Source organism: Dipodomys merriami, unplaced genomic scaffold, assembly GCF_024711535.1.
Source record: "Dipodomys merriami isolate MVZ:Mamm:240054 unplaced genomic scaffold, mDipMer1.0.p SCAF_53, whole genome shotgun sequence".
In the NCBI taxonomy this organism is placed as follows: Eukaryota; Metazoa; Chordata; class Mammalia; order Rodentia; family Heteromyidae; genus Dipodomys; species Dipodomys merriami.
Genome location: NW_027206102.1, coordinates 4,033,769 through 4,105,857, shown reverse-complemented (window position 1 = coordinate 4,105,857; position 72,089 = coordinate 4,033,769).

Below are 72,089 nucleotides of genomic sequence, written 5' to 3'. Positions count from 1 at the left end.
TAACCCTAAACCTCACCCTAACCCTATCCCTAACCCTAACCCTCACCCTACCCCTAACCCTAACCCTCACCCTAACACTCACCCTAACACTCACGATAACCCTAAACCTCACTCTCACCCTAAACCTCACCCTAATGCTAATCCTAACCCTAACCCTCACCCTAACCCTCATCCTAACCGTCATCCTAATCTTAACCCTAACCCTTACCCTAAAACTAACCCTCACCCTCTCCCTCCCCCTCAGCCTAAACGTAACCCTAACCCTAATCCTAACCCTCACACTCAGCCTAAACCTCGACCTAACCCTTACGCTCACCCTAATCCTCACCCTCACCCTCAGCGTAACACTAACCCTAATCCTAACCCTAACCCTCAACCTCACCCTCACACTGAACCTAAACCTAAACATAATCCTCACCCTCGCTCTCACCCTAAACCTCACCTTAAACCTTACCCTCAACCTATCACTAACCCTAAACCTAACTCTCACACTAAAACTTACCATCACCCTAACACTAAAACTACCGCTCAACCTACCCCTCACCCTAAACCTAACTCTAACCCTAAACCTCACCCTCATCCTAGGCTTCACCCTAATACTAATCCTAACACTCACCCTCACACTAACCTTAACCCTAACCTTAACCCTAACCCTAGCCTTCCCTCTAACCCTCAACCTAACCTAACCCTAACCCTCACACTAACACTAACCATAACCTTAACCCTTACCCTCACCCTAACCCTTAACATCACCATAACGTTAACCCTAACCCTCACCCCTCACCCTGAGCCTAACCTTCACCCTCACACTAAACCTCACCCTAACCCAAAACCTCACCCTAACGCTCACCCTCACACTCAGCATAACCCTAACCCTAAACCTCAAACTCACCCTCACGCTAAACCTAACCCTTACCCTAAGCCTCAACCTCACCTTCAAGCTCACACACACCCTCAAGCTAACCCTCACCCTAACCCTATCCCTAACCCTAACCCTCACCCTAACCCTAACCCTAACACTCACACTCACCCTAACCCTAACCCTAACCTAACCCTCACCCTAAAACTCACCTCAACACTCATGACAACCTTAACACTCACTATCACCCTAAACCTCACCCTAAAGCTTATCCTCACCCTAACCCTAACCATAACCCTCAACCTAACCCTCATCCTAACTTAACCCTAACCCTCACCCTAACCCTAACCCTAACCCTAAACCTAACCCTCACCCTCACCCTCACCCTCAGCCTAACATTAACCCTCACCATAATTCTAACCCTCACACTCACCCCTCACCCTCAGCCTAACCCTCACCCTCACACTAAACTTCACACTAACCCTTAACCTCACACTAGCCCTCCCCCGCCCCATCAGCTTAACCATAACCCTAATACTAACCCTAATCCTCAAACTCAACCTCACCCTAAACCTAACCCTAACCCAAAGCCTCACCCTCATTCTCACCCTAACCCTCACCTTAATCCTTACCCTCAACCTAACCCAAACACTAACCCTAAGACTCACACTAAATCTTACCCTTACCCTAACCCTACACCACACCCTACCCCTCACGCTAACCCTAACCCTAACCCTAACCCTCACACTAGCCCTCACCCTAACCCTAATCCTAACACTCACCCTCACACTAACCTTAAACCTAACCCTAATCCTAAACCTAACACTAAACCTAACCTTCCCCCAAACCCTCAACCTAACCCTAACCCTAACGCTCACGCTAACACTAACCCTAAACTTAAACCTCACCCTTACTCTAACCCTCACCCTAAATTTTCACCTCACCCTAACGTTAACCCTAACCCTAACTCTAACCTCAACCCAAACCTCACCCTAACCGTCAAACTGACCCTCACCTTAACCGTAACCTTAACCCTAACCCTCACCGTAAACGCTAACTCAAACCCTCACCCTAACCCTACCTGTAACCCTAACTCTAAACCTCACCAAAACCCTAACCCTAACCTCACCCTCAGCCTCACTCTCACCGTAAAGGTAACCCTAACACTAGCCCTAACAATAACCCTAAACCTAACCCTAATCCTAACCCTCACCGTCACCCTCACCATAACCATAACCGTAAACCTAACCCTCACTGTAACCCTAACCCTAATCCTCACCCTTACCCTAACCCTAAACCTAAACCTCACCCTAACCCTAACCCTAACCCTAAACCTCACCCTAACCCTAACCCTAACACTAAACTCAACCTCAACCTCACCATAACTGTAACTCTAACCCTAATTCTAAAATTAACCCTAACCCTAACCCTAACCCTAAACCTAACCATAACACTCACCCTCACCGTAACCCTAACCCTAACCATACACCACACCCTCACTGTAACCCTAACCATAAACCTGACCCTCAGTCTCACCCTAACCACAAAGGTAAACATAACCCTAACCCTAACCCTAAATATAACCCTAAACCTAACCTTAATCCTAATCGTCACACTCACCCTAACCTCAACCCTAACGCTAACCCTCACCTTCATTGTAACCCTCAACCTAAACCTAAACCTCACCCTAAACCTAACCTTCACCCTCACCCTCAACCTCAGCCTAACACTAAGACCTACCCTAACCCTAACCCTCAAACTCAACCTCAACCTACCCCTAAACCTATCCCTAACCCTAAACCTAACCATCGCCCTAACCCTAAACCTAACACTAACCTTAACACTAACCCTAACCCTCACCCTCACCCTCACCCTAGCCTTCAACCTAACCCTAATCCTAACCCTAAACCTCACCCTAACTCTAAACCTAACACTCACCCTAAATCTAACCCTCACCCTCACCCTCACCCTACGCCTAACCCTAAGCCTAACCCTCACCCTAACCCTAACCCTCACACTCACCCTCATCCTCACCCTAAACCTCAGCCTAACCCTAACCCTAACACTAACCTTAACCCTCACCATAACCCTCACACTAAGACTAAGGCTAACCCTAACCCTCACTATCACACCAACCCTCACCCTATCTCTTACCCTCACCCTAACTCTAACCCTAACCCTAATATTAAACCTAACCCTCACCCTAACCCTAAACATACCCCTCACCATAACCCTCACCCTAACCCTTAGTCTCACCCTAACCCTCACCGTAAAACTTAGCCTTGCCCTTACCCTCACCCTAACCCTAAATCTATCACTAACCCTCACCCTAACCCTCACCCTAACCCTCATGCTAACCCTCAACCTAACCATCACCCTAACCCTAACTCTAGCCCTCATCCTAACCCTCATCCTAACCCTAAACCTAACCCTTAACCTAAACCTAACCCTAAACCTCACCCGCACCCTAACCCTCACATTAACCCTAACCCTCACCCTAAATATCACCCTAACCCCAACCCTCACACTTACCTTAAGCCTAACCCTCACCCTAAACCTAGCCCTCACCCTCACCCTCAGCCTCAGCATAGCACTAAACCAAACCCTAATCCTAACATTTACCCTCACCTCACACTCATCCAAACCCTAATCCTAACCCTCACCCTAACCGTAAACCTCACCCACACCCTCAGGGTAAAAGTATCCCTAACCCTAATCCTAACCCTCTCCTTAACCTAACCATAACCCTCACCCTAATCCTAATGCTAACCCTCACCCTCACACTCACCCTAACCCTCACCCTCACCCTAACCCTAAACCTAACCATAAACCTCACCCTCAACCTCACCCTCACCCTCAGCCTAACCCTCACCCTTACACAAACCCTCATCCTAACCCTTACCCTCACCCTGACCCTTTCCCTCAACCTAAGCATAACCCTAACCCTAACCCTCAACCTCACCATCATCCTAAACCTAACCCTAATTCTAAGCCTCCCCCTCCGGCTCACACTCACCCTTACCCTAATCCTAACCCTCATCCTAACCCTATTCTTAACCCTAACCCTCACCCTAACCTTAACTCTAACCCTAACTCTCACACTCACCATAACCCTAATCCTAACCCTCACCCTAACACTCACCCTAACACTCATGATAACCCTAAACTTCACTCTCACCCTAAACCACACACTAAAGCTTATCCTCACCCTAACCCTCACCCTAACGCTCATCCTAACCTTGACCCAAACCCTCACCGTAACCCTAACCCTAACCCTAAACCTCACCCTCAACCTCATTCTCATCCTCAGCCTAACCCTAACCCTAACCTAATCCTAACCCTCACACTCACCACTGAACCTCAGCCTAAACCTCACCCTAACACTTACACTCTCCCTATCCCTCACCCTAACCCTCAGCATAACCCTAACCCTAATCCTAACCCTAACCCTCAACCTCACCCTCACTCTTAACCTAACCCTAACCCTAAGCCTCAACCTCACACTCACCCTAATCCTCACCCTAACCCTTACCCTCAACCTAACCCTAAGCCTAACCCTAACCCTCACACTAAAACTTACCCTCACACTAACCCTAACCCTACCCCTCACCCTACCTCTCACACAAACCCTAACTCTAACCTTCACACTCACCCTAGCCCTCACCCTAATCCTAATCCTAACACTTACTCTCACACGAACGTTAATCCTAACCCTAACCCTAACCCTCACCCTAGCCTTCCCTCTAACCCTGAACCTAACCTAACCCTAACCTTCACCGTCACACTAAACCTCACCCTAACCCTAACCCTCACCCTAACCCTCACCCTCACACTCAGCATAACCCTCATCCTAACCCTCAAGCTCACCCTCAACCTGAACCTAAAGCTAAACCTAAGCCTCACCCTCACCCTCACCCTTACCCTAACCCTAACCCTCACCCTAACCCTATACCTAACCCTAACCCTCACCCTAAACCTAACCCTAACACTCACACTCACCCTAAACCTAATCATAACCCTAACACTCACCCTAACACTCATGATAACCTTAACCTTCACTCTCACCCTAATCCTCACCCTGATGCTTATCCTCACCCTAATCCTCACCCAAAATCTCAACTTAAGGCTCATCCTAACCTTAACACTAACCTGCACCCTAACCCTAACCCTAAAACTAAACCTCCCCCTCCAGCTCCCGCTCCCCCTCACCCTCAGCCTAACATTAACCCTCACACCAATTCTAACCATCACACTCACGCCTCACCCTCAGCCAAACCCTCACCCTCACACTAACCCTCACCCTAACCCTTATCCTCACCATAACACTCCCCCTCTCCCTGAGCTTAACCCTAACCCTAATTCTAACCCTAAACATCAACCTCACCCTCACCCTAAACCTAACTCTAACCCTAAGCTTCACCCTCACTCTCACCCTAAACCTCACCTTAAACCTTACCCTCAACCTAACCCTAACCCTAACCATAAACCTCACACTAAAACTTACCCTCACACTAACCCTAACCCTATCCCTCACCCTACCCCTCACCCTAACCCTAATCCTAACACTCGCCCTCACATTAACCTTAAACCTAACCCTCACCCTAACCCTAAACCTAACCTTAACCTTCCCCCAAACCCTCAACCTAACCCTAACCCAAACACTCACACTAACACTAACACTAAATTTAACCCTCAACCTTACTCTAACCCTCACCCTTTTAACTTCACCCTAACGTTAACCCTAACCCTAACCCTCAACCTCACCCTAAACCTCACCCTAACCCTAACCCTAAGCATAACTCTAACCCCATCCTAAACCTCACCCTAACCCTAACCCTAACCCTCACACGCACCCTCACCGAAACAGTACCTCTAATCCTAACACTAAAAATAACCCTAATCCTAACCCTAAAACTAACCCTAACCCTCACCCTCACCATAACCGTAACCCTAACCCAAACCCTCACCCTAACACTACCCACAACCCTAACCCTAAACCTCACCCAAACCCTAACCTCACCCTCTGCCTCACCCTCACCGTAAAGGTAACCCTAACACTAACCCTAACAATAACCCTAAAACTAACCCTAATCCTAACCCTCACCCTCACCCTCACCATAACCCTAACCCTAACCCTAACCCTCAATGTAACCCTAACCATAAACCTCACCCTAACCCTAACCCTAAACCTAAACCTCACCCCTACCCTAACCTTAACCCTAAAACTCACCCTAACCCTAACCCTAACCGAAACACTCACCCTCAACCTCACCACCTCACCATAACCGTAACTGTAACTCTAACTCAAACATTAAAAATAACCCTAACCCTAACCCTAAACCTAACCCTAACCCTCACCCTCACCGTAACACTAATCCTAACCATAACCCTCACCCTCACTGTAACCCTAACACTAAACCTAACCCTCTGTCTCACCCTCAACGTAAAGTTAACCCTAACCCTAACAGTAACAATAACCCTTAACCTATCCCTAATCCTAACCCTCACACTCACCCTAACCATAACCCTAAACCTAACCCTCACCCTCACTGTAACATTAACCCTAAACATCACCTTCACCCTAACCCTAACCCTCCCCCTCACCCTCAACCTCAGCCTAACACTAAGCCTAACCCTAAACCTAAACCTAAACCTAACCCACAAACTCATCCTCTCCGTAACCCTAACCCTAACCCTAAACCTAACCCTCACTCTAAACCGAACCCTCACCCTAACTCTAACCCTAACCCTAACCCTAAACCTCTCCCTAACCCTTAGCCTAAAAATTACCTTCACCCTCACCCTCACCTTAACCCTAACCCTAACCCTAACAATAAGCCTAACCCTAACCCTAACCCTCTCCCTCCCCATAACCTTAACCCTAACCCAAAACCTCACACTAATCCTAAACCTTACTGTAACCATAAACCTCACCCTAAACCTAACACTAAACCTCACCCTCACCCTAGCCTTCATCCTATCCCTAATCCTAAACCCAATCCTAACCGTAACCCTCAACTTAACCTTAAACTTAACACTCACCCTAAATTTAAACCTCACCCTCACCCTCACCGAACACCTAACCATAAGCCTAACCCTAACCCTAACCCTAACACTTACCCTCATCTTCACCCTCACCCACAGCCTAACCCTAACCCGAACCCTAACCTTAAGCCTCACCATAACCCTCACACTAAGACTAAGGCTAAGCCTAACCTTCACTATCTCCCCAACCCTCACCCTAACTTTTACCCTCACCCTAACTTTAACCTTAACCCTCACACAAAATCTAACCCTCACACTTACCCTAACCCTACACCTTACCTAACCCTACCCCTCACCCTAACCCTCACCATAACACTTAGCCTCACCCTAACACTTAGCCTCACCCTAACCCTCACATTAAGCCTAACCCTCACCCTAACCCTAACCCTAGCACTCATCCTAACACTCTTCCTAAACCTAAACCTAACCCTCATCTTAACCTGAACCCTAAACCTAACCCTCACCCTAAATATCACCCTAACCCTAACCCTCACCCTAAACTTAAGCCTAACCCTCACCCAAACGGTAGACTTCACCCTCACCCTCACCCTTAGCTTAACACTAAACCTAACTCTAATCTATACTGTCACCCTCACCCACACCCTCACCCTAACCCTAACCCTAATCCTCACCGTAACCCTAACCCTCATCCTCACCATCAGCCTAACAGTATCCCTACGCCTAATCCTAACTCTCACATTAAACCTCACCCTAACACTAACCCTAACACTCACGCTAACCCTAATACTAACCCTCACCCTCACCCTAACCCTCACCCTCACCCTAACCCTCACCCTCACCCTAAACATCACCCTAACCCTAAACCTCACCCTAACCTTAAGCCTAACCCACACCCTAACCTTAGCCCTCACCCTCACCCTCAGCTTACCACTAAACCTAACCATAATCCTAACTGTAACATTCACCCTCACATTAAACCTAACCCTAAAACTCACCCTAACCATAACCTTCAAATTCTCCCTCAGCCTAAGAGTATACCTAACCCTAAACCTAACCCTCACACTCAGCCTCACCCTACCCTAACCCTAAGCTTCACCCTAACCCTAATGCTAACCATCACCCTCACCCTCAACCTCACCTTCACACTCACCCTAAAACTCAGCCTAATACTAACCCTCAACCTCACCCTCACCCTCAATCTAACCTAACCCAAGGCCACACCCTCACCCTCACACTCACCCTAACCATAACCCTCACCCTAACCCTATTCCTAAACCTAACCCTCACCCTAACCCTAACCCTAACACTCACACTCACAAAAACCCTAAAACCCTAACCCTCACCCTAAAACTCATGATAATTCTAACCCTCACTCTCACCCTAAACCTCAACCTAATACTTATCCTCACCCTAACCCTCACCCTAAACCTAACCTTAACCCTAACTCTAACTCTAAACTTCACCCTCACCCTCACCCTCAGCTTAAACCTAACCCTAACGCAAATCCTAACCCTGACCCTCACCCCTTACCCTAACCTTCAGCATGACCCTATCCGTAACTCTAATCCTAAACCTCACCTTCACAATAACCCTCAACCTAACCCTTACCCTCACCCTAACCCTCACCCTCACCCTCAGCATAATCCTAACCCTAATCCTAACCCTAACCCTGAACCTAACCCTAACCCTAACCAACACCCTAACACTAAACCTAACCTTAACCCTCACCCTCAACCTAAACTTCACCCTGACTCTTATCTCACCCTAACGTTAACCCTAACCCTAAACCACAACATCACCCTAAACCTCAGCCTAACCCTAACCCTCACCCTAACTCTTACCTCACTCTAAACCTCACCCTAACCCTAACCCTAACCCTCACCCTCACCCTCACTGTAACCTTAAGTCTAACCCTAACCCTAACAATATCCCTAACCCTAACCCTAACACTAATGCTAACCCTAACCATCACCCTCACCATAACCCTAACCCTAACCCAAACTCTCACCCTAACCCTACCCCTAACCCTAACCCTAAACCTCACCCAAACCCTAAGCCTAACCTCACCTTCAGCCTCACCCTCACCGTAAAGGTAACCCTAACCCTAATCGTAAAAATAACCCTAAAGCTATCCCTAATCCTAACCCTGAAGCTCACCCTCAACATAAACCTAAACCTAACCCTAACCTTAACCCTAATCCTCAATGTAACCCTAACCCTAAACCTCAGCCTAACCCTAAACCTAACCCTAAACCTCATCCTAACCCTAACCCTAACCTAAACCTCACCCTTATCGTAATCCTTACCCTCACCCTCAACCACAACATAACCGTAACTCTAACCCTAACCCTAAACCTAAACCTCACCTGAATCCTCACCCTCAACCTAACCCTAACCCAAAACATAACCCTCAACCTAACCCTCACCCTAACCCTAAACCTAACCCTACCCCTCACAGTAACCCTATCCCTAACGCTACCCCTCACCCTAACCCTCACCCTAACCCTTAGCCTCACCCTAACCCTCACCCTAAGCCTTAGCCTTGCTCCAACCTTCACCCTAACCCTAACACTATCATTAGCCCTCACCCTAAATCTCACCCTAACCCTCACCCTAACCATCACCCTAACCCTAAACATAACCCTAACCCTCACATTAAGCCTAACCCTCACCCTAACCCTAAGCCTAGCCCTCATAACAGTCTTCCTAAACCTAAACCTAACCCTCATCCTAACCCGAACGCTAACCCTCACCTGCACCCTATCCCACACCCTAACCCTAACCCTCACCCTAAATATCACCCTAACCCTAACCCTCACCCTAACCTTAAGCCTAACCCTCACCCTAACCCTAGCCCTCACCCTCACCCTCACCCTCAGCTTAACACTAAACCTAACCCTAATCTAAACTGTAACCCTCACCCTCACCCTCACCCTAACCCTAACCCTCATCCTCACCCTCAGCCTAAGAGTATCCCTACCCCTAATCCTAACCCTCACACTAAACCTCACCCTAACCCTAACCCTAACACTCACGCTAACCCTAATACTAACCCTCACCCTCACCCTAACCCTCACCCTCACCCTAAACATCACCCTAAACCTAAACGTCACACTAAACTTAGACCTCACCCTCACCCTCACCCTCAGCTTAGCACTAAACCTAACCCTAATACTAACCCTAACCCTCACCCTCACAGTAAACCTAACCCTCACCCTAACCCTCACCCTAACCATAACCTTCACCTTCTCCCTCAGCCTAACAATATTCCTAACCCTAATCCTAACCCTCACACTCACCGTCACCCTAACCTTACCCTAACCTTCACCCTATCCCTATTGCTAACCCTCACCCTCACCCTCACCCTCACCCTAAACCTAAACCTCAACTTAACCCTCATTCTAACCCTCAGCCTAACCCTATCCCTAAACCTAACCCTCACCCTCACCTTTACCCTCACCCTAACCCTCAGCCAAACCCTATCCCTAATCCTAACCCTCACCCTCACCCTAACCCTAACACTCACACTCACAATAACCTTAAAACCCTAACCCTCACCCTAAAACTCACCCTAACACTCATGATAACCCTAACCCTCACTCTCACCCTGAACTTCAACCTAATGCTTATCCTCAACCTAACCCTCACCTTAAACCTAACCCTAACCCTCATCCTATCCCTCATCCTAATTTTAAACCTAACCATCACCCTAAGCCTAATTCTAACTCTAAACCTCGCCCTCACCATCACCCTCAGCTTAACCCTAACCCTAACAGAAATCCTAACACTCACCCTCACCCCTCACCCTCAGCCTAAACCTCACCCTCACACTAACCCTTAACCTAACCCTTACCCTCACCCTAACCCTCACCCTCACCCTCAGTATAACCCTAACCCTAATCTTAAACCTAACCCACATTCTCAACCTCACACTAAACCTAACCCTAACCCTAAGCCTCACCATCACTCTCACCCTAACCCTCACCCTAACCCTTACCCTTAACCTAACCCTAACTCTAACCCTCACACTAAAACTTACCCTCACCCTAACCCTAACCCTACCCCTCACCCTAACCCTAACCATGAACCTAAACCTCACCCTTACCCTAGCCCTCACCCTAACACTAATCCTAAAACTCACCCTCACACTAATCTTATCCCTAACCCTAACCCTCATCCTAATTTTAATCCTAACCCTCAACCTAACCCTAACTCTAATTCTAAACCTGACCCTGACCCTCACCCTCACCATCAGCTTAACCCTAACCCTAACCCTAATCCTAACCCTCACCCTCAGCCTAACCCTCACCCTCACACGAACCCTCACCCTAAACCTTACCCTCAACCTAACCCTCACACTCACCCTCAGCATAAACCTAACCCTAATCCTAACCCTAACCCTCAACCTAGACCTAACCCTAACCCTCACCCTAACACTAACCCTAACCTTAACCCTCACCCTCAACCTAACCCTCACCCTAACTCTTAACATCACTCTAATGTTAACCTAACCCTACCCCTCAACCTCACCCTAAACTTCACCCTAACCCTAACCCTCACCCTAACTCTTACCTCACTCTAAACCTCACTCTAACCCTAACCCTCACCCTCACCCTCACCGTAATCGTAAGTCTAACCCTAACCTTAACAATAGCCCTAAACCTAACACTAACACTAACCCTAACCCTAACCGTCACCCTCACAGTAACATTAACCTTAACCCAAACCCTCCACCTAACCCTTCACCTAACCCTAATCCTAAAGCTCACCCAAACCCTAAGCCTAACCTCACCTTCAGCCTCACCCTCACCGTAAAGGTAAACCTAAACCTAACCCTAACAATAACCCTAAAGCTAACCCTAATCCTAACCCTCATGCTTAACCTCAACATAACCCTAACCCTAACCCTAACCCTCACTGTAATCCTAACCCTAAACCTCACTCTCACCCTAACCCTAACCCTAAACCTCACCCTAACCCTAACCCTAAACTTCACCCTCAACCTCACCGTAACCGTAACTCTAACCCTCGCCCTAACCCTAAATCTCACCTTTACCCTCACCCTCACCCTAACCGTAACCCAAACCCTAACCCTCATCCTAACCCTCAACCTAACCCTAAACTAACCCTAACCCTCACAGTAATGCTAACCCTCACCCTAACCCTACCCTAAGCCTCATCTTAAACCTCACCATAATCCTAACCATATCCCTAACCCTAAACCTTTCCCTAACCCTAACACTAACCCTCACACTCATCTTCACCCTCACTGTAACCGTAACCCTAAACCTATCACTCAAAATAGCCATAACCCTTAACCTAATCCTAACCCTCACCCTCACCCTCATCCTAACTCTAACCCTAACCCTCACCATAACCGTAAACCTTACCCTAACCCTAACCCTCACCCTAACCCTAACCCTATACTTAACCCTAAACCTCACCATAACCCTAATGCTACCACTAACCCTCAACCTCACCCTAGCCCTCACCCTAATGCTAATCCTAACCCTAACCCTCATCCTAAACCTAAACCTCACCCTAACGCTAACCCTCACCTTCAACCTCAGCCTAATCCTAAGCCTAACCATAACCCTAACCCTAACCCTCACACTCACACTCACCCTAACCCTAATCCTAACCCTAACCCTAACCCTCACCCTGACCGTAACCCTAACCCTAACCCAAACCCTCACCTTAACACTAACCCTAAACCTAAACCTAAACCTCACCCAAACCCTAAACCTAACCTCACCCTCAGCCTCACTCTCACCGTAAAGGTAACCCTAACCCTAACCCTAAAAATAACGCTAAACCTAAACCTAATCCTAACCCTCACTCTCACCCTCACCCTAACTCTCACCCTCACCATAACCCTTACCCAAACCCTAACGCGAACCCTCACTCTAAACCTAACCCTTAACCTCAACATCAGCCTCACCCTCACCATAAAGGTAAGCCTAACCCTAAAAATAAAAATGACCCTAAACCTAACCCTAAACCTAACCCTCACCCTCACCCTAGCCCTCACCCTAACAATAATTCTAAAACTCACCCTCACACTAATCTTAAGCCTAACCCTAACCCTCATCCTAATTTTAACCCTAACCCTCACACTAACCCTAACTCTAATTCTAAACCTGACCCTCACCCTCAGCCTAACCCTCACCCTCACACTATCCCTCACCCTAACCCTTACCCTCACCCTAACACTCATCCTCACCCTCAGCATAAACCTAACCCTAATCCTAACCCTAAATCTCAACCTAACCCTTACCCTAACCCTCACCCTAACACTAACCCTAACCTTAACCCTCACCCTCATGCTAACCCTCACCCTAACTCTTAACCTCACCCTAACCCTAACCCTCACCCTAACTCTTACCTCACTCTAAACCTCACTCTAAACCTAAACCTAACCCTCACCCTCAACGTAACCGTAAGTCTAACCGTAAGCTTAACAATAAACCTAACCCTAACCCTAACACTAACACTAACCCAAACTGTCACCTTCACAGTAACATTAACCCTAACGCAAACCCTCAACCTAACCCTACCCCTAAAGCTCACCCAAACCCTAAGCCTAACCTCACCTTCAGCCTCACCCTCACCCTAACAATAACCCTAAAGCTAACCCTAATCCTAACCCTCATGCTCACCCTCAACATAACCCTAACCCTCACTGTAACCCTAACCGTAAACCTCACACTAACCCTAACCCTAACCCTAAACTTCACCCTAACTCTAACCCTAAACCTCATCCTCAACCTCACCGTAACCGTAACTCTAACTCTCACCCTAACCCTAAACCTCACCTTAACCCTCACCCTAACCCTAACCGTACCCAAACCCTAACCCTCACCCTCACCCTAACCCTAACTCTCAACGTCACTGTAACCCTAAACCTAAACCTCACCCTCATCCTAACCATAACCCTCACCCTCAGCCTCAACTTCAGCCTAATACTAAGCCTAACCCTAACCCTCAAACTCACACTCAACCAAGCCTAAACCTAAACCTAACCGCTAAACCTAAACCTAATCCTAACCCTCACTCTCATCCTCACCCTAACTCTCACCCTCACCATAACCCTAACCCAAACCCTAACGCGAACCCTCACTCTAAACCTAACCCTTAACCTTACCATCAGCCTCACCCTCACCATAAAGGTAAGCCTAACCCTAACAATAAAAATGACCCTAAACCTAACTCTAAACCTAACCCTAATCTTCACCCTAACCATAACCCTAACACTAACCCTAACCCCAACCCTCATCCTAACCCTCACCCTAACCCTATATCTAACCCTAAACCTCACCCTCACTCTAACCCTAACCCTAAACATCTCGCTAAACTTAGCCTAACAATCACCCTCACACTCACCCTCACCGTAACCCTAACTCTAACCCTAACAATAACCCTAACCCTAACCTTAACCCTAAACCAAACCCTCTTCCTTACCGTAACCCTAACCCTAACCCTAACCCAAACCCTCACCCTAACCCTAACCTTAACCTTAACCCTAACCCTCACCCTCACCCTAGCCCTCACCCTAACCCTAATCCTAACCCTAACCTTCATCCTAACCCTCACCCTAACACTAACCTCCATCCTAACTCTCAACCTAACCCTAACCCTAACCCTAAACCTAACCTTAAACCTCAACCTCAAACTAACCCTAATGCAAACCCTAACCCTCAACCTAACCGTCACCCTAAACCTAACCCTCACTCTCAACCTCACTCAAACCCTCAACCTTACCCTACACACACGCTCATCCTTACCCTCACCCTCAGCCTAACCCTAACCATAATTTAACCCTAACCCTCATGCTCACCCTCATACTAAACCTGCCCTTAACCCTTATCTTCTCCCCAACGCTAACATCCACCCTAAACCTAACTCTCACCCTCAACCTAACCCTAAGCTTATCCCTAAACCTCACACTAAACCTAACCCTAACCCTCATCCTCACCTAGCCCTCACCCTATCTCTGAAACCAACCTTAACCCTCATCCTAAACCTCACCATAACCCTAACCCTAACCCTCAACCTAACCTTAACTCTAACGCTAACCATCACCCACACACTAACCCTAACCCTAAGTCTAACCCTAAACCTCAACCTAACCCTCATCCTCACCTCACACTCACCGTAACCCTAACCCTAAACCTCAACCTCCCCCTCCCCCTAACCCTAACCCAAACCCTTAACCGAACCCGAACCCACACCCTCATCCTCACCATCGCCCTCAGTCTAAACCTAACCCTAATTTAACCCTAACCCTCAACCTCAACCTAACCCTGCCTCTAACCCTTATTCTCACACCATCCCTATCCTCCACCCTAAACCTAACCCTCATCCTAACCCTTACCCTAACCCTCACCCTGCCCCTCACCCAAACCTAACCCTAATCCTCACTATAACCCTCACCCTAACTCTAACCCTAACTCTAAAACCCACCCTCACCCTAAACCTCACCCAAACCCTTACTCTCTCCCTAACCCTCACGCTAAACCTAACCCTAACCCTAACGCTCACCCTAACCCTCACACTCACAATAACCCTCACCCTAAGCCTAACCCTCAAACTCACCCTAACCCTCACCCTCACCCTCAGCCTAACCCTAAAACTAATCCTACCCCTCACCCGCACCCTCACCTAAGCTCACGCTAACCATAACTCTAACCCTAACCCTCACCCTCACCCACACCCTCACCCTAAACCTAAACTTAACCCTAACCCTGACCCTCATCATCACACTATCCATAACCCTTAAACTAAACCTAACCCTCAACCTAACCCTAACCCTAAAACTAACACTCACCCTCAACCTAAACCAAACCCTAATCCCAACCCTAACCCTCAACCAATCCATCACCCTAACCCTCACGATAATCCTAAGCCTCACTCTCACCCTAAACCTCATCCTCACCCTTACCCTCACCCTCACCCTAACCCTAAACCTCACCAGACCCAAACCCTAACCCTCAACCTAACCCTGACCCTAACACTCACGGTAACCCAAAACCTCACACTCACCCTACCCCTCACCCTAAACCGTACGTTAAACCTAACCCTAACCCTAACCCTCACACTCACCCTCACCCGAAACCTAACCCTAACCATCACCCTATCCTTCACACTAAACCTAAGGCTAACCCTAACCCTCACTCTTACCCTAATCCTCACCCTAACCCTTACCCTCACCCTAACCCTAACCCTAACCCTCACTCTAAACCTAACGCACACCCTAAACTTAACCCTATCCCTCAAACTGCCCCTCACTCCAACCTAACCCTAACCCTCACTATAACACTCACCCTAACTCTAACCCTAACTCTAAAACCCACCCTCACCCTAAACCTCACCCAAAACTTTACTCTCCCCCTAACCCTCACGCTAAACCTAACCATAACCCTAACCCTCACCCTAACCCTCACACTCACAACAATCCTCACCCTAAGCCTAACCCTCAAAATCACACTAACCCTCACCCTCACCCTCAGCCTAACCCTAAAACTAATCCTACCCCTCACCCGCACCCTCACCTAAGCTCACCCTAAACATAACCCTAACCCTAACCCTCACCCTCACCCTAACCCTCATCCTAACCCTAACCCTAAACCTCACTCTCTGGCTAAACCTAACCCTAACCCTAATCCTAAACCTAACCCTCACCCTCACCCTCAACATAAACCTAAACCTAACCCTAACCCTCACCCTAAACCAAAGCCTAAAACCAAACCTAACCCTCAACCAATCCATCACCCGAACCCTCACAATAACCCTAAGCCTCACTCTCACCCTAACCCTCACCCTAACCCTTACCCTCACCCTCACCCTAACCCTAAACCTATCCAGACCAAAACCCTAACTCTCACCGTCACCCTAAACCAAACCCTAACACTCACCCTCAAAATAACCTTCACCCTAAACCTCACCCTCACCCAAACACTAACCCTCAGGCTCACCCTGACCCATACCCTCACCCTAACCCTCACCCTCAACCTCACCCTCAGCCTAACCCTAAACCTAACCCTAATCATAACCCTAAACCTCACCCTCACCCTCACCCTCAACCTAACCTGAAACATAACCCTAATCCTAACCCTCACCCTCACCCTAAACCTAACTCTAACCCTAAACCTAACCCTCAATCTAACCCTCACCTTAACCCTAATGCTAAGACTAAACCTCACCCTAACTCTAACCCTAACACTTAACCTCAACCTAACCCTAACCCTCTCCCTCACCCTGAATCTCACCCTAACCCCAATCCACAACATAATCCTTACCCTCCCGCTAACCCTCACCCTAACCCTAACCCTAACACTCACCCTAACCCTCACCCTAACACTCACAATAACCCCAACCCTCATTCTTACACTACCCTTCACCCTAAACCTTACCCTCACCCTAACCCTAACCCTAACCCTAATCCTCACACTAACCCTAACCCTCAACCTAACCCTAAAACTAACCCTCAACCTCATCCTAAACCTAAACCTAACCCTAACCCTCACCATAACCCTCACATTAAGACTAAGGCTAACCCTAAACTTCACTATCACCCTAAACCTCACCCTAAATATTACCCTCACCCTAAAACTAACCCTAACCCTAACCCTCACACTAAATCTAAACCTCACCCTAACCCTAACCCTACCGCTCACCCTAACCATTAGCCTTACCCTAACCCTCACCCTAAGCCTTAGCCTTGCCCTAACTCTCACCCTAACCCTAACCCTATCACTAACCCTCACCCTAACCCTCACGGTAACCCTCACCCTAACCATCACCCTAACCCTTAACTTAACCCTAACCCTCACACTAAGCCTAACCCTCACCCTAACCCTAACTCTAGCCCTCATCCTAAACCTCATCCTAACCCTAACCCTAACCCTTACCCTTACCCTAACCCTAATGCTAACCCTCACAATCACCCTCATCCTAACCCTCAGCCTAACCCTAACAGTAACACTAATCCTAACCCTCACCCTCACCCTTCACCCTTAGATTAACCCTCACCCTCAACCTAACCATAACCATAACCCTCACCCTAACACTCACGATAACCCAAACACTCACTCTCACCCTAACACTTACCCTAACACTTACCCTGACCAGAAGCTTAACCCTAAACCTAACCCTAACCCTCACACTAACCCTAATCCTCACCATAACACTCACCCTCACCCTAACACTCACCCTCATCCTAAACCTAACCCTAACCCAAACCCGCACACTTACACTCAAACTCACCCTAAAGATATCCCTAAACCTCACTCTCACACTAAACCTCACCCTTAGACTTAACCTCACCCCAACCCTCACCCTACCGCTAAACCTCAAACTAAACCTAACCCTCATGCTAACCCTAACCGTACCCCTCACCCTAACCCTAACCCTAAACCTAACCCTAAACTTCAACCTAACACTAAACCTAAAATTCACCCTAAATCTAACCCTCACCCTCACCCTCACTCTCAGCCTAAATATAAGCCTAATAGTAACCCTAACCATAACCCTCACACTCACCCTCACCCTAACCCTAATCCTAACCCTGACCCTCTTCCTAACCCTCACCCTAACCCTAATACAAAACCTAACCCCAACCCCAACCCTAACCCTAACCCTTACTCTCACCCTCACCCTCCGCCTAACCCTAAGCCTAAGCCTAAACCTAACCCTAACCCTCACACACCCTCATTCTCAACCTCACCTCAGCCTAAACCTAAACCTAATCCTACTGCTAACCCTCAACCTCACCCTCAACCTAAACCTATGCCTAACCCTAACACTCAACATAAACCTAAACTCCACCCTAACCCTAACCCTAACACTAACCCTAACCATCACCCTAACCCTACCGCTGCCCCTCACCCTAACCCTCATCCTAAAGCTAACCCTAACCCTAACCTTAACCCTAACCCTAACACTAAACCTCATCCTAACCCTAACCCTAAACCTCACCCTCACTCTCACCCACATTGTAAAGGTAAACTTAAACCTAATCCTAACCCTAACAATAAACCTAAACCTAGCCCTATCCTATCCCTCTACCTAACCGTAACCCTAAAGAGAACAAAAACCCTCACCCTAACCCTAACTCGAAATCTCACCCTAACCCTAACCCTAACCCTCACCCTCAACCTCGCCGTCACCTAAAACTAATTCTAACCCTAACCCTCACTCTGACCCTAACACTAAACCTAATCCTAACTCTCACCATAACCCTAATCCTAACCCTAACCCTCACCCTAACACTCACTGTAAACCCAACCCTAATCCTCACCTTCACCCTAGCCCTCACCCTAACCCTAATCATAACCCTAACCCTCACCCTCACCCTCAACTTAACCCTACCCCCAACCCTAGCCCTCACCCTAAACCTCACACTAACCCTAAACCTCACCCAAAACCTCAACCTTAACGTAACCCTAACCCAAACCCTAACCCTCAACCTAACCCTCACCCTAACCCTAACCCTAACACTAACACTAACACTCACACTAAACCTAAACCTTAACCTAGCCCTAACCCTACCCCTCACACTAAGCCTCATCCTAACCCTAACCATAACCATAACCCTAATGCTGAACCTCACCCTAACCCTAAACCTAACAATCACCCTCACCCTCACCTTAAAACTTAGCCTTACCCTAACCCTCACCCTAAGCTTTAGCCTTGCCCTAACCCTCACCCTAACCCTAACCCTATCACTAACCCTCACCCTATCACTCACGGTAACCCTCACCTTATCCATCACCCTAAACCTTAACCTAACCCTAACCCTCACACTAAGCCTAACCCTCACCCTAACCTTAGCCCCCATCCTAAACCTCATCCTAACCCTAAACCTAACCCTCATCCTAACACTCACCCTAAACCTCACCCGCACCCTAACCCTCACCCTAACCCTAAACCTCACCCTAAACATCACCCTAACCCTAACCCTCACACTAACCTTAAGCCTAGCCCTCCATCTCACCCTTACCCTCAGCCTAACCCTAACCATAATTTAACCGTAACCCTCACCCTCACCCTCAACCTAACCCTGTGCCTAACCCTTACCCTCACCCCAACTCTAACCTGCACCCTAAACTTCATGCTCACCCTAAGCCTAACCCTAAATCTCACCCTAACCCTAACCCTAACCCTCACCATCACCTTACCTTCGCCCTAACCCTAACCCTAATCCTCACCCTAAACCTGACCCTCAGATTAACACTAAGACTAACCCTAACCCTCACCCTAACCCTCAAACTCACCCTCACCCTAACCCTAATCTTAACCCTAAGCCTAAACTTAACCCTAAACCTCATCATAAACCTCAAAATAACCCTAATCCTAACACTAACCCTAAACCTATCCCTCACCTTAACCTTAACTCTAACCCTAACCTTCACCCTCACCCTTACCCTATCCCAAAACCTAAACCTCACCCAAACCCTAACCCTAACACTAACCCTTACCCTTACCTCACACTCACCGAAACCCTAACCCTATACCCTAAATTTCACCCTCAACCTCACCCTAATTCTAACTCAAACCCTCAACCGAAACCTCACGCTCACCCTCATCCTCACCATCACCCTCAACCAAAACCTACCCCTAAACCTTAATCTTCCCCCAACCCTAACCTCCACCCTAAACCTAACCCTCACCCTAACCCTAAACCTAACGCTAAACCTAACCCTCACAATAACCCTAACCCTCACCCTAAACCTAACCCTAACCCTCAAACTACCTCTCATACTAACCCTAAACCTAACACTAAACTTAACCCTAACCCTAACCCTAAACCATACCCAAAATATAACCCTAATCCTAACCCTCACCCTCACCTTAACACTAACATTAACCGTAACCCTAAACCTAAGCTTAACCCTAACCCTAATACTAACCCTCACCCTAACCATAACCATAACCTTAACCCTCCCCTGAACCCTAACCCTAACCCTCACCCTCACCCTAACCCTAAACCTAAACCTAACCCTAAGCCTCACACTAATCCTCACCCTAACCCTAACCCTAAACTTCACCCTAATCCTCACCCTATCCCTAACCCTAACCCTAACACTCACCCTAATATTAACCATAAACCTAACCCTCACCCTCAGCCTAAACATCACCATAACCCTAACCTTCACCCTAAGCCTAACCCTAACACTCACCCTAAACCTCACCCTCACCCTCACCCTCACCCTAAGCCTAACCATAACCCTAAGCCTAATCCTTAACCTAACCCTCTCCATCACCTTCACCCTAAACCTATCCCTACCACTAAAACTAACCCTCCCCCTGCCCCTCACCCTAACACGAACCCTAAACCTAATCCTAAACCTCACCTTAAACCTACCCCTCAACCACAACCTAATTCTAACCCTCACCCTAACCCTAACAATCACAATAACCCTAAACCTAACTCTAAACATAAACCTACCCCTCAACCTAACAATCATCCTAAGCCTAACCCTAAACCTAATCCTCACCCTAACCCTAACCCTAACCCTCACCCTCACCATAACCATCCCCGTCACCCTAACACTAACCCTAAGCCTAACCCTCAACCACACCTTAACCCTCAACCTCACGCGAACCCTCACCCTCACCCTAAAACTCACCCTCAACCTAAACATCAGCCGAACCCTAACCCTCAACTTAACCCTAACCCTAACCCTCACCCTAAACCTAATCCTCACCCTGACCCTCAACCTCACCCTAATCCTCACATTAACCCTCATCTATACCTAACCGAAACCCTCACCCTCAACCTCACAATAACCCGCACCCTTACCCTAGCCCTCATCCTAACCCTAACCCTTACACTCACCCTCACACTCACACTCATCCTAATCCTAAGCCTAACTCTAATCCTAACCCTCACCCTCACCCTCACCCTCAGCCCAACCCTTCACCCTCACCCTAACCATCTCCCTAAACCTTACCCTCACCCTAAACCTAAACCTCACCCTCACCCTCACCCTAAACCTAATCCTAACCCTAACCCTCACCCTCACCCTCACCCTAACCGTAACCCTCACCCTCAGCCTAAACCAAACCCTAAACCAAACCCTAAACCTGACACTAAACCTCACCCTAACTCTAATGCTAAGCTTAACCCTCAACCTAACACTAACCCTAACCCACACCCCCAAACTAAACCGAACCCTAACCCTAACCCTAACCCTCATCATAACCCTCACAATAAGACTAAGGCTAACCCTAACCCTCACTATCAACCTCACCTTGACCCTAACCCGAACCCTCACCCTCAACCTAACCCTCACCTCACCCAAAACATCAGCCTAAAACTAACCCTCACCCTAGCCCTAACCCTAACCCTCACCCAAACCTTAACTCTCACCCTAACCCTCACCCTCACCCTAACCTCACCCTAACCCTAAGCCTAACCCTAGAACTTACCATAACCCTAACCCTTACCCTAACACTCACGGTAAACCTAACCCTCAATCTCACCCTAACCCTCACCCTAAACTTTACTCTCAGCCTAACGCTCACAATAAACCAAAATCTCAACCTAACCTTAACGCTAACCATGACCCTAACCCTACCCCTAAACCTCACCCTAACCCTAACCCTCACCCACACCCTAGCCCTCAAACCAACGCTAATCCAAACCCTAACCCTCATCCTTACCCTCACCTTCACCCTAAATCACACACTCACCCTCACCCTAACACTAACCCTAACCCACACCCTAACCCTAAACCTCACCCTAACCCTAACCCTAACCCTCACCCTAAACCATCACCTTCCCCCTTACCCTAATTGTAACCCTAATCCTCACCCTAACCGTAAGCCTAAGACTAATGCTAACTCTAACCCTCACCCTCACTGTCACCCTAACCCTAAACTTATCCCTAAACCTCACCCTATCCCTATCCTTCACCCTAAACCTAACCCAAACCCTCATCCTCATCCTAACCCTAACACTAACCCTGAACCTAAACCTAACACTCACCCTAAACCTCACCCTAATGATTACCCTCAACGTAACCCTAACCCTAACCCTAACCCTAATCCTCACACTAATCCTCATCCAAACCCTAACCCTAAACTTCACCCTAATCCTCACCCTATCCCTAACCCTAACCCTAACACTCACCCTAATACTAACCATAAACCTAACCCTCACCCTCAGCATAAACATCACCGTCAGCCTAACACTCACCCTCACCCGAAACACCACCCTCACCCTAACAATAACCCTAACCCACACTCTAACCCTAAACCTCACCCTAACCCTAACCTTATCCCTAACTTTAAAACCTCACCTTCCCCCTTACCCTAATTGTAACCCTAAACCTCACCCTAACCCTAAGCCTAAGACTAATGCTAACTCTAACCCTCAACCTCACTGTCACCCTAACCCTAAACTTATCCCTGAACCTCACCCTATCCCTATCCTTCACCCTAAACCTAACCCAAACCCTCATCCTCACCCTAACCCTAACACTAACCCTGATACTAAACCTAACACTCACCCTAAAACTCACCCTAAAAATTACCCTCAACCTAACCCTAACCCTAACCTTAATCCTCACACTAATCCACACCCAAACCCTAACCCTATACTTCACCCTAATCCTCACACTATCCCTAACCCTAAGCCTAACACTCACCCTAATACTAACCATAAACCTAACTCTCACCCTCAGCCTAAACATCACCGTCAGCCTAACACTCACCCTCATCCTAAACATCACCCGAACCCTAAACTTCACCCTAACCCTAACCCTAACACTCACCCTAAACCTCACCCTCACCCTCACCCTCACCCTAAGCCTAACCATAACCCTACCCCTAATCCTTAACCTAACCCTCTCCATCACCTTCTCCCTAAACCTATCCCTACCCCTACCCCTAAACCTCACCCTCACCCTCACCTTAACACGAACCCTAAATCTAACCCTAAACCTCACCTTAAACCTAACCCTCAAACACAACATAATCCTAACCCTCACCCTAACCCTAACAATCACAATTACCCTAACCCTCACTCTAACCATAAACCCACCCCTCAACCTAACACTCATCCTAACCCTAACCCTAAACGTAATCCTCAACCTCTACCTAAACCTAACCCTCACCCACACTTTAACCCTCAACCTCACGGGAACACTCACCATCACCCTAACAATCACCCTCAACCTAAACATCACCTGAACCCTAACCCTCACCTTAACCCTAACCCTAACCCTCACCCTAAACCTAACCCTCACCCTGACCCTCATCCTAACCCTAATCCTCACATTAACCCTCACCCCTACCTAACCAAAACCCTCACACTCACACTAACCCTAACCCTCACCCTCAACCTAGCTCTCACCCTAACCCTAACCCTAACCCTCACCCTCACCCTCATCCTAACCCTAAGCCTAACTCTAATCCTAACACTCACCCTCACCCTCACCCTCAGCCTAACCCTCTCCCTCACCCTAACTCTCTCCCTAAACCTTACCCTCACCCTAACCCTAACCCTAAACCTCACCCTAAACCTAAACCTAACCCTAAACCTAACCCTCACCTTCCCCCTCACCCTAAACCTAACCCTAACCCTAACCCTCACCCTCACCCTCACCCTAACCATAACCCTCACCCTCACAAAACCAAACCCTCACCCCAACCCTAACCCTCACCCTAACCATCACCCTAAACCGCACGATAACCCTAACCTTCACTCTCACCCTCACCCTCACCCTAAACGTAACCCTCACCCTCACCTTAAACCAAACCCTAACCCCAATCCTAACCCTCACCCTAACCCTCACCCTAACCCTAATGCTAAGCTTAACACTCAACCTAACGCTAACCAAAACCCACACCCTCATCCTAAAACGAACCCTAACCCTAACCCTAACCCCAACCATAACCCTCACAATAAGACTAAGGCTAACCCTAACCCTCACTGTCACCCTCACCCTAACCCGAACCCGAACCCTCACCCTCACCCTAACCTCACCCTAGCCCTAAACCTAACCCTAGCCCTTACTCTAACCCTAACCCTCACCCTAACACTCACGCTAACCCTAAACCTCAATCTCAGCCTAACCCTCACCCTAACACTTACCCTCACCCTAACCCTTACCCCCAGCCTAACGCTCACGCTAAACCTAAATCTCACCCTAACCTTAACGCTAACCATGACCCTAATCCTACCCCGAAACCTCACCCTAACCAAAACACTCACGCGCACCCTAGCCCTCAAAACAACCGTAAACCTCATCCTTACCCTCACCCTCACCCTAAATCACACACTCACCCTCACCATAACACTATCCCTAACCCACACCCTAAACCTAAACCTCACCATAACCCTAATCCTAACCCTCACCCTAAACCCTCACCTTCCACCTAACCCTAATTCTAACCCTAAACCTCACCCTAACCCTAAGTCTAAGATTAATGCTAACTATAACACTCACCCTCACAGTCACACTAACCCTAAAACTATCCCTAAACCTCACCCTATCCCTAAACTTCACCCTAACCCTAACCCAAACCCTCATCCTCACCCTAATCATAACACTAATCCTGACCCTAACCCTAACCCTCAACCTAACCTCACCCTAACCTAACCCTAACCCTAGCCCTTACCCTAACCCTAAACCACACATTCAACCTCACACACACTCTAACCCTAATCTTAAACCTAGCCCTCACCCTAACCCTAACCCTAACTCTCACCCTCACCCTCATCCTAAACCTAAGCCTAACCCTAATCCTAACCCTCACCCTCACCCTCACCCTCAGCCTAACCCTCACCCTCACCCTAACCCTCTCCGTAAACCTTACCCTCACCCTAACATTAACCCTAATCCTCACCCTCAACCTAAACCTAACCCTAACTCTAACCCTAAACCTAAACCTCACCCTCACCCTCAACCTAAACCTAACGCTAACCATAACCCTAACCCTTACCCTCAGCCTAACCATAACCCTCACCCTCACCCTAAACTAAACCCTAAACCCAACCCTAACCCTCACCCTAACCATCACCCTAAACCTCATGAAAAACGCAACCCTCACTCTCACCCTAACCCTCACCCTAACCCTTACCCTCACCCTAACCCTAACCCTTAACCTCACCTAGACCCAAACCTTAATGCTCAATATCACCCTAAACCTAACCCTAATGCTCACCATAAACCTTACCATCACCCAAACCCTAACCCTCAGTCTCACCCTCACCCATACCCTCACCCTAATCCTCACCCACAGCCTAAACTTCACCCTAAGCCTAACCCTCCCCCTTATCCTAACCCTCACCCTCACCCTCAGCCTAACCCTAAACTTTACCCTATTCCTAACCCTAACCCTCAACCTCACCCACATCCTCAACCTAAATGTAAACCTATCCCTAATCCTAACCCTCAACCTCACCCTCACCCTAAACCTAACTCTAACCCTAACCCTAACCCTCACCCTAAACCTCACCCTAACCCTAATGCTAAGCTTAACCCTCAACCTAACACTAACCCTAACCCACACCCTCATCCTAAAACGAACCCTAACCCTAACCCTAACCCTAACCCTCACAATTAAACTAAGGCTAACCCTAACCCTCACTATCACCCTCACCCTCACCCTAACCCGAACCCTCACCCTCACCCTAACCCTCACTCTCACCCAAAACATCACCCTAAAACTAACCCTCACCCAAACCTTAACTCTCACCCAAACCCTCACCCTCACCCTAACCTCACCCTAACCCTAAACCTAACCCTAGCCCTTACCCTAACCCTAAACCTCACCCTAACACTCACGCTAAACCTAACCCCCACTCTCACCCTAACCGTCAACCTAACACTTACCCTCACCCTAAACCTTACCCTCAGCCTAACGCTCACACTAAACCTGAATCTCACCCTAACCTTAATGCTAAACATGACCCTAAACCTACCACCAAACCTAACCCTAACCCTAACCCTCACCCACACAATAGCCTTCAAACCAACCCTAATCCCAATCCTAACCCTCATCCTTACCCTCACCCTCACCCTAAATCACACACTCACCCTCACCCTAACACTAACCTTAACCCACAACCTAACCCTAAACCTCACCCTAATCCTAACCCTGACCCTCACCCTAAACCCTCACCTTCCCCCTAAACCTAATTCAAACCCTAAAACTCACCCTAACCCTAAGCCTTAGACTAATGCTAAATCTAACCCTCACCATCACCGTCACCCTAATCCTAAACCTATCCCTAAACCTCACCCTATCCCTAACCTTCACCCTAACCCTAACCCAAACCTCATCCTCACACTAACAATAACACTAACCTGACCCTAACCCTAATCCTCAACCTAACGTCACCCCAAACCTTCCCCTAATCCTAGCCCTTACCCTAACCCTAACCCTCATATTCACACTCACACTCACCCTAACCCTCATTCAAACACAAGCCCTCACCCTAACCCTAACCCTAAACCTCACCCTCACACACACACTCAAACTCAGCCTAACCCAAACCCTAACCCTAATCCTAAACCTAACCCTCACCCTCACCCACACACTCACCCTAACCCTCACACTCACCCTAGCCCTCACACTAACCCTAACCCTAAGCCAAACCCTAAACCTCAACATCACCCTCACCCTCACCCTCATCCTCAGGCTAACGCTAACCTAAACCTAATCCTAACCCTAACACTCACGCTAAACCTAACCCTCACTCTCACCCTAACCCTCACCCTAACCCTTACCCTCAAACTAACCCTTACCCTCAGCCTAATGCTCACACTAAACTTAAACATCATCCTAACCCTAACGCTAACCATGACCCTAACCCTTAACCTAACCCTAAACCTCACCCTAACCCTAACCCTTACCCTCACCCTAGCCCTCAAACCAACCCTAATCCTAACACTAACCCTCATCCTTACCCTCACCCTCACCCTAAATCACACTCTAACCCTCGCCCTAACACTAACCCTAACCCACACCCTAACCCTAACTCTCACCCTAACACTAACCCTAACCCTCACCCTAACACTAACCCTAACCCTCACTCTCACCCTCACTTTCCCCCTAACCCTAATTCTAACCCTAACCCTCACCCTAAACCTAAGCCTAAGCCTAATGCTAACACTAACCCTCACCCACACCGTCACCCTAACCCTAAACTTATCCCTAAACCTCACCCTATCCCTTACCTTCACCCTAACCCTAACCCAAACCCTCATCCTCACCCTAACCCTAACACTAACCCTGATCCTAACTCTAACCATCACCCTAAACCTCACCCTAATGATTACCCTCAACCTAACCCTAAAACTAACCCTAACACTCACCCTAATACTAACCATAAAACTAACCCTCAACCTCAACCTAAATATCATGTTCAGCCTAACACTCACCCTCACCCTAAACATCACCCTAACCCTAACGTTCACCCTAACCCTAACCCTAACACTCACCCTAAACCTCACCCTCACCCTCACCTTCACACTAAGCCTAACCCTAACACTACCCCTAATCCTTAACCTAACTTTCTCCATCACCTTCACCCTAAACCTATCCCTACACCTGACACTAAACCTCACCCTCACCCTCACCCTAACACAAACCCTAAACCTAATCCTAAACCTCACCTGAAACCTAAACCTCAACCACAACCTAATACTAACCCTCACCCTAACCCTAACAATCACAATAACCCTAACCCTCACTCTAATCATAAACCTACCCCTCAACCTAACACTCATCCTAAGCCTAAACCTAAACCTAATCCTCACCCTAACCCTAACCCTCACCCTCACCATAACCATCACCATCACATTAACACTCACACTAAGCCTAACCCTCACCCACACCTTAAGCCTCAACCTCACGCGAACCCTCACCCTCACCCTAACTCTCACCCTCAACCTAAACATCACCCGAACCCTAACCCTCACCTTAACCCTAACCCTAACCCTCACCCTAAGCCTAACCCTCAACCTGACCCTCAACCTCACCCTAATCCTCACATTAACCCTCACCCCTACCTAACCGAAACCCTCACCCTCAGCCTCACCCTAACCCTCACCCTCACCCTCACCCTAGCCCTCACCCTAACGCTAAACCTAACCCTCACCCTCACACTCACACTCATCCTAACCCTAAGCCTAACTCTAATCCTAACCCTCACCCTCACCCTCACCTTCAAGCTAACCCTTAACCTCACCCTAACCCTTTCCCTAAACCTTAAACTCAACCTAACCCTCACCTCACCCTCACCCTAAACCTAACCCTAACCCTAACCCTCACCCTCACCCTCACCCTAACCGTAACCCTCACCTTCACCCTAAACCAAAACCTAACCCCAACCCTAACCCTCACCCTAACCATCACCCTAAACCTCACGATAACCCTAACCCTCACTCTCACCCTAACTCTCACCCTAACCCTTACCCTCACCCTAACCCTAACCCTAAACCTTACCCAGACCCAAACTTTAACGCTCAACGTCACCCTAAACCTAACCCTAATGCTCACCCTAAACCTCACCATCACCCAAACCCTAACCCTCAGTCTCACTCTCACGCATACCCACACCCTAACCCTCACCCTCAGCCTAAACATCACCCTAAGCCTAAACCTCCCCCTTATCCTAACCCTCACCCTCACCCTCACCCTCACACTCACCCTTAGCCTAACCCTAATCCTAACTCTAACCCCCAACCTCACTTACACCCTCAACCTAACTGTAAACATATCCCTAATCCTAACCCTCAACCTCACCCTCACCCTAAAACTAACTCTAACGCTAACCCTAACCCTCACCCTAAACCTCACCCTAACCCTAATGCTAAGCTTAACCCTCAAACTAACACTAAACCTAACCCACACCCTTATCCTAAACTGAATCCTAACCTTAAACCTAACCCTCACCATAACCCTCACAATAAGACTAAGGCTGACCCTAACCCTCACTATCACCCTCACCCTCACCCTATCCCGAACCCTCACCCTCACCCTAACCCGAAACCTCACCCAAAACATCACCCTAAAACTAACCCTCATCCTAACCCTAACCCTAACCCTCACCCAAACCTTAACTCTCACCCTAACCCTCACCCTCACCCTAACCTCACCCTAACCCTAAACCTAAACCTAGCCCTTACCCTAACCCTAACCCTCACCCTATCACTCACGCTAACCCTAACCCTCACTCTCACCCTAACCCTCACCCTAACACTTACCCTCAACCTAACCCTTACCCTCAGCCTAACGCTCACACGAAACCTAAATCTCAGCTTAACCTTAACCCTAACCATGACCCTAACCCTACGCCTAAACCTCACCCTAAACCTAAACCTCACCGGCACCCTAGCCCTCAAACCAACCCTAATCCCAAGCGTAACCCTCATTCTTACCCTCACCCTCACCCTAAAACATACACCCACCCTCACCCTAACATTAACCCTTACACACACCCTAACCCTAAACCTCACCCTAACCCTGACCCTAAACCCTCACCTTCCCCCTAACCCTAATTCTAACCCTAAACCTCACCCTAACCCTAAGCCTAAGACTAATGCTAACTCTAACCCCCACCCTCACCATCATCCTAACCCTAAACCTATCCCTAACCTCACCCTATCCCTTAACTTCACCCTAACCCTAAACCAAAACCTCATCCTCACCCTAACCCTAACACTAACCCTGACCCTATCCCTAACCCTAAACCTAACCTCACCCTAAACCTAACCCTAACCCTAGCCCTTACCCTAACCCTAACCCTCACATTCACCCTCACACTCACCCTAACTCTAATCCTAACCCTAGCCCTCACCCTAAACCTAAACTTCACCCTCACCCAAACACTCAAACTAAGCCTAACCCAAACCCTAACTCTAATCCTAACCCTAACCCTCACCCTCACCCTCACACTCACCCTAACCCTCACCCTCACCCTAGCCCACACACTAACCCTAACCCTAAGCCAAACCCTAAACCTCAACATCACCCTCACCCTCAAACTCATCCTCAGGCTAACCCTATCCCTAACCCTAATCCTAAACCTAACCCTCACCCTAACACTCACGCTAACCCTAACCTTCACTCTCACACTAACCCTCACCCTAACACTGACCATCACACTAACCCTTACCCTCAGCCTAACGCTCACACTAAACTTAACCCTCACCCTAACCCTAACACTAACCATGACCCTAACCCTAAACCTCAGCCTTACCCTAACCCTTACCCTAACCCTAGCCCTCAAACCAACCCTAATCCTAACCCTAACCCTCATTCTTACCCTCACCCTCACCCTAAATCACACTCTAACCCTCGCCCTAACACTAACCCTAACCCACACCATAAACCACACCCTCACCCTCACTTTCCCCCTAACCATAATTCTAAGCCTAACCCTCACCCTCACCCTAAGCCTAAGCCTAATGTTAACTCTAACCCTCACCCTCACCGTCACCCTAACCCTAAACTTATCCCTTAACCTCACCCTATCCCTAACCTTCACCCTAACCCTAACCCAAACCCTCATCCTCACCCTAACCCTAACACTAACCCTGATCCTAACCCTAACCCTCACCCTAAACCTCACCCTAATGATTACCCTCAACCTAACCCTAACCCTAACCATAACCCTAATCCTCACACTAATCCCCACCATAACCCTAACCCTAAACTTCACCCTAATCCTCACCCTATCCCTAACCCTAACCCTAACACTCACCCTAATACTAACCATAAACCTAACCCTCACCCGCAGCCTAAACATCACCGTCTGCCTAACACTCACCCTCACCCTAAACATCACCCTAACCCTAACCTTCACCCTAACCCTAACCCTAACACTCACCCTAAACCTCACCCTCACCCTCACCCTAACACGAACCCTAAATCTAACCCTAAACCTCACCTTAAACCTAACCCTCAACCACAACCTAATCCAAACCCTCACCCTAACCCTAACAATCACAATAACCCTAACCCTCACTCTAACCATAAACCTACCCCTCAACCTAACACTCATCCTAACCCTAACCCTAACCCTCACCCTCACAATAACCATCACCATCACCCTAACACTCAAACAAAGCCTAAACCTCACCCACACCTTAACACTCAACCTCACGGGAGCCCTCACCCTCACCCTAACAATCACCCTCAACCTGAACATCACTCGAACCCTAACCCTCACCTTAACCCTAACCCTAACCCTCACCCTAAACCTAACCCTCACCCTGACCCTCACCCTCACCCTAATCCTCACATTAAAACTCATCCCTACCTAACCGAAACCCTCACCCTCACCCTAACCCTCACCCTAACCCTAACCCTAACCCTCACCCTTACCCTCACACTCATCCTAACCCTAAGCCTAACTCTAATCCTAACCCTCATCCTCACCCTCACCCTCAGCCTAACCCTCACCCTCACCCTAACCCTCTCCCTAAACCTTATCCTCACCCTAACCCTAACCCTAAACCTCACCCTCAACCTAAACCTAACCGTAACCCTAACACTAAACCTAACCCTCACCCTCACCCTCACCCTAAACCTAACCCTAACCCTAACCCTCACCCTCACCCTCACTCTAACCGTAACCCTCACCCTCACCCTAAACCAAACCCTAACCCCAACCCTAACCCTGACGCTAACCATCACCCTAAACCTCACGATAACCCTAACCCTCACTCTCACCCTAACCCTCACCTTAACGCTTACCCTCACCCTAACCCTAACCCTAAACCTCACCCAGACCAAAACCTTAACACTCATTGTCACATTAAACCTAACCCTAATGCTCACCCTAAACCTTACCATCACCCAAACCCTAACCGTCATTCTCACCCTCACCCATACCCTCACCCTAACCCTCTCCCTCAGCCTAAACATCACCTTAAACCTAACCCTCCCCCTTATTCTAAACCTCACCCTCACCCTCACCCTCAGCCTAACCCTAAACCTAACCCTAATCCTAACCCTAACGCTCAACCTCACCCACACCTTCAACCTAACTGTAAACATATCCCTAATCCTCACCCTGAAGCTCACGCTCACCCTAACCCTCACCCTAACCCTCACCCTAACCCTCACCCTAACCCTCACCCTAACTCTAATGCTTAGCTTAACCCTCAATGTAACACTAACCCTAACACACACCCTCATCTTAAACCGAAAGCTAACCCTAACCCTAACACTTACCATAACCCTCACAATAAGACTAAGGCTAACCCTAACCCTCACTATCACCCTCACACTCACTCTAACCCGAACCCTCACCCTCACCCTAACCCTCACCCAAAACATCACCCTAAAACTAACACTCACCCTAACCCTAACCCTAACCCTCACCCAAATCTTAACTCTCACCCTAACCTTCACCCTCACCCTAACCTCACGCTAACCCTAAACCTCACCCTATCCCTTACCCTAACTCTAACCCTCACCCTAACACTCACACTAACCCTAACCCTCACTCTCACCCTAACCCTCACCCTAACACTTACCCTCACCCTAACCCTTACTCTCAGCCTAACGCTCACACTAAACCTAAATCTCACACTAACCTTAACGCTAACCATGACCCTAACCCTACCCCTAACCCTCACCCGCACCCTAGCCCTCAAACCAACCCTAATCCTAACCGTAACCCTCATCCTTACCCTCACCCTCACCCTAAATCACACACTCACCCTCACCCTAACCCTAACCCTAACCCACAACTTAACCATAAACCTCACCCTAACCCTAATCCTAACCCTCACCCTAAACCCTCACATTCCCCCTAACCATAATTCTAACCCTAAACCTCAACCTAACCCAAAGCCTAAGACTAATGCTAAATCTAACCTTCACCCTCACCTTAATCCTAACACTAAACCTATCCCTAAACCTCACCCTATCCCTTACCTTCACCCTAACCCTAACCCAAACCCTCATGCTCACCCTAACCCTAACATTAACCCTGACCCTAACCTTAAACCTCAACCTATCCTCACCCTAAACCAAACCCTAACCCTAGCCCTTCCCCTAACCATAACCCTCACATTCACCCTCACACTCACCCTAACCCTCATCCTAACTCTAGCCCTCACCCTAAACCTAACCCTAACCCTAAAACTCACCCTCACCCACACTCTCAAACTCAACCTAACACAAACCCTAACCCTAACCCTCACCCTCACCCTCACTCTCACCCTAACCCTCACCCTCACCCTAGCCCTCACACTAACCCTAACCCTAAGCCAAACCCTAAACCTCAATATCACCCTCACCCTCACCCTCAACCTCAGGCTAACCCTAACCCTAACTCTAATCCTAACCCTAACCCTCACCCTAACACTCACACTAACCCTAACCCTCACTCTCACCCTAACCCTCACCCTAACACTTACCCTCATCCTAACCCTTACCCTCAGCCTAACGCTCACACTAACCTTAATCCTCACTCTAACCCTGACGCTAACCATGACCCTAACCCCAACCCTAACCCTAAACCTCACCCTAACCCTAACCCTTACCCTCACCCTAGCCCTCAAACCAAACTTAATCCTAACCCTAACCCTCATCCTTACACTCACCCTCACCTTAACTCACACTCTAACCCTCACCCTAACAATAACCCTAACCCACACCCTAACCCTTACCCTCAACCTAACCCTAACCCTCACACTCACCCTCAATTTCCCACTAAACCTAATTCTAACCCTAACCCTCACCCTAAACATAAGCCTAAGACTAATGCTAACTCTAAACCTCACCTTACCGTCACCCTAACCCTAAACTTATCCCTTAACCTCACCCTATCCCTAACTTTCACCCTAACCCTAACCCAAACATTCATCCTCACCCTAACACTAACACTAACCCAGATCCTAACCCTAACCCTCACCCTAAACCTCACCCTAATGATTACCCTCAACCTAACCCTAACTCTAACCCTAAAACTAATCCTCACACTAATCCTCACCCTAACCCTAAACTTCACCCTAATCCTCACACTAACCCTAACCCTAACCCTAACACTCACCCTAATACTAACCATAAACCTAACCCTCACCCTCAGCCTAAACATCACCGTCAGCGTAACACTCACCCTCACCCTAAACATCACCCTAACCCTAACCTTCACCCTAACCGTAACCCTAACACTCACCCTAAACCTCACCCTCACCCTCACCCTCACCCTAAGCCTAATCATAACCCTACCCCTAATCCTTAACCTAACCCTCTCCATCACCTTCACCCTAAACCTATTCCTACCCCTAACACTAACCCTCACCCTCACCCTCACACTAATACGAACCCTAAACCTAGCCCTAAACCTCACCTTAAACCTAATCCTCAACCACAACCTTATCCTAACCCTCACCCTAACCCTAACAATCACAATAACCCTAACCCTCACTCTAACCATAAACCTACCCCTCAACCTAACACTCATTCTAAGCCTAACCCTAAACCTAATCCTCACCCTAACCCTAACCCTAACCCTCACCATCACCATAACCATCACCATCACCATCACCCTAACACTCACCCTAAGCCTAACCCTCACCCACACCTTAACCCTCAACCTCACGCGAACCCTCACCCTCACGCTAACACTCACCCTCAACCTAAACATCACCCGAACCCTAACCCTCACCTTAACCCTAACCCTAACCCTCACCCTAAACCTAACCCTCACCCTGACCCTCACCCTCACCCTAATCCTCACATTAAGCCTCACCCCTACCTAACCGAAACCCTCACCCTCAGCCTCACCCTAACCCTCACACTCACCTCACCCTAGCCCTCACCCTAACGCTAACCCTAACCCTCACCCTCACCCTCACACTCATCCTAACCCTAAGCCTAACTCTAATCCTAACCCTCACCCTCACCCTCATCCTCAGCCTAACCCTCAACCTCACCCTAACCCTCTCGCTAAACCTTACCCTCACCCTAACCCTAAACCTAAACCTCACCCTCAACCTAAACCTAACCTTAACCTTAACATTAAACCTAACCCTCACCCGCACCCTCACCCCAAACCTAACCCTAACCCTAACCCTCACCCTCACCCTCACAGTAACCCTCACCCTCACCCTAAACCAAACCCTAACCCCAACCTTAACCATCACCCTAACCATCACCCTAAACCTCACGATAACCCTAACCCTCACTCTCAACCTAACCCTCACCCTAACCTTTACCCTCACCCTAACCCTAACCCTAAACTTCACCCAGACCCAGACCCTAACCCTAACACTCACCCTAAACCTCACCCTAACCCTAATACTAAGCTTAACCCTCAACCTAACACTAACCCTAACCCACAACCTCATCCTAAATCGAACCATAACCATAACCCTAACCCTCACCATAACCCTCACAATAAGACTAAAGCTAACCGTAACCCTCACTATCACCCTAACCCTCACCCGAACTCTTACCCTCACCCTAACCCTAACCCTATCCCTAACCCTCACACTAAACCTAAACTTCACCCTAACCCTAACTCTAACCCTCACCCTAACTCTTATCCTTACCCTAACCCTCACCCTAAGCCTTAGCCTTGCCCTAACCCTCACCGTAACACTAACCGTATCACTAACCCTCAACCTAACCCTCACCGTAACAATCACCCTAACCCTAATCCTAACTCTCACACTAAGCTTAACCCTCAACCTAACACTAAACCTAATTCTCACACTCACACTAACTGTTAACCTCACCAGCACCCTAACACTCACCCTCACGCTAAATATCACCCTAACCCTAACCCTCACACTAAACTTAAGCCTACCCCTCAACCTAACCCTTGTGCTCACCCAAACCATGACCCTCAGCTTAACACTAAACCTAACCCTAATCCTAACGGTAATTCTGGCCCTCACCCTCACCCTCACCCTAACCCTAACCCTCACCCTAACCCTAACCCTCACCGTCACCCTCAGCCAAACAGTATCCCTAAACCTAATCCTAACCCTCCCACTCACCCTCACCGTAACCCTAAACATAACCCTCACCCTAACCCTAATGCTAACCCTCACCCTCACTGTCACCCTCACCCCTCACCCTCAGCCTAACCCTCACCCTCAACCTAACCGTCAACCTAACCCTCACGCTAATTCTCACCCTAACACTCATGATAACCCTAACACTCACTCTCACCCTAACACTCACCCTAACCCTTATCCTCAGGCTAACCCTAACCCTAAACCTAACCCTAACGTTCACACTAACCCTAACCCTCACCCTAACCCTAACCCTCACCCTAACAATCACCCTCATCCTAAACCTAAACCTAACCCTAACCCGTACCCTTACCCTCACACTCGCCCTAAGGCTAAACCTAAACCTCACTCTCACCCTAAACCTCATCTAAAGCCTTAACCTCACCCCAACCCTCACCCTAACCCTAACCCTCCAACTAAACCAAACCCTTACCCTAACCCTAACCCTAAACCTAACCCTAACTCTAACTCTAACCCTCATACTCACCCTCATCTTCACCCTCACCCTCAGCCTAACCCTAACCCTAATCCTAACGCTAACCCTCACTCTCACACAAAACCAAACCCTATGCCTAACCCTAACCCTCACCCTAACCCTAACCTGCACCCTGACGCTAACCCTCATACTAAACCTAACCCTAACACTAACCATAACCCTCAGACTAACCGTAACCTTCACCCTAACCCTACCCCTACCTCTCGCCCTATCCCTCATACTAACCCTGACCCTAACATTTATCCTAACCCTAACCATAACCTCACACTAACCCTAACCCTAAACCTTACCCTCACTCTCAACCTAATGGTAACCATAACCTTAAACCTAACCCTAACCCTAACAATAACCCTAAAGCTAACCCTAATGCTAACCCTCACCCTCACCCTAACCCTAACCCTCACACTAACCCTAACCCTCAATCTAACTGTAACCCTAAACCTAACACTAACCCTCACCCTCAACCTAATTGGAAATCTCAACCTAACCCTAAGCCTAAGCCTAACCCTCTACCTAGCCCTCACCTAACACTAATCCTAACCCTAAACCTCACTCTAACCCTAACCCTAACCCTAACCCTATCTCTCACCATAACCGTAATCCTAACCCTAACCCTCACCCTACCCCTAACCCTAATCCTCAAGTTCACCCTAGCCCTCACCCTAACCATAATCATAACTCTAACCCTAATACTAAACCTAACCCTCACCCTAAACTTAACCCTAACCCTCACGCTAACCCTGATCCTAACCCTAACTTTAAACCTAACCATGAACCTCACCCTAACACTAAACCGAACCCTCACCCTCACCCTAACCCTTTGCCTTACCCTAACCCTCACTCTAAGCCTTAGCTTTGTTCTAATCCTCACGCTAATAATAACCCTATCACTAACCCTCACCCTAACCCTTACCCTAACCATCACCCTAACCCTAAACCTAACCCTAATCCTCACACTAAGGCTACCCCTTATCCTAACCCTAACCCTAGCTCTCATGCTAACCATCATCTTATCCCTAAAACTAACCATCCCCGTAACACTAACCCTAAACCTCACCGCACACTAACCCTCTCCCTAACCATCACCCTCACCATAAACATCACCCTAACCCTAACCTCACCATAACGTTAAGCCTAACCCTCACCCTAACCCTACACACTCACCCTCACCCTCACCCTCCAGTTAAAACTAAACCTAAACCTAATCCTAACCGTAAATCTAGCCCTCACCCGAACCCTAAACCAAACCCTAACCCTCGCCCTAAACCTAACCCTCACACTCACCCTCAGCCTAACCCTAACCCTAACCCTAACCCTCACCCTAACCCTCACCGTCACAATAACCCTCACCCTAAACCTAACCCTCAACCTCACCCTAACGCTCAGCCTCACCGTCAGCCTAACCCTGAAACTAATCCTACCAATCACATGCAACCTCACCCTAACCCCACCCTAGCCCTTATCCTAAACCTAACCCTCACCCTCATCCTAAACCTAACACTCACCCTATAGCTAACCCTCACTCACACCCTAAACCTCAGTCTCACCTGAACCCGAACCCTCACCCTAACCCTCACCCTAACCCTAACTCTCAACCTCACCCTCACCCTCACCCAAAATCTAAACCTCAGTCTCAACTGAACCCTCACCCTCATCCTAACCCTCACCCTAAACATCACCTAAACCTAACCCTCACCGTCACCATAACACTAGCCCTAAACCTCACCCTAATCCTAACCCTCACCCTCAAACTCACCCTCAGCCTAAGCCTAACCCTAACTCTAATCCTACCCCTAAACCTCACCCTCACCCTCAACCTAACCTTAACCCTAACCCTCACCGTCACCCTCACCCTAACCCTAACACTCACCCTAACCCTAACCCTCATTCTCACCCTAACCCTCACCCTAAGACTTACCCTCACCCTAAACCTTAACCTCAGCCTAACTCTCACACTAATCCTAAACCTAATGCTAACCATGACCCTAATCCTAACCCTAAACCTCACCATAACGATAACCATAACCCGAACCCTAAACCTAATGCTAGCCCTTACCCTAACCCTAACCCTCACACTCACACTCACACTCGCCATAAACCCTCACCCTAACACTCACGATAACCCTAACACTCACCCTAACCCTTACCCTCACCCTAACCCTAAACCTAAACGTTACCCTAACCCTCACACTAAACATAACCCTCAACTGAACGCTAAACCTCACCATAACATTCACCCTAATCCTAAACCTAACTCTAAAACTAAGCCGCACCCTTACCTTCACACTCACCCTAAAGCTAACCCTAACCCTCACTCTCACCCTAAACCTCACCCTAAGCCTTAAACTCACACAACCCTCAACCTAACCCTAAACCTCAAACTAAACCTAACGCTCACACTAACCCTAACTCCACCCCTCACCCTAACACTAGCCCTAAACCTCAGCCTAACCTTAAACCTAACCCTCATCCTCACCCTAGAGCTCACACTAACCCTAAACCTAAGCCTCAGCCTCACCCTCACCCTAAACCCGACCCCACCCTTACCTTAACCTAAAGCTCACCCTAAACTAACCCTAACCCTCACACTAACCCTAACCCTCACCATAACCCTAACCCTACCCCTCAGCCTAACCCTCATCCTAATCCTAAACCTAACCCAAACTCTCACCCTAACCCTAACACTAACACTCACCCTAAACCTAAGCCTAACCCTAACCTTAACCCTAACCCTCACCCTCACCTTCAACGTAACCCTTTCCCTAAACCTAATCCTAACCCTAACCCTCACCCTCACCCTGTCTCTAAATTTAACCTTAACCCTAACTCTCACCCTCACTGTAACCCTAACCCTAAACCTATCCTTAAACCTCACCTTAGCCCTAATCCTCACCCTAACCCTAAGCAAAACACTCACCCTCACCATAACCCTAACCCTAACCATACCCTAACCCGCAACCTAAACCCAACCCTAATCCTAACCCTAACCCTCACCCTAATCCTAAACCTAACACTCACACTAAATCTAACCCTCACCCTTAGCCTAACATTAAACCTAACCAAAACCCTGAACCTAACCCTCACACTCACCCTTACTCTAAACATAAGCCTAATCCTAACACAACCCTAACCCTCACACTCACCCTCAGCCTCAACCTAACCCTATGCCTTACCCTAACCCTCACCCTCACCCTAACCCTAACCCTAACCTTAAACCTCACCCTAACCCTAACCCTAAGCCTCACCCTCACCTCACCCTCACCGTAATGCTAACCCTAACATTAACCCTAAACGTCACCATCACCCTCACCCTAAACCGAACCCGAACCCTCATCCTCACCACCACCTTCAACCTAAACCTAACCCTAATTTAACCGTAAACCTTACCCTCAACCTAACCCTGACCCTAACCCTTACTCTCACTCCAACCCTAAACCTAACCCTCATCCTCAACCTAACCCTAATCCTCACCCTAACCCTCACACTCAGCATAACCCTAAACCTAACCCTAACCCTAGCCCTCATCCTAACCCTCATCCTATCCCTAAACCTAACCCTCAACCTAACCCTAACACTAAACCTCACCCGCAACCTAACCCTCACCTTAACCCTCACCCTCACCCTAAACATCGCCCTCAACTTCACACTCAAACTAATCTTTAGCCTAACGCTCACCCACACCCTAGCCCTCACCCTCACCCTAACCCTAACCCTAAACCTAACCCCAACCCTAACCCTCACCATCAACCTCAGCCTAACAGTATCCCTAACCCTAATCCTAAACCTCACACTCACTCTCACCAAAACCCTAAACTTAACACTCACCCTAACACTAATGCTAACCATCACTCTCATACTCACCCTCAGCCTAACCCTAACAGTAACCCTAATCCTAACCCTCATCCTCACCCCTCACTCTCAGCCTAACCCTCACCCTCACCCCTCACACTCAGCCTAACCCTCACCCTCAACCTAACCCTAACCCTAACCCTCACCCTAACACTCACAATAACTCTAGCACTCACTTTCATCCTAACACTCACCCTAAACCTTTGCCTAACCCTAACCCTAAACCTAAACCTAACCCTAACCCTCACATTAACCCTAAAACTAGCCCTAAACCTAACCCTAACACTCACTCTCACCCTAACACTCACCCTCATCCTAAACCTCACCCTACCCTTTACCCTAACCTTCACCCTCACCTATACCTCACCCTAACCCTAACCCTAAGCATAACAATAAACCTAAACCTTACCATAATGCTAACCCGCTTCCTCACCCTATCCCTAACCCTAACCCTCACCCTAACACTAAGCCTTACCCTCACCCTCAGCCTAAACCTAACCCTAATTTAACTGTAACCCTCACGCTCACCCTCAATCTAACCCTGCCCCTAAACCTTAACCTCACCCCAACCCTAACCTCCACACTAACCCTAATACTCACCCTAAGCCTAACCCTAACCTTCACCCTAACCCTAACCCTCATACTCACCCCCACCTAAACCCTAATCTTAACCCTAACCCTAACCCTAACCCTAACCCTAACCCTCATCATAGCCCTCACCCTAACCCTAACCCTATCACTAACCCTAACCCTATCCCTCTCCCTGAACTTAACTCTAACCCAAACCCTCACCCTAACCTCTCATTCACGGTAACTCTAAACTTAATCCTAAACCTCACCCTCAACCTAGCCCAAACCCAAACAGTAATGCTAACCCTCACGCTCATCCTCACAATCACACTCAACCTAACCCTGCCCATAACCCTTTCTCTTACCCCAACCCTAACCTCCACCCTAAACTTAACCCTCATCCTAACCCTAAACCTAACGCTAACCCTAACCCTCACCCTAAACCTAACCCTATCCCTCACCCTACCTCTCATACTAACCCTAAACCTAACCCTAATCTTAACCATAACACTAACTCTAAACCTCACCCCAAACCTAACCCTAACCCTCACACTCAACCTCACCCTCACCCTCACCCTCGCCTTATCCGTAACCCTAACACTAACCCTAACACTATCCCTAAACCTAAACCTAATCCTAAACCTCACCCTCAACCTCACCTTAACAATAACAATAACCGTAACCCTAACCATAACCTTAACCCTCACCTGAAACCTAAACCTAACCCTCACACTCACCCTAACCCTAAACCTAACCCTAACCCTAACCCTCACCCTACAACTCACGGTAACCCTAACCCTCACACTCACCCTAACGTTCACCCTAAACCTTAACTTAATCCTAACCCTAACCTTAAGCCTAAGCCTAACCAGCACATTAACCCTCACCCTAACCCTAACCATCACCGTAACTCTCACCCTAACTCTAACACTAACACTAACCCTAACCCTAACCCTCACCCTAACACTATCTCTAACCTTAAACCTCACCCTCACCCTAACCCTAACCCTAACCCTAAACCTCTCCCTATGCCTTAGCCTAACAATCACCCTCACCCTCACCCTCACCGTAACCAAAACCATAACCCTAACAATAACCCTAACCGTAACCCTAACCCTAACCCTCTCCCTCATCATAACCCTATCCCTAACCCAAACCCTCAACCTCAACATAACACTCACCCTATCCCTAAACCTCACACTCACCCTAAATCTAACCCTCACACTCACCCTCACCCTCCACCTAACCCTAAACCTAATCCTAATGCTAACCATCACCCTCACAACTCAATCTAACCCTATGCCTAACCTTAACCCTCACCCTAACACTAATACTAACGTAAATCTAAACCTACCCTTAACCCTCACACTAACTGTAAACCTCACGCTAACTCTACCCCTACCCCTCACCCTATCCCTTTTCCTAATCCTAACCCTAACCCTAACCTTAACAATAACCCTAACCCTAAAACTCACCCTAACCCTAACCCTAAACCTCACCCTCACTCTCACCATCATCATAGCAGTAACCGTAACCATAACTCTAACCCTAAAAATTACCCTATACCTAACCCTAATCCTAAACCTCACACTCACCCTAAACCTAACCCAAACCCTCACCCTAACCCTAACCCTCATCCTAACCGTAACCCGAAACCTAACACTACCCCTCACCCTCACCCTAACCCTAAACCTCACCCTAACCCTAACACTAACCCTCACCCTGAACCTAGCCCTCACCCTAAACTAATTGTAACCCTAACCCTCACTCTAACCCTAACCCTAACCCTAACCCTAAATCTCACACTAACGCTAATCTTAACCCTAACCCTCACCCTAACCCTCACCCTAACCCTGACCCTAATAATTACCCTCACACTAGCCCTCACCCTAACCCTAACCCTAATCCTAACCTCACCCTCACCCGAACCCTAACCCTAACCCTCAACCTAACCCTAACCCTAACCCTCAACCTCATCCTAAACCTAACCTTAACCGTAACCCTAACCCTCATGCTAACCCTCACACTAACCCTGAGGCTAACCCTAACCCTCACTCTCACCCTAACCCTCACCTTAAACCTTACCCTCACCCTAACCCTAACCCTAACCCTCACACTATACCTAACCTTCACCCTAACCCTAACCCTACCCCTCACCCTAACACTAAACCTAAGCCTCTCCCTAAACCTCATCTTAACCCTAAACCTCACCCTAACCCTAAACCAAAACCTAACCCTAACCCTAACCCTCACGCTAACCCTCACCATAACACTCACGATAACGCTAACACTCACTCTCACCCTAACACTCACCCTAACCTTAACCCTAACCCTAACCCTCACCCTAACCCTAACTCTCACCCTAACATACATCCTAATCCTAAACCTAACCCTAACCCTAACCCTCACCCTTACCCTCACACTCACCCTAAGGCTAACCCTAATCCTCACTCTCACCCTAACCCTCACCCTCACCATAACACTAAAATTAACCCTAACCCTAACCATCACACTAAACCTAAACCTCACCCTCACGCTAAACCTACCCTCACTGTAAACCTCACCCTAACCCTTAGCCTCACCCTAACCCACACCCTAACCCTAACCCTAAATCTCACCCCAACTCTAACCCTAACCCGAAACCTCACCCTAACCCTAACCCTAACTCTAACCCTAAACCTCACCCTCACCCTAACACTAACCCTAACCCTCACCCTCAGCCTCACCCTCACCGCAAACTTAACCCTAACCATAACACTAACAATAACCCTAACATTAAGCCTAACCCTAACTCTAATCCTCACCCCCACAGTCACCCTCAGCCTAACCCTAACCCTAAACCTAACCTTAACACTACCCCTATCCCTAAACCTAACCCTAAATTTAACCCTTAACCTAACCCTAATCCTCAACCTCAACTGCACCCTAAACCAAACCCTAACCCTAACCCTCACCCTAACTCTCAGCCTAAACCTAAACCTAATCATAAGCAACACACTCACCCTCACCCTAACACTAATACTAAACCTAACCCTATCGCTAACACTAACCATCACCCTAACCCTTACCCTAACCCTCACCATAACCCTAACCCTAACCCTAAACCTCATCCTAAACCTGACACTAATCAAAACCCTAACCCGAACCCTAACCCGAACCCTAACCCGAACCCTCATGCTCGGCCTAAGCCTAAGCCTAAGCCTAACCCTAACCCTCACACTAACCCTAAACCTAAACCTAACCCTAATTCTAACACTAAATCTCACCCTCACCCTCACCCTAACACTAAATCTAACCCTAACCTTAACCCTAACAATAACCCTAACACTCACCCTAACCATAATCCTCACCCGAACCCTAAACCTCACCCTAACACTTGCCCTCACCCTACCACTAACCCTAACCCTAACACTAACCCTCACAATAACCCTAACCCTAACCTCACCCTAACCAGAACCCTAACCCGAACCCTCAACCTAAGCCTAATCCTCATGCTCAACTTAACCTAACCCTAACCATAATCTTCACCCTAACCCTAACCCTCATCCTAACACTTACCCTCACCCTAACACTAACCCTAATACTAAACCTAACCCTAACCCTAAACCTCACCCTCACAGTAACCTTAACCCTAACCCTCACCCTAACCATTACCCTCACCCTAAACCTAACCCTCCCCCTAACTCTTACTCTCACATTAACACTAACCGTAACCCAAACACTAAACCTCACAATAACCATAAACATAACCAAAACCCTAAACCTCACCCTAACACTAACCCTAAACCTCAACCTAACCCTAGCCCTAACCCTAACCCTAACACTCATCCTCATGGTAAACCTCACACTAAACCTAACACTAATCCTCAATCTAACCCTCACCCTCAACCTAACCCTAACACTAACCCTCAACCTAACCCTAAACCTCACCCTTACTGTAACGCTCACCCTCAGCCTAACCCTTAACTTACCCTTACTCTGACCCCCATCCTAACCCTTATCCTATGCCTAAACCTCACCGAAACACTAACTCTACCCCTAAACCTCACCCTCACCCTAATCCTAACTCTAAATCTAACCCTAACACTAAACCTCACACTAACACTAACCCCAAACCACACGCTCAACCTCACGCTCAGCTTAAACCTAAGCCTAAGCCAAACCCTTACCCGAAACCTCACCCTCACCCTAGCGTTCACCCTAACACAAATCATAACCCTAACCCTAACCCTAAGCCTAACCCTCACCGTAACCCTAACCCCAAACCTAACCCTCACCCTCACCCGCACCTTAAACCTAACTCTAACCTTAAAACTCACCCTCACCATAACCCTAAACCTAACACTAAACCTCACCCTAAACCTAACCCTAAACCTCACCCTCACCCTAGCCCTCACCCTGACCCTAATCCTAACCCTAACCCTCATCCTAACCCTCCCCATAACCCTAAACCTCACCCTCACACTAACCCTAAACCTAACCCTCACCCTCAGCCTCACCCTCACCGCAAACTTAACCATAACCATAACACTAACATTAACCCAAACCCTAAGCCTAACCCTAACCCTAACTCTAATCCTCACCCACACAGTCACCCTCAGCCTAACCCTAACCCTAACCCTAACCTTAACACTACCCCTATCCCTAAACCTAACCCTAAATTTAACCCTTAACGTAATCCTAATCCTCAACCTCACCTGCACCCTAAACCAAACCCTAACCCTATCCCTCACACTAACTCTCAGACTAAACCTAAACCTAACCATAAGCCTCACAGTCACCCTCACCCTAACCCTAATCCTAAACCTAACCCTATCCCTAACCCTAACCCTCACCCTAACCCTCACCCTAACCCTAACCCTAACCCTAAACCTCATCGTAAACCTGACACTAAGCATAAGCCTACCCCTCATCCTAATCCGAACCCTAAACCTCACTCTCATGCTCAGCCTACCTAAGCTTAAGCCTAACCCTCACCCTAACCCTCACCCAAACACTAACCCTCACCCTCACCCCAACCCTCAGCCTAACCCTAACCATAACCCTAACCCTCACACTCACACTCACTCTAACCATAACCCTAATCCTAATCCTAACCCTAATCATACACTCAGCCTCAGACTAACCCTCAGCCTAACCCTAACCCTAAACCTAACACTAACCCTAAACCTAACCCTAACTCTAACCCTAAACTTCACCCTAACGCTAACCCTTAACGTCACCCTCGCCCTAGCCCTTACCCTAACCCGAAACCTAACCATAACCCTCATCCTAACCCTTCCCCTAAACCTAACCCTCACCCTCAACGTCACCCTCAGCCTAACCCTAAGCCTAACCCTAAACCTAACCCTAATACACACAATCACCCTCACCCTCAACCTAATCCTATCCCTAAACCTAACCCTAACCCTAACCCACCCATTAACTCTCATCCTAACCCCAACCCTAACACTAACCCTAACTCTCAACCTAACCATCACCCTAACCTTAACTCTAACCCTAAACCTCACCCTCACCCTAACCCTAACACTAACTCTAACCCAAACCCTAAACCTCACCCTAACCCTAACCCTAACCCTCACCCTCACTCTCACCATAAGCTTAACCCTAAACCTAACCCTAACAATAACCCTAATCCTAAACCTCACCCTAACCATAGCCCTCACCCTAACCCATACCCTAACCCTAACACTTACCCTCACCCTAACACTAACTCTAACCCTAACACTAACACTCACACTAATCATAACCCTCACCCTAATCCTAAACCTCACCCTAACCCTTACCCCAACCCTCACCCTCACCCTAGCCCTCACCCTAACACTAATCCTAAACTTAAACCTCACCCCAACCCTAACCCTAAACTTAACTCTGAACCCCACCCTAACCCTAACCCTAACCCTCACCCGCACCCTCAACCTCACTGGACCTCTAACCTTAACACTAACCCTAACCTGAACCATCACCCTAACCCTAACCTGAACCCACACCCTCAACCTCAGCCTAACTCTAAGCCTAACCCTAAAGCTCAACCTAAACCTCACCCTAACCCTAAACTTCACCCTCACCCTCAACCTCACGGTAACTCTAAACCTAACCCTAACAATAACACTAACCCTAACCCTAAATCTAACCCTCACCCTCAGCCTCACCCTCACCGCAAACTTAACCCTAACCATAACACTAACAATAACCCTAACCATAACACTAATCCTAACCCCCGCCCTCACCCTCAGCCTAACCCTAAGCCTAACTCTAACCCTAACCCTCACCCTAAATCTAAGCCTAACCATAACCCTAAACTTAACACAAACCCTAACCCTAAACCTAGCCCTAAATCTAACCCTAAACCTAAACATAATCCTCAGCCTCACCCTCACCCTAATCTAAACCCTAACCCTAACCGCAACCTAACTCTAAGTCTAACCCTAACCCTAAACCTCACACTCACCCACACCCTAACCCTAATCCTTAACCTAAACCTATCCCTAACCCTAAACCACATCCTAACCCTAAACTTAAGCTTAACCCTACCTCTCACCCTAACACTAACCCTAAACCTCACCCTAACCCTAACCCTCACCCTCACCCTCACCCTCAAACTCACCCGCACCCTCACACTCACAGTAACTCTAACCCTAACCCAAACCCTAACCCTAACACTAAACGTCACCCTAAACCTAACCCTAAACATCACACTCACCCTAGCCCTCACAATAACCCTAATCCTAACCCTAACCCTCATCCTAACCCTCCTCATAACCCTAACCCTAACCCTCAACCTAACCCTAACCCTCATCCTCACCCTCAACTTCAGCCTAACCCTAAGCCTAACGCTAAGCCTAACCCTAAACCTAACCCTAACCCTCACACTCACCCGCTCCCTCACCCACACAGTAACTGTAAACCTAACCCTAACCCTAACCCTAAACCTAACTCTCACCCTCACCCTCACCCTAACAATAACCCTATACCTAACCCTCACCCTACCCCTCCACCTAACCTTATATCTAACCCTAAACCTCACCCTCACCATAACCCTAACAATAACCCTAAACCCCACCCTAAACCTTACCTTATCCCTAACCCTAAACCCCACCCTAACCGTAAACCTAACCCTCACTCTCACCCTCACCCTCACCATAACTCTAACACTAACCCTAACAATAACACTAACCCTAACCTTAACCATCACCCTAACCCTAATACTCACACCCACGCAGATGCTCAGCCTAACCCTAAGTCTTAGCCTACCCCTCAAACTAACCCTCACACTCACGCTCATGCTCAACCTAACCGTAACCCTAACCTCACCCTAACCCTCCCCCAAACCCTAACACTAACCCTAAACCTAACCCTCACCGTAACCCTAACCCTAACCCTAATCCTAAACCTCACCCTAACACTAACCTTCACTCTCACTCTCAACCTCACTGTAAATCTAACCCAAACCCTAACAATAACAGTAACCCTAACCCTAACCCTAACCCTAACCAAAACCCTCACCCTTAGCCTCACGCTCACTGAAAACTTAACTCTAACCATAACACTAACAATGACCCTAACCCTAACCCTAACCCTAATCCTCACCCCCACCATCTCCCTCACCCTAAACATAACTTAACCCTAAACCTAAACGTAACCCTAACCCTCACCGAAAACCTAAACCTAACCTTAACCCTAACACAAACCATAACCTTAAACCAAAACATAAACCTAACGCTAATCCTCAGTCTCACCCTCACCCTAACCAAAACCCTAACCCTAAACCTCACCCAAACCCTAAGCCTAACCCAACTCTAACCCTCACACTCACCCTCACCCTAACCCAAATGCTAAACCTAACCCTATTGTAACCCTAAACTTCACCCTAGCCCTAAACCTAAACCTAAACCTCATCCTAACCCTCACCCTCACCCTAAACCTAATCCTAACCCTAACCCTAACCCTAACACTCAACCTTACCTTAACCCTCACCCTAACACTAAACTTAACCTGAGCCCTAACTCTCAAGCTAACCTTAAACCTAACCCTCAACCTAAAGCTAACCCTCACCCTCACCCTCTCCCTCAGCCTAAACCTAAGCCTAAGCCTAACCCTAACGCTAAACCTCCCACTCACCCTAACCATTACCCTAATCCTAATCCTAACCCTAAGCCTAACCCTCACCCTCACCTTAACCCTCACCCTAACCCTAACTCTAACACTAACCCTAATCCTAAACCTCAACCTCAGCCTCACCCTTACCCTAAATCGAAACCTAAACCTAACCCTCACCCTAACCCTAACCCTAACCCTAAACCTGACCCTAACCCTAACCCTAAACCTTACCCTCAGCCTAGCACTCACTCTAATCCTAATCCTAACCCTCATCCTAACACTCACCCTAACACTAACCTAACCCTCACCCTCACCCTCACCCTAACACTAAACCTAACCCTAAGCCTCAACCTAACCCTAAACCTCACCCTCACCGTAACCCTTACCCTAACCCTCACCCTAAACATAAACTTAACCCGAATCCTAACTCTCACCGTAATTCTAACCCTAACCCTAACCCTCACCCTAACCCTAACCCTAAACCTCACCCTCACCCTAGCCCTCACCCTAAACCTAATCCTAACCCTAACCCTCATCCTAACCCTCCCACTAACCCTTACCCTAACCCTCACGCTAACCCTTACCATCACCCTCAACCTCACCCTCACCCTCAGTGTAACCCTAAGCCTAATCCTAACCCTAACCCTAACCCTAACCCTAACAGTCACACTAACCCTTACCCTAATCCTAATCCTAACCCTAACCCTCACCCTCACCGTCAGCCTCACCTTAAGCTTAACTCTAACCCTAAAACTCACCCTCAACCTAACCCTAACCCTAACCCTAAACCTCACCCTCACTCTAGCTCTCACCCTAACACTAATCCTAACTCTAACAATCATCCTAACCCTCCCCATAACCCTAAACCTAACCCTCACCCTAACCCTAATCCTCAAAGTCCAGTGCAAACTGAACAGACCAGCAAAGATTCAGATTTCCAATCAGGTGGTCATATTTCCAACTCCACTACTTGTGACTTGGAGAGATCACATAGACTTGTTGTATCTTAGCTGCCATTTCATAAGCAGAGAATATAATAACTCCCTTCTCCTATTTGTGGATGTTGTTGTTGTTTTAATGGTTGTGTGTGGTGGAAGTACTGGGTTTTAAAGCTTGTACTTTAGTCTTTGTGTTCATGGCTGGTACTCTACCATTTGAGCCACAGATCCACTGGTGGCTTTTTGCTGCTTAATTGGAATAAGAGACACAGGGACTCACCCTCACCCTCAGCCAAACCCTAAGCGTAACATTAATACTAACCCTAACTCTAACCTTCACACTCACCCTAACCCTAACCCTAATCTTAACCCTGAACCTCACCGTAACCGTAAACTTGACCTTCACCCTAGCACTCACCTTAACCCTAATCCTAATCCTAACCCTCATCCTAACCCTCCCCATAACCCTAAACCTAACCCTTACCCTAACCCTAACCCTCAGCCTCACACTAACCCTCATCCTAAATCTTACCCAAACCCTAAACCTCATACTAAACCTGACACTAATCATAACCCTAACCCTCACCTTAACCTGAACCATAATCCTCACCCTCATGCTCGGCCTAAGCCTAAGCCTAAGCCTAACCCTCACCCTAACCCTAACCCTAACCCTAACTCTAACGCTAAATCTCACCCTCACCCTCACCCTAACACTAAATCTAACCCTAACCCTAACACTAACAATAACCCTAACCCCCACCCTAACCATAATCTCACCCTAACCCTAAACCTCAACATAACACTTGCCCTAACGCTACCACTAACCCTTAAAATAGCCCTAACCCTAAGCTCACCCTAACCAGAACCCTAACACGAACCCTCAACCTAAGCCTAATCTTCATGCTCAACTTAACCCTAACCCTAACCATAATCCTCACCCTAACCCTAACCCTCATCCTAACACTTACACTCACCCTAACACTAACCCTAATCCTAATCCTAACCCTAACCCTAACCCTCACCCTCATCCTCACCCTCACCGTAACCCTAAGCCTTACGCGAACAATAACCCTAACCCTTACCCTAACCCTCACCCTAACCATAACCCACACCATAACCGTAAGCTCACCCTAATACCCTCACCCTAACACTAACCCTAACCCGAACACTAACCCTCACACTAACCCTAACCATCACCCTAACCCTAAACCTCACCCTATCACTAACCCTAAAACTCAACCTCAACTTAGCCCTCACCCTAGTCCTAACCCTCATCCTCACCCTGAACCTCAAACTAACCCTAACACTTATCCTCAATCTAACCCTCACCCTCACTCTAAACCTAACCCTAACCCTCACCCTAACCCTAACCTTCGCCCTTACCATAACCCTCACCCTCAGTCTACCCCTCAAATTTACCCTTACCGTTACCCGCACCCTAAACCTGACCCTAACCCTAACCCTCACCCTAACCCTAACCCTAACCCCTAAACCACACCCTCACTCTAATCCTAACTCTAACCCTAACCCTAACACTAAACCTCACCCTAACTCTAACCCTAACACTTATCCTCAACCAAACGCTCAGCCTAACCCTAAGCCTAAGCCTAACACTTACCCTAAACCACACCCTCACCCTAGCCCTAACCCTAACACTAATCCTAACCATAACCCTCATCATAACACTCACCCTAACCCTAACCCTAAACATCACCCTAAATCTAAGCCTCACACCCACCCTCACCCTCAGCCTAACCCTAAGCCTATGCCTAACACTAACCCTAACCTCACACTCACCCTCACCCTAAACCTAATCCTAACACTAACTCTAACACTAACCCTAAACCTCCACCTAACCCTCACCTTAACCTTAACCCTAAAACTAACCCTAACCCTAACCCTGACCTAACCCTCCAACTAACCCTAAACCTAACCCTATACCTCACCCTCACCCCAAACCTGGACCTAACCCTCACCCTCACCCTCACCCTCACCATAACTCTAACCCTAACCCTAACAATAACACTAATCCTAACCCTAAACCTAAACCTAACCCTAACCCTAATGCTAACACTCATCCTCACCCTAACCCTAATCCTAACTCTCACCCTAACCCTAACCCTAACACAAACCCTAAACCTAACCCTCAACCTAACACTCACCCTAACCCTAACTCTAACCCTAAAACTCACCCCCACCCAAAACCTAACTCTAACCCTAATGCAAACCCTAAACCTCACCCTAACCATAACCGTAACCCTCACACTCACCCTCACCGTAACCTTAACCCTAAACCTAACCCTATCAATTACCTTAACCCTAAACTTAACCCTCAACCTAACCATAAACCTCACCCTAACCGAAACCCTTACCCTAACACATATCCTCACCCTAACACTAACCCTAACCCCAACACGAACACTCACACTAGCCCTAAACTTAACCTCACCCTAACCCTAACCGTAACCCTAACCCTCACCCTAACCCTAACCCTCACGCTAAACGGCACCCTAACCCTAACCTTAAATCTCACCCTAACACTAACCCTCATCCTTACACACTCACCATAACACTAAACCTAATCCTAATCCTAACCCTAACCCGAAACCTCACCCTCACCCTCACCGTAACCCTAACCCTAACCCTAACACTAACAATAAACCTAACCCTAACCCTAACCCTCACCCTAAACATAACCCTCACACTAAACCTAACCCTCACCCTAACACTTTCACCCTAACACTAACCGTAACCCTAACACTAACCCTCACACTAGCCCTAACCATCACCCTAACCATAAACTTCACCCTAACACTAACCCTAAACCTCAACCTCACCTTAGCCCTCAGCCTAACCCTAACCCTCAACCTCACCCTAAACCTCACACTAACCCTAACACTTATCCTCAATCTAACCCTCACTCTCACTAACCCTAACCCTAAACCTCACCCTAACCCTAACTCTCACCCTTACCATAAACCTCACCCTCAGCCGAACCTCAACTTTAACCTTACCGTCACACCCACCCTGACCCTCACCTTAACCCTAACCCTCACCCTAACCCTAACTCTACCCCTAAACCTCACCTTCAACCTAACCCTAACTCTAACCCTAACTCTAACACTAAACCTCACCCTAACCCTAACCCTAACCCTTATCCTCAACCAAAGTCTCAGCCTAAACCTAAGCCTAAGCCTAAAACGTACCCTAACCCACACCCTCACCCTAGCCCTCAACCTAACCCTAATCCTAACCATAACCCTCATCCTAACCCTCACCCTAACCCTAAAACTAACCATCACCTTAATTCTAATCCTCAACCCCACCCTCATACTCAGCCTAACCCTAAGCCTGAGCCTAAGCCTCAACCTCACCCTAACCCTCACCCTCACCCTCACCCTAACCCTAATCCTAACCCTAACTCTAACACTAACCCTAAACCTCAACCTAACACTCACCCTAACCTTAAACCTAAAACTAACCCTAACCCTAACCGTCGACCTAACCCTCCAACTGACCCTAAACCTAACCCTAAACCTCACCTCACCATAACCCTAATCCTAACCCTAAACCTAAAGCTCACCTTAACCGTAAACCTAACCCCAACCCTCACCCTAACCCTAAAAACTACCCCTCAGCCTAACGCTAACCCTCACCATTAACTCAACTCTGTTGCTAACACAAATGCTCAATCTCAACCTAAGCCTCAGCCTAACCCTTACCTTCACCATAACCCTATCCCTTACCCTCTCTCTAACCCGCACCCTACACTTTCCCCCCACCCTAAGCCTAACCCTAACCCAAACCCTAAACCTAACCCTAACCTTCACCCTAACCCTCACCCTAACTCTCACCCTAACCTAACCCTAACCCTCACCCTAACCCTCACCCTAACCCTAAACGTAACCCTAACCCTCACCCTCACCGGAACTGTCATCGTAAACCTTACCCTCACCCTATCCCTAAACCTAACAATAACCCTCACCCTAACCCTAACCCTCACCCGAACCCTCACTCTCAACTTCACCCTCACCCTAAACATCACCCTAACCCTAAACCTCAACCTAACCTTAACCCTCACCGTCACATTAACCCTCACCCTCACATTAACCATAACTCTAACACTCAACCCCACCCTAAACCTCAGCCTAACCCTAAGCCTAACCCTAACCCTAACCCTCCCTGTAAACCTAACAGTAACACTAAAACTAACACTAACACTGACCCTAAACCTAAGCCTAACCCAAACCCTAACCCTAATCCTCACCCTAACCATAAGCCTAAACCTATCCTTAACCCTAACACTCACACTCACTCTCACCCTAACCCAAATCCTAAACCTAACCGTATCACTAACCCTAACCCTCAACTTAACCCTCATACTAGCCCTCACCCTAAACCTAACCCTAACACTCACCCTAACCCGAACCCTAACCCTCTTCCTCATGCTCAGCCTAAGCTTAAGCCTAAGCCTAAGCCTAACCCTAACCCTAAACTTCAACCTATCCCTAACCCTAACACTAACCCTAACTCTAACCCTAAATGTCACCCTCACACTAAGCCCAACTCTAACTCTGACCCTAAACCTAAACCTAACCCTAAAACTAATCCTCACCCTAACATATACCCTCACCCTAACACTAACCCTAACGCTAACACTAACGCTCACACTAACCCTAACCATCACCCTAACCCTTAAACTCACCCTAACACTAACCCTAAACCTCACCCTCACCCTAGCCCTCACCCTAAACCTAACCCTCATCCTCACCCTAAACCTCACACTAACCCTAACACTAACCCTCAATCTAACCCTCACCCTAACCCTAACCCTAACCCAAACCCGAACCCTAACCCTAACCCTCACCCTTACCGTAACCCTCACCCTCAGCTTATCCCTCATCTTTACCCTTAGTGTCACCCGCACCACAACCCTCACCCTAACCCTCACTCTCACTCTAACCCTAACTCTACCCCTAAACCTCATCCTCACCCTAACCCTAACTCTAAACCTTACCCTAACACTAAACCTCACCCTAAACCTGTCCCTAACCCTCACACTCAACTTCACCCTCAGCCTAACCCTAAGCCTAAGCCAAATCCTAACCCTAACTCTCACACTCACCCTCACCCTAACCCTAATCCTAACCCTAACCCTAACCCTAACCCTAAACCTCAACCTAAACCTCACCCTAAACTTAACCCTAACCCTAACCCTAACCCTAACCCTCACCATAAACCTAACACTCATCCTCACCATAAAAGTCACACTAACACTTACCCTAACCATAACACTAACCCTAACCCTAACACTAACCCTAACACTAACCCTAACCATCACCCCAATGCTAAACCTCATCCTAACCCAAACCCTAACTCTAACCCTCACCCTCACCCTAGACCTCACCCTAACCCTAATTCTAACCCTAGACCCTCACCCTAACCCTAACACTCATCCTCACCCTAAACCTCATACTAACCCTAACTCTAACCCTAATCCCCAATCTAACCCTCACCCTAACCCTAAACCTAACCCTAAACCTCACCCTTATCTTAACCGTCACGCTCAGCTTAACCCTCAACTTAACTCTTACCATCATCCTCACCCTAACCCTAAACCTCATCCTAACCCTCACCCGAACCGTAAACCTAACCATCAACCTAACCCTAACCCTCACCCTCAACCTCACGCTCAGCCTAAACCTATCCCTAAGCCTAACACTTAACCTAACACTGACCCTCACCCTAGCAATCACCCTAACCCTAAACCTAATCCTAACCCTCACCTTAACCCTAACCCTAACCATCACCCTAACCCTAATCCTCACCCCCACCCTCACGCTCAGCCTAAACCTAATCCTAAACCTAACCCTAACCCTAACACTAAACCTCAACCTAACCCTCACCCAAAACTTATCCCTAACAATAACCCTAACCCTCACCCTCGACCTAACACTCCAACTAACCCTAAATCTAACTCTAAACCTCACCGTCACCATAACCCCAATCCTAACCCTAAACTCACCCTAACCCTAACCCTAACCCTCAACTTCACCCTCACCCTCACACTCTCCATAACCCTAACCCTAACCTCAATAAGAACACTAATTCTAACCCTAATCCTAAATATCACCTTAACACTAACCCTAACCAAAACACTAACCCTCACTCTAACCCTAAACTTAACCGAACCCTAACTCTCACCCTAACACTAACCGTAATCCTCACACTAACCCTAACCCTCACCCTCACCCTCACCCACAGCCTAAGCCTAAGACTAAACCTAACCATAACCATAAACGTCACACTCACCCTAACCTTACCCTAATCCTAATCGTAATAATAAGCCTAACCCTCAACATCAACCTAACACTCAACCTAACCCTAACTCTAACACTAACCCTAACACTAACCCTCACGCTAACCCTAACCCTAACCCTCAACCTAACAATAACACTCACGCTCACCGTAACACTTACCCTAACCCTCACTCTAACCCTAAACTTAACCGAAACCTAACTCCCACCCTAAACCTAACCCTCACCCTCGTCGTAACCCTAACACTCACCCTAATCCTCAGCCTAACCCTAACTCTACACCTAAACCTAAGCCTCACCCTAACGCTAAATCTAACCCTAACCCTAACACTAAACCTCACCCTAACCCTAACCCTAACCCTCAAACTCACCCTAACCCTAACCCTAATCCAAATCCTAACCCGAAACCTATTCCTCACCTTCACCCTCAGCCTCACCCTAACCCTAATTCTAAACCTAAACTTCACGCTCACCCTAACCCTAACGCTAACAGTAACCATAACCCTAACCCTAACCCTCCCCCTAACTCTCACCGTAACACTAACATTAACACTAACCCTAAACCTCAACCTAACCCACACCAGAACCCTAACTCTAAACCTAAACCTCACCCTCACCCTAACCCTCACTCTAACACTTACACAAATCGTAAAAATCACCCTAACCCTAATCCAAACCATCACCCTAACCATAAACCATCACCCTAACCATAAACCTCACCCTAAACCAAACCCTTATCCTAACACTTAACATCACCCTAACCCTCACCCTAAACCTCAACCTAACCCTCACCCTGACCCCAACACTAACCCTAACTCTAAATTCACCCTAATACTCCCCCTAACCCTAAACCTCACCCTCAAACTACCCCTAACCCTAAACCTAAACCTCAACCTAAAGGTCACACTAACTCTAAACCTCAACTTCACCCTCAAACTCACTATAACTCTAACCCTAAAACTAACCGTAAACATAACCATAACACTCACTCTAAGCCTTACCCTCACCACAAACTTAACCCTAACCATAACACTAACAATAACCCTAGCCCTAACCGTAACCGTAACCCTCACCATAACCCTAACCCTAACCCTATCCCTAAGCCTAACCCTAACCCTAACTCTCACACTCACCCTCAACCTAACCCTAATCCTAAACCTAACGCTAGCCTAAACCTAACCCTCACCATAACCCTCACACTAGCCCTCACCCTAACCCTAAACCTAACCTTAAAACTCATCCTAGCACTTACCCTAACCCTAAACCTAATCATCAACCTCACCCTAACCCTAAACCTAAGCCTCAACCTCAACCTCAACATAACCCTAAGCCTAACCTTAAACCTAAACTTAACCCTCAAAATCACCCTATTCTTTACCCTAATCCTAAACCTAACCCTAACCCTACCTTGCACCCTCAGCCTCAACTTAACCCTAACTCTAACCCAAAACCTCACCCTCACCCTAACCCTAACACTAAACCTAAACCTTACCCTAACCCTAACCCTAAACCTCACCCTCACCCTAGCCCTCAACCTAACCCTAATACTAACCCTAAACCTAAACGTAACCCTCCCCATAACCCTAACACAAAACCTCACCTAATCCTCACCCTCACCCTCACCCTCACCCTCAGCCTAACCCTAAGTCTAACCCTAACCCTAACCCTCACACTCACCCTAACCCTAACCCTAATCCTAATCCTAACCCTAAAACTAACCCTCACCCTCAACCTAATGCTCACCTTAATAGTAACCCTAACCCTCAACTTCTGCCTCACTCTAACCCTAATTCTAACCCGAAACCTAACCCTAACCCTAACCCTAACCCTATCCCTAAACCTCATCCGACCCATAACACTAACCCTCACCCTCACCCTCACAGTAACCGTAACCCTAACCCAAACCCTCACCCTAACACGTACCCTCATCATAACACTTACCCTCACCCTAACACTAACCCTCACACTAACCCTAATCATCACCTTAACCCTAAACCTCACCCTAACACTATCCCTAAACCTTACCCTCACTCTAGGTCTCACCCTAACCCTAACTCTCATCCTCACCCTAAACCTCAAACTAACCCTAACAATAATCCTCAATCTAATCCTCATCCTCACCATAACCCTAAACCTAACCCTAACCCTAACACTAAACCTCAACCTAACCCTAACCCTAACCCTCAAATTAACCCTAAACTTCACCCTCACCCTCACCCTCAGCCTAAACCTAAGGCTAACCCTAACCCTAACCCTAACCCTCACACTCACCCTAACCCTAACCCTAATCCAAATCCTAACCCTAACCCTAATCCTCCCCTTCACCCTCAGCCTCACCCTAACCCTAATTATAAACCTAAAATTCACCCTCAACCTAACCCTAACGCTAACACTAACCATAACCCTAACCCTAACCCTTAACCTCCCTCTAACTCTCACTGTATCCCTAACCCTAAAACTAACCCTAAAACTCAACCTAACCCTCACCAGAACCCTAACTCTAACCCTAAACCTCACCCTCACCCTCACCCTCACTCTAACACTTACCCAAATCCTAAAACTCACCCTAACCCTAATCCAAACACTCACCCTAAACATAACCCTCACCCTAAACCAAACCCTCACCCTAACACTTACCATCACCCTAACCCTCACCCTAAGCCTCACACTCACCCTCACCCTAAACATAATCCTAAACCTAACCCTATCCCTAAACCTCAACCTAACCCTCAACCTCACCCTAAAACTAACCCTAACCCTAAACCTCACCCTAACACTCCCCCTAACCCTAACTCTAAACCTAAACCTCACCCTCAACCTACCCCTAACCCTAACCCTACACCTCAACCTAAAGGTCACACTAACCCTAACCCTCACCGTCACACTCAAACTCACTGTTACTCTAACCCTAAACCTAACAATAACACTAAACCTAACCCTAACCCTACCCTAAACATAACCGTTACCCTCAATCTAAGGCTCATCCTCACCACAAACTTAACCATAACCATAACACTAACAATAACCCTAGCCCTAACCCTAACCATAACCCTCACCATAACTCTAACCCTAACCCTAATCCTAAACCTAACCCTATCCCTAAGCCTAATCCTAACCCTAACTCTCACACTCACCCTCAACCTAACGCTAATCCTAAACCTAACCCTAGGCCTTAACCTAAAACACCCCATAACCCTCAGACTAACCCTCACCCTAACCCTAATCCTAACCCTAAACCTCATACTAGCACTCACGCTAACCCTAAACCTAACCCTCACCCTCACCCTAACCCTAACCCTCACATTCACCCTCAACTTCAGCATAACCCTAAGCCTAACTCTAACCCTAAACTTAACCCTCACACTCACCCTATCCCTTACCCTAATCCTAAAACTAAAACTAACCCTACCCCGCACCCTCAGCCTCAACTTAACCCTAACTCTAACCCTAAACCTCACCCTTACCCTAACATTAACACTAAACCTAAACCTCACCCTAACCCTAACCCTTAACCTATCCCTAAACCTCATCCAAACCATAACCCTAACCGTGAGGGTGAGCCTCACCCTCACAGTAATTGTAACCCTAACCCTAACGCTAACAATAACCCTAACCCTAACCCTCACCCTAACAGTTACCCTCACCCTAACACTAACCCTCACACTAACACTAATCATCACCTTAACCCAAAACCTCACCATAACACTAACCCTAAAACTTACCCTCACCCTAGCCCTTAACCTAAGCCTAAATCTCATCCGCACCCTAAGCCTCACACTAACCCTAACACTAATCCTCAATCTAAACCTCAACCTCACCATAACCCTAACCCTAACCCTAACACTAAACCTCACCCTAACCCTAATCCTAACCGTCAAACTAACCCTAACCCCCACTCTCACCCTCAGCCTAAACCTAAGGCTAAACCTAACCCTAAAACTAACCCTCATACTCACCCTAACCCTAACCCTAATCCAAATCCTAACCCTAACCCTAATCCTCACCTTCACCCTCAGCCTCACCTTAACCCTAATTCTAAACCTAAACTTCACCCTCACCCTAACCCTAACGCTAACCCTAACCATAAACCTAACCCTCACCCTAACTCTCACCGTGACCCTAACCCTAACACTAACCCTAAAACTCAACCTAACCCTCACCAGAACCCTAACTCTAACCCTAAACCTCACCCTCACCCTCACCCTCATTCTAACACTTACCCAAATCCTAAAACTCACCCTAACCCTAATCCAAACCCTCACCCTAAAAATAACCCGAACCCTAAACCAAACCCTCACCATAACACTTACCATCACCCTAACCCTCACCCTAAACCTCACACTCACCTTCACCCTAAACATAATCCTAAACCTAACCCTATCCCTAAACCTCAACCTAACCCTCACCTTCACCCTAACACTAACCCTAACCCTAAACCTCACCCTAATACTCCCCCTAACCCTAACTCTAACCTTAAACCTCACCCTCAACCTACCCCTAACGCTAATCCTACACCTCAACCTAAAGGTCACACTAACCCTAACCCTCACCGTCACCCTCAAACTCACTGTAACTCTAACCCTAAACCTAACAATAACACTAAACCTAACCCTAACACTAACCCTAAACATAACTCTTACCCTCACCCTAAGACTTACCCTCACCACAAACTTAACCCTAACCATCACACTAACAATAACCCTAGCCCTAACCCTAACTGTAACACTCACCGTAACCCTAACCCTAACCCTAATCCTAAACCTAACCCTATCCCTAAGCCTAACCCTAACCCTAACTCTCATACTCACCCTCAACCTAACGCGAATCCTAAACCTAACCCTATGCCTAAACCTAAAACTCACCATAACCCTCAGACTAACCCTCACCCTAAACCTAATCCTCACATTAAACCTCATCCTAGCACTCACCCTAACAATAAACCTAACCCTCACCCTCACCCTAACCCTAACACTCACATTCACCCTCAACCTCAGCATAACCCTAAGCCTAACCCTAACCCTAAACTTAACCCTCACACTCACCCTATCCCTTACCCTAATCCTAAAATTAACCCTAACCCTACCCCGCTCCCTCAGCCTCAACTTAACCCTAACTCTAACCCTAAACCTCACCCTCACCCTAACCCTAACACTAAACCTAAACCTCACCCTAACCCTAACCCTAAACCTCACCCTCACCCTAGCCCTCACCCTAACCCTAATACTAAACCTAAACGTAATCCTAACCCTCCCCATAACCCTAACCATAACACTCACCCTAACGCTCAACCTCACCCTCACCCTCAGCCTATCCCTAAGCCTGAAACTAACCCTAACCCTCACACTAACCCTAACCCTAACCCTAATCCTCATCCTAACCCTAAACTTAACCCTCACCTTCAACCTAACCCTCAACTTAAGCCTAACCCTAACATTAATCCTAACCCTAACCCTCAACTTCTGCCTCACCCTAACCCTAAATCTAACACTAAACCTCACCCTAACCCTAACCCTAACCCTAACCCTATCCCTAAACCTCATCCAAACCATAACCCTAACCCTCACCCTCACCCTCACAGTAAGGTTAACCCTAACCCTAATGCTAACAATAACCCTAACCCTAACCCTAACACTCACCCTAACATTTACCCTCACCCTAACAGTAACCCTAACCATAACACTAACACTCACACTAACTGTAATCATCACCTTAACCCAAAACCTCACCCTAACACTTACCCTAAACCTTACCCTCACCCTAGCCCTCACCCTAACCCTAACTCTAATCCTCACCCTAAACCTCACACTAACCCTAACACTAAATCTCAATCTAACCCTCATCCTCACAATAACCCTCACCCTAACCCTCACACTAACATTAACCCTCACCCTTACCGTAACCCTCACCCTCCGCCTAACCATCACCTTTACCCTTACCATCTCCTCCACACTAACCCTAACACTAAACCTCACCCTAACCCTAACCATAACCCTCACCCTCAACCTCATGCTCAGCCTAATGCTAAGCCTAAGCCTAACCCTTACCCTAACCCTCACCCTCACCCTAGCACTCACCCTAACCCTAATCCTAACCCTAACCCTCATCCTAACCCTAACCCTAATGATCACCCTAACCCTAATCCTTACCCCCACCCTCACCCTCAACCCTAAGCGTAAGCCTAAACCTAACCCTCACACTCACCCTCACGCTAACCTTAATCCTAAACCTAACCCTAACACTAAACCTCAACCTAACCCTCACCCTAACCTTATCCCAAACACTAACCCTAACCCTAACCCTCGACCTAATCGTCCAACTAACCCTAAATCTAACTCTAAACCTCACCCTCAGCCTAACCCTAATCCTAACCCTAACCCTAAACCTCACCCGAACTCTAAGCCTAACCCTCACCCTCACCCTCACCATAACTCTAACCCTAACAGTAACAATAACACTAATCCTAACCATAATCCTAACCCTCATGCTCACCTTAAACCTAACCCTAAACCTCACGCTAACCCTAAACTTAACCGAACCCTAAATCTGTCCCTAACCCTAACCCTAAACCTCACCCCAACCCTAACCCTCACCCTCACCTTAAATCTAAACCTACCCCTAAGAATAACACTAACCCTAAACCTGACCATAACTCTAAACATAACCCTCACCCGCAGCCTCCCCCTCACTGCAAATTTAACCCTAACCATAACACTAAAAATAACCCTAACCCTATCCCTAATAGTAACTCTAACCTCACCCCCACCCTCACCCTCAACCTAACCCGAAGACTAAATGTAACCCTAACCCTAACCCTAACCCTAAACCTCACCACAACCCTAACCCTAACCCTAATCATAAACCTAACCCTATGCCTAAACCTAACCCTCACCATAACCCTCACCCTAGCCCTCAACCTAACCCTAATCCTAACCCTAAACCTCATCCTAACTCTCACACTAACCCTAAACCTAACCTTCACCCTCATTCTTGGCCTAAGCCTAAGCCTAAGCCTAATGCTAAACCTAACCCTCACCCTATCCCTAACCCTAACACTAACCCTAACTCTAACCCTAAAAATAACCTAACCCCAACCCTAAATCTACCCCTGAACCTCATTCTCACCCTAACCCTAACTCTAACCCTAACCCAAACACTAAAACTCACCCTAATCCTAACCTTAACCCTCACCCTAAACCTAACCCTAACCCTCACACTCACGCTAACACTAACCCTAATCCTAATCCTAACCCTAAACCTAACCCTCACCCTCAACCTAACCCTCACCTTAAGCCTAACCGGAACACTAATCCTAACCCTAACCCTCAACTTCTGCCTCACCCTAAACCTAACTCTAACCCTAAAACTCACCCTAAACCTAACCCTAACCCTATCCCTAAACCTCATCTGAACCATAACCCTAACTGTCACCCTCACCCTCACAGTAACCGTAACCTTAACCTTAACCTTAACCTTAACCTTAACGCTAACAATAACAATAACGCTAACCCTAACACTTACCCTCATGCTAACACTAACCCTCACACTAACCCTAATCATCACCTTAACCCTAAACCCCACCCTAACACTAACCCTAAACCTTACCCTCACCCTAGCCCTCACCCTAAACCGAACTCTCATCCTCACCCTAAACCTCACACTAACCCTAACACTAATCCTCAATCTAAACCTCACCCTCACCATAACCCTAACCCTAACAATAACCCTAACACTAAACCACACCCTAACCCTAACCCTAACTCTCACACTCACCCTAACCCTAACCCTAATCCAAATCCTAACCCTAACCCGAATCCTCAACTTCACCCTCAGCCTCACCCTAACCCTAATTCTAAACCTAAACTTCACCCTCACCCTAACCCTAACGCTAAGCCTAACCATAACCCTAACCCACCCCCTAACTCTCACCGTAACCCTAACCCTAATACTAACTCTAAACCTCAACCTAACCCTCACCAGAACCCTAACTCTAACCCTAAACATCACCCTAACCCTCACCCTCACTCTAACACTTACTCAAATCCTAAAACTCACCCTAACCCTAATCCAAACCCTCACCCTAAAAATAACGCGAACCCTAAACCAAACCCTCACCCTAACACTTACCATCACCGTAACCCTCACCCTAAACCTCACACTCACCCTCACCCTAAACCTAATCATAAACCTAACCCTATCCCTAAACCTCAACCTAACCCTCACCCTCACCCTAACACTAACCCTAACCCTAAACCTCAACCTAAAGATCACACTAACCCTAAACCTCACCCTCACCCTCAACCTCACTGTAACTCTAACCCTAACCCTAACCCTAAACATAACCATAACCCTCACCCTAAGCCTTACCCTCACCACAAACTTAACCCTAACCATAACACTAACAATAAGCTTAGCCCTAACCCTAACCATAACCCTCACCGTCACTGTAACCCTAACCCTAATCCTAAACCTAACCCTATCCCTAAGCCTAACCCTAACACTAACCCTCACACTCACCCTCAACCTAAACCTAATCCTAAACCTAACCCTATGCCTAAACCTAACCCTCACCATAACTCTCACACTAGCTCTCACCCTAACCCTAATCCTCCCCTAAACCTCATCCTAGCACTCACCCTAACCCTAAAGCTAACCATCACCCTAACCCTCAACCACAGCATAACCCTAAGGCTAATCCTAAACCTAAACTTAACCCTCACACTCAACCTATCCCTTACCCTAATCCTAAAACTAAGCCTAACCCTACCCTGCACACTCAGCCTCAACTTAACCCTAAATCTAACCCTAAACCTCAATCTCACCCTAACCCTAACACTAAACCTAAACCTCACCCTAACCCTAACCCTAAACCTCACCCTCACCCTAGCCCTCACAACAACCCTAATCCTAACCGTAAACCTAATCCTAATCCTCGCCATAACCCTAACCCTAACCCGCACACTAACTCTCAACCTCACCCTCACCCTCACCCTCAGCCTAACCCTAAGCCTAACCCTAACCCTCACACTCACCGTAACACTAACCCTAATGCTAATCCTAACCCTAAACCTAACCCTCACCCTCAACCTAACCCTCACCTTAAGCCTAACCCTAACATTAATCTTAACCCTAACTCTCAACTTCTGCATCACCCTAACCCTAAATCTAAACCTAAACCTCATCCTAACCCTAACCCTAACCCTAACCCTAACCCTCACCCTCACCCTAACATTAACCTTCACCCTTTCCGTAAACCTCACCCTCCACCTAACCATCACCTTTAACCTTACCATCTCCTCCACACTAACCCTAACACTAAACCTCACACTAACCCTAACCATAACCCTCAACCTCAACCTCATGCACAGCCTAACGCTAAGCCTAAGCCTAACCCTAACCTTTACCCTAACCCTCACCCTCACCCTAGCCCTCACCCTAACCCTAATACTAACCCTAACCCTCACCCTAACCCTAACCCTAACGATCACCCTAACCCTACTCCTCATCCCCACCCTCACCCTCAGCCTAACCCTAAGCGTAAACCTAACCCTAACCCTCACTCTCACCCTCACCCTAAACCTAATCCTGAACCTAACCCTAACCCTAACACTAAACCTCAACCTAACCCTCACCCTAACCTTATCCTGAACACTAACCCTAACCCTAACCCTCGACCTAATCCTCCAACTAACCCTAAATCTAACACTAAACTTCACTCTCATCCTAACCCTAATCCTAACCCTAATCGGAAACCTCACCCCAACTCTAAGCCTAACCCTCACCCTCACCCTCACCCTCACCATAACTCTAACCCTAACAGTAACAATAACCCTAATGCTAAACATAATCTTAACCCTCACGCTCACCTTAACCCAAACCCTAACCCTCTCTCTAACCCTAAACTTAACCGAACCCTATCTCTCACCCTAAACCAAACCCTAAACCTCAACCCAACCCTAACCCTCACCCTCACCTTAACTCTAAACCTAACCCTAAGAATAACACTAACCCTAAACCTAACCATAACTCTAACCATAACCCTCACCCGCAGCCTCACCCTCACTGCAAATTTAACCCTAACCATAACACAAAAAATAACTCTAACCCTAATACTAATATTAACTCTAACCTCACCTCCACCCTCACACTCAGCCTAACCCGAAGCCTAAATGTAACCCTAACCCTAACCTTAAACCTCACCTTAACCCTAACCCTAACCCTAATCCTAACCCAAACCCTATGCCTAAACCTAACCATCACCATAACCCTCACCCTAGCCCTCAACCTAATCCTAATCCTAACACTAAACCTCATCCTAACACTCACCCTAATCCTAAACCTAACCCTCACCCTCATGCTCAGCCTAAGCCTAAGCCTAAGCCTAATCCTAACCCTAACCCTCACCCTACCCCTAACCCTAACACTAACCGTAACTCTAACCGTAAACCTCATGCTCACCCTAACCCTAACTGTAACCCTAACTCTACACTAACCCTAACCCTAACCCTAAAAATAACCCTAACCCCAACCCTAAATCTACCCCTGAACCTCATGCTCACCCTAACCCTAACTTTAATCCTAACCCTAACACAAAAACTCACCCTAACCCTAAACTTAACCCTCACCCTAAACCTAACCCTCACACTCACCCTCACCCTCAGTCTAAACCTAAGGCCTACCCTAACCCTAACCCTTACCCTCATACTCACCCTAACCCTAACCCTAATCCTAATCCTAAACCTATCCCTAAACCTAACCCTCACCCTAATGCTAAAACTAACACTAACCCTCACCCTCAGCCTCACCCTAACCCTAATTCTATCACTAAACCTCACCCACACCCTAACCCTAACACTAACCCTAAACATAACCCTAACCCTAACCCTCCCCCTAACGCTCACCCTAACCCTAACACTAACACCCTAACCCTAAACCTCAACCTAACCCTGACCTTAAACCTAACTCTATCACTAAACCTCAACCTCACCCTAACCCTCACATTAACCCTAACCCAAACCCTAAACTTCACCCTAACCATAACTCTAACCCTCAACCTCACCCTCACAGTAACCCTAACCCTAAACCTAAATCTAAAAATAACCCTAACCCTAATCCTAACCCTCACCTTAACCATAACCCTCACCCTAAACCAAACCCTCACCTTAACACTTACCCTCACCCTAACACTAACCGTAACCCTAACACTAACCCTCAAACTAACCCTAACCTTAAGCCTAACCCTTAACCTCAACCTAACCCTCACCATCACCCTAACCCTATCACTAACCCTATGACTAAGCCTTACGCTAACCCTCCCCCTAACCCTATAACTAACCCTAAACCTCACCCTAACCCTAACCCTAAGCCTAACCATAACCCTAAACATAACACTAAACCTAACCCTAACCCTAACCCTAAAAGTAACCCTAATCCTCAGCCTCACCCTCACCTTAACCCAAACCCTAACCCTAACCCACACCCTAACCCTCAACCTACCTCTAAGCCTAACCCTAACTCTAACCCTAACCCTCACAAACACCCTCACACTAACCCTAATCCTAAACCTAACCCATTCCCTAACCCTAACCCTCACCCTTACCCTCACTCTAGCCTTCACCCTAACCCTACTCCTAACACTAAACCTCATCCTAAACCTCACTCTAACCCTAACCCTAACCCTCACCCTAACCCTAACTCTAACCCTCAACCTCATGCTCGGCCTAAGCCTAAGCCTAAGAATAATCCTAAACCTAACCATATCCCTAACCTTCACCCTAACCCTAACCCTAACACTAACTCTAAGTCTAACCCTAAATCTCACCTTCACCCATTCTCTAACTCTAACCCTAACCCTACCCCTAACAATAAACCTAAACCTAACCCTAAACCTCACCCTAAACATTACACTCACCCTTACCCTAACCCTCACCCTACCACTTACCCTCACCCTAACACTAACCCTAACAATAACACTAAGGCTCACACTAACCCTAAACATCACAATAACCCTAAACCTCACCCTAACACTAACCCTAACCCTCACCCTCACTGTAGACCTCACCCTAACCCTAACCCTCATCCTCACCCTAAACCTCACACTAACCCTGATACTAATCCTCAATCTGACCCTCACCCTCACCCTAACCCTAACACTAAACCTCCACCTAACCCTAACACTCAATCTTACCGTAACTCTCATCCTCAGCCTAACCCTCACCTTTACCCTTACCGTTACCCACACACGAACCCGCACCATAACCCTAACCCTGACCCTAACCCGCACCCTCACTCTAACTCTACACCTAAAACTCACATTCACGCTAACAGTAACTCTAACCCTAACCCTAACACTAAACCTCACCCTTACACTAGCCCTCACCCTAACCCTAATCCTAAACCTAATCCTCATCCTAACACTAACCCTAACCCTCACCCTCACCCTCACCCTAACCCTAATCCTAACCCTAACCCTCAACTTAACCCTAACCCTCACCCTCACCGTAACCCTTATCCTAACCCTCAACCAAACCCTAAACTTAACCCAAACCCTAACTCTCACCCTAACCCTAACCCTCACCCTAACCCTAATCCTTCACCTCAACCTCACCCTAGCTCTCACCCTAACCCCAATCCTAACGCTAAACCTACTCCTAACCCTCCCCCTAACCGTTAACCTAACCCTCACCCTAACCCTAATCTTCACCACCAACCTTGCCCTCAGCCTAACATTAAGCCTAAACCTAAACCTAACCCTCAATCTAACCCTCACCCTAACCCTAAATCTAACTCTAAACCTCACCCTCACCCTAACCCTAACTCTAACCCGAACCCAAACATTAAACATCACTCTAACCCTAAACCTCACGCACACCCTCACTGTAAACGTAACACTAAACCTAACCTTAACAATAACCCTAATCCTAATCCTAACCCTCAACCTAATCATAACCTTCACCCTAACCAAAACCCTCACCCTAACACCTACCCTGATCCTAACACTAACCCTAACTCTAACCCTAACCTCACCCTAACCCTAACCCTAACAATAACCCTCAACCTAACCCTAACCCTCACGCTCAAGGTAACCGTAAACCTACCTCACCCTAACCTTAAACTTAACCTGAACCCTAACTCTCACCCTAACCCTAACCCTAACCCTCACCCTCACCCTCAGCATAACCTTAAGCCTAACCCTAACAATAACCCTAACCCTAACCCTAACACTCATCCTAAACATAACCTTCACCCAAACCATAAAACTCACCCTAACAATTACCCTCACCCTAACACTATCCCTAACCCTAACACTAACCCTCACACTAACCCTAAGTCTCACCCTAACCCTAAACCTCACCCTAAACCTAACCCTCAGCCTCAACTTATCCCTCAACCTAACCCTAACTCTCATCCTCAATCTAAACCTCACACTAACCCTAACACTAATACTCAAATAAACTTCACCCTCACCCTAACCCTAAGACTCACCCTGACCGTAACCCTCACCCTCAGCCTAAACCTCACCTTAACCCTTACCGTCACCCTCAACCTAACACTCACCCTAACCCTAATCCTCATCCTAACCCTCATCCTAAGGGTAACCCCAACCATAACCCTAACCATAACCCTCAAACTCTCCCTCAGCCTCAGCCTAAACCTAAGTCTAAGCTTAACCCTAACCCTAAACCTCACGCTCAACCAAGCCCTCACCCTCACCCTCACCCTCAGCATAAACTTAAGCCTAAACCTAACCCTAAGCCTAGCCCTCACACTCACTCTATCCCTTACCCTAATCCTAATCCTAACCCTATCCTTAACCCTCACCCTCACCCTCACCCTAACCCTAACCCTAACACTAAACCTCACACTAACCCTAACCCTAAACCTCACCCTCACCCTAGCCCTCACCCTAACCCTAATCCTAACCCTAACCCTCATCCTAACCCTCCCCATAACTCTAACTCTTACCCTCACCCTCACCCTCACCCTCACCCTCAGCCTAACCCTAAGACTAACCCTAACCCTAACACTCACACTCACCCTAACCCTAACCCTAATCCGAATCCTAAACCTAAACCTAACCCTCACCCTCAAACTTACCCTCAACTTAATCCTAACCCTAACATTAATCCTAACCCTAACCCTCAACTTCAGCCTCACCCTAAACCTAACTCTAACGCTAAAACTCACTGTGACCCTAACCCTAACTCTAACCCTATCCCTAAACCTCATCTGAACCCTAACCCTAACCCTCACCCTCACCCTCACAGTAACCGTAACCCTAACCCTAACGCTAACAATAACCCTAACCCTAACCCTAACACTCACCCTAAACATAAACCTCACCCTAACCCTAACTCTCACTCTTACACTAACCCTAACCCTAACACTAACCCTCACACTAACCCTAATCATCATCTTAACCCTAAACCTCACCCTAACACTAACCCTAAACCTCACCCTCACCCTAGCCCTCACCCTAACCCTAATTCTCATCCTCACCCTAAACCTCACACTAACCCTAACACTAATCCTCAATCTAACCCTCACCCTCAACATAACTCTAATCTTAACCCTCACCCTAACATTAAACCTCACACTTACCGTAACCCTCACGCTCTGCCTAACCCTCACCTTTACACTTACCGTCACCCCCAAAATAACCCTAACACTAATCCTCACCCTTACCCTAACCCTAACCTTTACCCTCAACCTCACGCTCAGCCTACCCCAAATCCTAAGCCTAACACTTACCCTAACCCTCACCCTCACCCTAGCCCTCACCCTAAACCTAATCCTAACCCTAACCCTCATCCTAACACTCACCTGAACCCTAACCCTAACCATCACCCTACCCAAATCCTCACCCCCACCCTCACCCTCAGCCTATCCCTCAGCCTAATCCTTATCCTAACCCTCACACTCACCCTCACCCTAACCCTAATCCTAAACCTAACCCTAACC